This window comes from Xenopus laevis, chromosome 7L, assembly GCF_017654675.1.
Source record: "Xenopus laevis strain J_2021 chromosome 7L, Xenopus_laevis_v10.1, whole genome shotgun sequence".
In the NCBI taxonomy this organism is placed as follows: domain Eukaryota; kingdom Metazoa; phylum Chordata; class Amphibia; order Anura; family Pipidae; genus Xenopus; species Xenopus laevis.
The window spans coordinates 113,237,690-113,309,778 of NC_054383.1; the positions used below are offsets into that span (position 1 = coordinate 113,237,690).

Genomic DNA, 72,089 nt, shown 5'->3' on the forward strand with positions numbered 1-72,089 from the left:
GAAATGTTTGAGAGAAATGAGGCGGATTTGGGGAATGATGTTTGGGAATAAGTAGGCGGATTTGGGAAAGAAGTTTGGTAGAAATAAGGCAGGTTTGGGGAATGAATTTTTGAGGAAATGAGGCTGATTTGGAGAATTATGTTTAGGGAAAATGAGGCGGATTTGGGGAATGAAGTTTGAGTAAAGGAGGCGAATTTGGGAAATTAAGTTTGGGTGAAATGAGGGATTTGGGGAATGATATTTGGGAATAATTAGGCAGGTTTGGGAGAAATGAGGCGGATTTGGGGAATGAAATTTGGGCAATGAAGTTTGGGTGAAATGAGGATTCGGGTAATGACGTTTGGGGGAAATAAGGCGGATTTGGGGAGTGAAGTTTGGGAAAAATGAGGCGGATTTAGGGAAAGAAGTTTTGAGAAAAATTAGGCAGATTTAGGGAATGCAAGTTGGGGGAAATTAAGTTTGGGTTAAAGGCGGATTTGGGAAATGAAGTTTGGGAAAGTGAGGATTTGGGGAATGATGTTTGGTAATAATTAGGCGGATTTGGGGAAAGAAGTTTGAAAGAAATGACGTGGATTTGGCGAATGAAATTTAGGGAAAATGAGGCTGATTTGGGGAATGACGTTTGGGAATAATTAGGTGGATTTGGGGAAAGAAATTTGAGAGAAATTGCAAGTTTCAGTATCCCTGTACCAAGGGATTTGAAATTGGACGACCTTTCCTGCCTGTGTAACTAGAAACTCTTGGGCCCAACAGCAGAATCATTTTAAGGCCCTTAAAATGCTGAGAATAAGGCTTATTGAAACTGTCGAGGTTGCATATGTCAATGGGAGAAGTCCCAAAGATTTTTTGATGTGCTTGGGGTTTTGTGCAATACCCCGAAGTTTTCCGAGTTTTCTGGTAAAAATTCCGAAAAAATTGTGAAATTTGTGAAAATCGGATGAAAAAATCGTGAAAATCTGATTTTTACCCGCAAAGCAAATTTTCGGGAAAATGTAATAATAAATAAGCATAAAAAACCTGAGCGGATTTGATCAGAGTTTGTAGCAGAAAATATTATAAATTCAGACTTTGATAAATAACCCCCTAAGGGGTTTGAATTTGAATTCAAAAAGACCAACTGAAATTAACTACAAGTTGTTTTTTTTGGTCGAATAGGTCAGTTTTTGATCGAATAGGTCCTTATTTGGCCGAATTCGAATCGTACGAATCGAAGGAATAGCGCATTCGAATAAATTCGATTTGGAAGTTTTTTCCAAAAAAAATGTTTACAAAGTCCACCAATTGACTCCAAATAGGTTTTAGGAGGTCCCCCATAGGCTAAAACCGCAATTCGGCAGGTTTTAGGTGGCGAATGGTCAAAGTCAAATTTTTAAAGAGACAGTACATGATAAATTTCGAATTTTCAAATTCAAATCAAATTTAGACTATTCCCTAGTCAAGGTAGACAACAAATAGCTTGAAATTTTGATTTTTTCATTCGAAAATTCACCTCGAACTTTGATAAATCTGCCCCTAAGTGTTCCTGGGCCATTTTCTATTTATTTCCAAAATAACCACATAGAATTGCTTTGCTTATATCACAGGTGATTATAGACATCGAATTGGAATCCCAAGTGGTATGCCCGTGGAATATTTGTTATTGGTTTACAGTGAAGAAAATCTAAAAATGTACCATTCCATCTTTAGGCAGTTTGACTATTCTTGTAAATATGATTTGTACCGAGCAATATTGTAGTTGTGAGACACTGGGATAGTATTTTAACAATCTCTAGCTACTGACTGGTTCATATATAATATATATATTATGTAATTTGTAAAATTGAGTTATGTTTACAGTGTTTGTTCTTATCATGGGGCACACTGCTTTTTACTTGCATTAACAGCTAGCAATAGAGAGTGTTTCACATACTTTACGGCTGGGCAAGATGTAACTTTACTAACAGGTTTTAAGTTTTTGTGAGAACATAAATATAATTAAATGTAATTTTAAAAGGGACATTAAGGGGCGGAATTATCAAGGGTCAAAGTAAATTTTTGAAGTAAAAAACCCAAGTAATTTTTGGGTACATCGAATAGGCCAACATTCGTTTCGAATTGAAAAAACATTGAAAATTCGACCACTCGAAAATCAAAGTACTGTCTCTTTAAAAAACGTCGACTTCGACACTTCGCCACCTTAAACCTGCCGAAATTGCTGTTTAGCCTATGGGGGACCTCCTAGAACCTATCTGAGGCTTTTGGGCAAGTTTTGAGAAGTTGAAGTTTTTTTGTAAAATCCTTCGATTCGAAGGATTAAATTGTTCGATCGTATGATTTTACTTCGATCGAATACGGCCGTTTTTTTTTTAAAGATGTTTATTTCTGGTTTTTAAAACACACAACAAAAACAGACACATACAAGGCTGTGCACCGAGACAGTATTACATGTACAAGTCAGTATCATACCATATGCAGATCAAACAAAATGAATCCTATCCTCTATTGTGGTGAGTCTGGGAGTGAGATTCCGGGATTGGCATCAACCCAGGAAGTCCAAATTTTATCAAACTTCGTGGGTGAACCTCTGGCAATGTAGGTCAATTTAATAAGCGGTAGCGTTTTATTTATTAAATCCCGCCACTGTTTGATATTGGGAGGGTGTGGACTCATCCACCTCATCACCACCAGCTTTTTGGCATAAAAAAGTGTAGCCCGTAATAGATTCCTGGTCTTGTTCAGAGGCACCAACTCCTCTACCACCCCTAAGAGACACACCACAGGGGATTTTACTCCCGGGAGATCAAGATTTTGGCTTAAATATTGGACAACCGCTGACCAAAAGCGAGAAACTACCTCACACTCCCACACCATGTGAAAGAATCCTGCATTGAGGGTTTGACTTTTATGACATTTTCCATCCACCGACCTACCCATTTGTTTCAATCTAAGAGGAGTAACATATAGCTGGTGTATAGCCTTAAATTGTATCATCTTGTCCCGAGTGGATATCAAAGACCCATATATACTCTCAGTAGCCTCCTCCCATTTCTCATGATCAAGTTCTGGGATATATTGAGACCATTTAGGATAGGACTTAGTAAATGTCAGATCTACCAGTGATTCTTTGCTGACCAGTCGATCAGACATAACAAAGCAAGTGAATTCATTGCTGCTGCCTTCAGTTATAGGGAATCTTGACTCCTGTGTCCTGCAAACTGAAGCTTTAACTATGCTTAAGCTACATTTGTGGGCAAATAATATGCTATCTAGGGAGCAAAGTCTACAAGGAGCAACAGAATTTGCAGTCAGCAAGAAAACAAATTCCAAAACTTGCTATTTACAAGAGCATTAACTCTCTGGGGTGAATTCCCTAAGGGCGAAGTGGCTAACGCAGCGTGGCGTCATTTTGGTACTTCGCCGATTCCTTAACTGGCGCAGGCTTAATTTCGCTAGCCAAAGAGACACGCTAGCAATCATTCGCACTCTTAACGACAGGCGAATTTTTGCTCTGGTGAAGGGATTTTACTGAACGTTACCTCTTGCGCCAGACTTGCCTTTGTCACCTCAGACCAGGTGAAGTGCAATAGAGTTGATAGGAGTTGCTCAAAATTTAGTTGAAAATCCCAAAAAACGCTGGCGTCTTTTCCTTTTTTCATGGTGATAGGCTGCAAAAGAGCGTAATTTTTTTTTTTTGCGTAACCGGCTTCCCCCCTACATTTCCTAACATATGACACATAAACTATACACTGGGCTCGTGTAGGGCAATATAACAACTCTATATTTTCTTTTATTAAGGTTCCCTGGGCTTGTGTAATGTAATGTATTTGATGAAACATAAATGTCCATTCAACTTTAACTTCTCACCGTAAGCAAATTAACCAACGCTTGCGCAACTTTGCTCTGCTTGCCGAATTAACGCTAGCGCAACTTCGCCAGCGTTCGGTGGCCTGGACGCAACTTAGCATTTTAGGGAATTAGCGTTGTCTGGACGAAATTACGTTTGGGGAAGTGTTGCGATGTGGGCGAAGCGGATGCTAGCGAATTAGCGCCTCTGTGTTTTTAACTCCTGGCCCAGAGAGAGCATAGCACAGAGCTTAAACTCAAATAAGAGTTTGCATCCCGTGGTGAAACCAAACTGGTCCATGTAGTTTGTTCCCAGCATCAAATGGATCAACACAACTATCAGCTGATGAAACATGGCTTTTACTGCACTTTCCCAGCTCATCCCATTCTTATAGCTGCAAACTGTACAAAAGTAAGAAATAAATACTTTTTACTCCTCTTAAAAAATAAGAACATATTAAGGGTGCTGCAGGATCAAGGCCACATGATTAAGCCAGGGACTACATTTTTTGTCATAATAGGAAAATAAATGAGAATTATATTTCTGCTCAAGGGAAGTTATGGAACGCTTGGCAGCAGGATCCATAGAGGATAAGCTTAAATGTGCTCAGATATGGGATCCGTGGCACCCCATCACAGCTGATTGAAACATCGTATCTGACTGACTCTGTTTCTAGGGCTTCCCATGATCTGATAAAATCCCTGTCCTATTGTGATTTCATGCATAGTTGATTATTTGCCATGTACTGCCATGTATTCATTTTCTTTTTTTTTTTTAATTTGGTTTTGCTACTCTTATCTTTTATTTTTCTTGAGTTACCTCAATCTGTATAACTTACGATGTTGATATGTGGGTTTTTTTTGTAAGCTCCTTAAAAGCAACGTATCAATGTTATTTATACCTTTATTGCACAATAAACCTGCAAATTGAAAAAAAAGAATTATATTTCTGTTTCTAAAACTAACTGAAATATTTATTTTCCAGCAGGTGTTAGACTTGTTCCAGCTTTGGCAATTCTTTTTGTAGAACTTTAATTTCTACAACATTTTGAAATTTCTTCTCCTCTTTAGATTCCTCTTTTTAGACTTTGTTTCCTAAAGGAAGCATAATATATCTGGTTTGGGGAAAGTGAGATATAACATTTATCACAATTTCACAAAGTCTGTGAAATGCTATAAAACAAACGGTCTTCAAGTACAATTTTAATGACTGTTACATTTTCATTCCATTTCCTAAAACAATTTCACCCCTTTCAACACCTTTTAATAACTTTTTGGTGCGTTCTAAATGGGCTACAAATAACAATCACCATTAAAATAGAAACGCTTATGTACCTAAGAAATCAACGTTCTACAACTTGTATTTTGACATCATTTATCAGCCTCTAATACACAGAACAGAAGCTTGGAAGGAGTTCAAAGGAGAGAAAAGACATTCAGAAAATACAGTACAGAGTAGTGCAGCATTAATGTGATTCTGGCCCGAACCTCCCTTCTCCACCTGCTAATGCCTTGTCAGAACAATTCTCTGTATTAAGGCCCATGAACATTTAACCTGTATCTCTGTGCATTGGATAAAGTAACCCTAACAGAGCAATTTATGTAAAAAAGTTAAATTTTTTTTAACTTTATTTTTGCTGTGCAAGTTCTTGTAGCTCTTTGCAGATAGTTATTACTGTTAATATTTTCACTTTTGGGTACAGTCCTTTGCTCTGCCTTTTCTCCTGCTTGTAGAACTGTATAAATCATTGGTGTTCATCGAAAGGTACCTTTTGTTGCTGTACGGCTCCAGATTACATCGTTACAGTTGGTTAAAAATGGCTGGGCAATGCAGAGGGGTAGGAGAAAGGATGATTGTTTTTCTTATTTTTCCTTATCCCTTTTTTAATTGATATTTTTTGCATTTTCATAACTGTTTTTCCAAGATAACCATTGAAAAGGGGGAAGAGAGAGAAAAGTTGGGGAGGGAAAATTGAGAGTGGAGCTCAAGCTGTTAAACAAAATCTAAGCAGTTACATAAAAGCAGTTAAATAAAAATTATGCATTAGGCATGGGTATCATCCCGAGATAGGGTAGAACTCCACCGGAAATTTCGTCGCGATCCGACGCGCTGCGCAAAAACGCAGGCGTCACGTCGGATGCAACGAAAATAAGGTAAGAAATGGAAATGTCGGATGAAGCCGCATCGTTGATCCGACACGACCTGACTGTCAGATGCAGACGCAGCGTGCAGGATCAACGATGCAACACCATTCGACAATGCTATTACCTTATTTCCGTCGCATCCAACGTGATGCCTGCGTTTTTGCGCAGAGCGTCGGATCACGCCAAAGTCGCTGGTTGAGTTCTACCCACAGGAGTGAGGTCAGTGCTTAGCATGACAACTGTGGCAAAGGTTTGTTCATAAAAGGAATTTTCTTTGTCTCAGAATTGATGTCACTGTAGTTAATGTGTTGTGCTTCCAATTCCTTGCCATATAATCTGGAGTGCTCCTTATCCTTTTTTTAAAGGACACAATGCCTACCTTATTGCTTTATATATAAAAAATTGTGAGATAAAAAATGTTTTTTTCTAGACAAAATTGGTTGATAAAAGTGTCCAGCGGGGGGCGCTGCCCTCTTGTATTACACATGTAATAATGTTAAAAGAAACTGAGGTAATTTCAGCAGGTTCACACTTTTTTTCTTTTGTTGTTAAGATGGTCCATCTATAAACAGCTCGGCAAAGTTGTCTCTCATATGGTGGTTTAACGTGGCACAATCTGAAATAGACAAGAGATATAGAACCATTAAGGGAACTTCTTTTCTGCCAAGGTGCTGACAATAGTCAGTTGTGTGTCTCAAGTATACTTGCTAAAATTAAAAATTGAAATTCAGAACATATTTATCCAAAACCCTCATTGACAGGTTCATCACAGTAGGTTGCCACGCTGTTATGGTGCCCAAACACACAAGCATGGTTACCTACAGATGGAGCACACTGTGTTTAGAAATAAACTGACATACACACTTGTCCTAAAAGTGAATAGAGTACCAGGTGCTTTCAGAGAGCTTGATGAGAAATTATAATGTACTTCCAGGTGTTTGCTGAGTTTTGCCCTTTGAAATGAACTTAACAGGTCTTTGCTACCAGGCCTTTCCTATGAACCATTATAGACTTTTAGCACCAGCACTATGATTTTTTTTTTCTCGATTCAAAGCACAATTCTCCAAAACCTCAAATAGTCTTGATTTATTAAAGGAAAAAAACTCAGTAAGTTAAAGCTGGTGAGTTTTATAGAAGTCACTGTGAATTGTCACTAACTACTAACTACTGTGCTGATCTTATTGACCGTTTTTAATCAATTCAGACTTTTACCAAAGAACTCAAATTTTTAGAGGTTATCAAAGTATTTGTATTTTTAGCGTATTGTTCAGTGCTTTTTTTCGTTCACACTTTCTTTATTTGGATATTTTAATAAAGTCGATGACATTTGTGATTTTAGAATTTGCGCGTTTAGTTGTAAACCTCTAAAATTTGACCATTTATAGATAAGCTTTCAAACGTTTTTCAGCTCATTAAAAATGAATAGAGCAATGCAATTCTCATTTGTGTGCAAGTTTTTCTGTGACAAAATGAGACTTAAATAAGGTAATGCTTAAAGAAAAAAAGTCTTGTGTGTTTTGTCACGGGTTGTTTTTTAGGGGATCAAGGTTTTTCCTCTCGACCCCAAAAATAAGCATAGGCTTCCCTATAATTTTTTTTAAATATATATTTTGGCTGTGACTTGTTTTAGAGGACAAAACCTAATTTATAAAAAGAACCCATTTTATAGGGCACAACAAACCACTCCTGAATGGTTCTCTGCAGACTTTTATCAGCACTCTCTCCCCATTCCTTACAGGTCACTGATTCACACTTGTGCAAGTCTCTACATTCAGAAATAGTGAATGTACAATGCTAGTCTTTCTGTTCCACAACATACGTGTGCTTCTTCTATTAAGTAGGAGGGCTGTCATCATTGTTACTTACAAGACTATTGGGTGGTATTGCAAGGGCGGAAGTGATGCACATGCAAGATGGCATCAAGGAAGTACAGAATATCTTTGTATTTTCAGATTGTTAAAATACACACAAATGCAAGTAAGTATAGCAGTTCTGGCTGGCCAGTTATATACTTTAATAAAGGTGTTTTGTGATAAGCTGTTAGATGATATTAGACAGTATACTGAGTTAGCTTCTCTGTGGCTATGGATAATTTACATGTTTGGAAAACTGCTTTGCTTCAGTTACCGATAATACTGTACCGTTCTGACTTCAGAGTACTTACCCTAATTGATAGTTATGGACTGATCTTGTCATATTCAATATTATCCTGAAATTGTAGTTCCTGTGTGGAAAGTCACTTGTTTATTTAGTAACAAGTAATTAGAATGGACATTGATGTTTGTCAATAACACATTAAGAAAACATTCCCATTTAACTAAATTAACAAAATTGAATGTTTCATTTATATTTCACATATATACCATCTATTATCCAGAATGCAAATTTTTATTAAAATGTAGTATTATGGGTTAGCTGGCTGCTGTGTTGTGTACTAGGAAATGTGGCTGTGCCAAAACTGTAGCACAGAAGTCATCTGTATTAGCCTGCCTCCTATCTTGCCTTCTGTTCCGAAATGAGTTGAGAACTCCTGTTTATTCAGATAAATGCTAGAGCTACCACCCACAATGGACTGTGCCATTGGAAGTGGCAAACATCCGATTAAGGAATTACAATTGCAGCCTATTTGCATAGATGGGCACATACAAGTGCTCCTAGTATAATAATAATTCATGGGTAGAGATACATTGGGATTTAGCATCTGTGTGTGCATTTCTGCCTTATGGTAGGGAATTTTCTATATTAGATGCAGATGATGCCTCACCTCATAATTATCTTCATCTTGAACACCAGGATTCTGTAAAAAAAGGTTAAAATTAAACATGATTAATCTTGATATTTTTTCCCCAGATATGTATCCCAGAGACGGAATCACAGATTATGGGGTGCCCTCATTGGCATCCCTGAAGCAGAGGTTGGCAGGGCCCATCCTGTAGGCCAGTTAAGATTGGAAAAATAACTATTGGCTTTTCACCATACTTCTGAAACCCTAACCTTATCGTGTGAATACACTTACCAATAAGGTGTTTAAAGAATAGCATGCTGAAATTTTAACATGTGGTTTGGGATTCAACACAAAGGATGCCTTACCACCTGTTGCGCTACTGTAGTTGTACTTCGATGCCAGTTCTAATAAGGTAGAAATGAAACATAAATAACCTTGGAATGAATTTGTTTCCTCCTAAACTTATTCCCCTAAAATAGTGGATCCCAGATTGTGGTGTTATTAGACAAATGGGGAAAGAGTTTATTGCTTATTATATTTGTATTTGATGGCTATGTTGGAATAGTATTACTACATATGGCATTTTGAGCATCATATATTTAATGTATTGTTTTATAAAAACATAATTTTGCATAATTTGGGTACACTGATTTCTGTGTCAGGGGTTGTTCTTAAGTTAAGAGAATGTCTCACCATGTATGGGTTTGAAACTCCAGACGGTTGCTATGAGAAAAGTAAGAGTGAAACAGAAAATACATTCATTTGTGGAATTTTGCTTGAAAATGCTCAAGGCATGGTTGTTATCCAGAGAAATGCATCTGTTACTGATCAGAAGGAGCCTTTTCTTTCAAATTTTTTCTTTATACCTTTACTTAAATACAATTGGAACTAGGTTCCAAACTCACAGTTTCAACCATGACAGAACAACTGCAAAAATGTATTTAAAAAAATCTTATTCATTTGTGTAAGCATTGTATCTTGACTATATAGTAAGACTAGTGCAAGATGTCAGATATATCATAACAATGTCCTTAGAATGTAACTTTTGTCAGCAACAAGTCTCAAGATGAGTTGCTATCAGGGTTGGGCTGGCCTGCCAGGAAACCGGGAAAAATCCTGGTGGTCCCTGACCCTGTTGGGCCCTTTCATCTGCCTGCAAGTCAGCCGTCTCCAGCCACCACCTCTCCCCGCTTCACTGCCGTGCATCCACTGTGGAATGCAAAATCATCATTAATTTTCAACAGTGAAGTAACTAGCACAGTGGAGTGGCTTTGGCTGGGGGAGCAGCAGTGACTGGGTGGTAGGCCCTTGTGTGGGGTACACATTGGGCCCCAGGTACCTCCAGTTGCTATATACAGTGCCACATGCTAAATGGGATAATGTTCCCTTGATGAAGTCACTGAAGGGTGATACAGATTAGAGAACACAGAGGGGCACATTAATTATGTTTTGAAAGTAGGTTTGGGTAAACAAAATAAAAGAGCTTGAGTGAATTCTTTATTGCACTTTTTTTCTAAATGTATTTTTCATGTCTCTTATATTTTAACCCACGTTTGTGTTTTCCAATAAGTTAAAAGCTTGGTAGTTTATAGGTTTTGGAAAAATGAGAATGTAGATTACACAGAAGTGTGGAATAAAACTCCTTCCAATGTAAAAGAAGATAGAGAGATATTAAATGTACTTTTTAACAATGTTTGTGTCAAACAATGCTGGTTATCAATAGACATTTTAAAAATCTCGAAATACTCACAAAGTCGATTTTTGATGTTTCATTTGCAGGTTGTTTTTTATCTGAAAACAATGTTAATAAAAGTTTATAATAGTAATGTTCATGGAAAAGAATGTAATATTCATGTGAATCAGCTGGCTTGCCTGGCCATCTACATGAAGTTGGACTGTTTCAGATAACATTGTTGCATAGATCACCCAGGTCTAGGAGTTCAGTCTGAACCTTTTTAAGTAACGTTGCATAAACTCAAACTTGTGGGTATAAAGTTTGCTGCATAAATTCAAACTTGTGGGTTAGTAGTATTCACTGGGCTATTTTGGATGGAGTCTTTCTAATGATGTGAGGTGCTTTCCTACAATAGGCAGCAACAATAAAAATGCAAAACATAAACTGTAAACCAAATCTTAAGTTGAACCCAAAAGAATTTGAGACCCTGGTCTGGAAGGATATACAAGAAGAGAATGTAGTTTTGCCTTGTATGGGCAGTCACAGTCATTGGGCTTTAAGGGAAAGGTTTAACTGATAACTAAGGAAATCCCAGTAAATTATAGTAGTTATTATGGAGACAGTAGAATATTGGCGGGCATGATGTGTAGTTTCTAGAAACAATTGGCCATTTTTTTTACTTCACAGAGATAACCAGAATTTCTTGGGATGCACCAGATCCATAATTTTTGGATATGCCAAAAACCAAATCCTCCACTATAGATTTGGCTGAATACTGAACTGAAGCTGAACTCGAATTTGCATATTCAGATGAATTGCGAACAAATTTGTTGCGTCAAGTCACATAACTTTTAGGGGCAGATTTATCAAGGGTCGAATTTCGAAGTGTAAAATACTTCAAAATCCGACCATCGAATTGAATCCTACGAAATTTGAATTCGTAGGATTTTTAGCATCGTAGGATCGTATTCTGATTGTAGTACGATCTGAGCGTTCTTCAATCGTACGATTTTCCTTCGAATGGCAAAAACTTAGAAAAATGCTCTAGAAGGTCCCCATAGGCTAACATAGCACTTCGGTAGGCTTAATTTGGCAAAATATTGAAGTCGAAGTTTTTTTAAAGAGACAGTACTTCGATTATCGAATAGTTGAATGATTTTTACTTCGAATCGAAGTTGGATATGTCCTATTCGATGGTCAAAGTACCCAAAAAATTACTTTGAAATTCAAACTTTTTTAACTTTGAAAATTCACTCGAACCTTAGTAAATCTGCCCTGTAGGGTTCAAATCCGGTTCAGCTGAATACAGGGATGAGGATTTATGATTTTCCGAATTTCAAAATGTAATCAAATTTAAATATTGAAAATAGAAAAATTCTGAAGCACACCAGGTTTTAGCAGCAAACTTTTTCATTTGAATTTCTAAAATGTTTATGCTTGATCTTGAAAATTGAAGGTCTAAAAACTGAAATTGTAAAAAATTGAGTATCTCAAATCACAGGAAAATGCAATCTTGAATTTTAAGAAAATTCATCCAAATTCTAACCTGATTCCTGAAGAAATTCAATAAGTAAACTAACCACAGGCAATAGAAATTCAGCATGAAATCTGGTTCCCACACCCATAAAATCAGTAAAAATCTCTTTTTCCCCACACCAATAATCTGGAGATATCATTGATTATTGTTGCCTTTCTTTTCTAAAGAATGGAGAAGTTGGCCATGATAGTCTTTTTCATATATGTTTCCACAAATACGTCTACTGTTATCTTCCGACTAGTTAAGGCTATTGCACCACAGTTTGACATCGTAAACCTGCTCAAAACCTGAACTGAAGAAATTGAAGACATCTGATGGCACTTTTATATACAGCACCGTTATTTACAAACTTAATGACAAATAATGGGTACCAATGTTTTCGGTGACACCTCCCTGATGTTGGCTCATAAATACCCATTAATTCTCTTAAATGTGAATGAAAATTGCCACAGAGTATGTTATAGAACAGTTGTTATATATTCTCTCTCACTAATACACTAAAGCTAATCAACCCAATTAGAAATTGTTCCCACAATCCACGATAGCCCTAATTCACAGATCTATGTTCGAATCGAATATATTGTGGGAATCTTCATTCACTGGGTGAACACATAGCATAGCTGGGAACATAACCTACAAATTAATATTAGGTATGTCATGGGTCTGCAGCTGTACTTTCATATAATATGAGGAAGCATCCTTAAAGGGGAAGGAAACCTAGTTGGCGCAAAAAACCTCCCCCCTCCCGTGTGTTGCCCACCCTCCCTCCTCCCCCCTGGCCTACCCGTCCCGCTGTGCAAATGCCCCTAACTTGTTACTTACCCTTCTGCGCAGGTCCAGTCCAGGGAGTTCACAGACGACATCTTCTTCCACGCGATCTTCCTGCTTTGACCGGCGCATGTGCAGTGGGAGCATTTTGCCGGTACGATCTACTGCGCATGCGCCAAAAGTACTTCGTGACTTTTGGCGCATGCGCAGTAGATCTGTACCGGCGAAATGCTCCTGCGCATGCGCCAAAACGCCGTTCAAAGCAGGATGAAGATCGCGTGGAAGAAGATGTCGTCTGTGAACTCCCTGGACTGGACCTGCGCAGAAGGGTAAGTAACAAGTTAGGGGCATTTGCCCAGCGGGACAGGTAGGCTAGGGGGGAGGAGGGAGGGTGGGAAACACACGGGAGGGGGGGAGGGTTTTTGCGCCAACTAGGTTTCCTTCCCCTTTAAATGATCTTCCATATTTAAATAATTTCATGTTCACCTCTCCATACTTCTTACCACTTAATTTCTTCTGGAGTAGGACGATGGTAAGAGTTATGATGCAACCAGCCGCAATGGCACCAATAACAATTCCAGCAACAGCACCTGGACTCAGGTTAATACCAGAAGACCCTGTATGGAGAACATGAGAGAGATATGTCTACATAACATCCGGAACAATATTTTGGTGCTACAACTCGCAAAATGCAGTAGAGATACATAAACCAATAATGCATCAATATATGAAACTTTGTATCCATTGTAGTTATTTTAAAATGCATATTATAAAGAGGCCGAAATTAATATTTATAAAATATTTTCAGTAGATTGCCAATCCCATCCACTGCCAAATTCTCTCCCTTGCTGTAAAATTAACAGGATATAGCAATTGATTTCAAAATGAGCGACTTGGTCATGCTATGGAACCCTCTACCCTACATGGTCTCAGTTCAATTACTACACTCTCAACGTGACCCTTCAGCAAAATTCTTTAAATAACTAGAGGTAATGAAGTCAGCTGTAATTCGGATTCATTTACGATGCTCATTTTAAAATAATTTGCAATTTTGCTACTTAAATGCGGATCTATTATCACACTGATGCTTACAATTACAGATTTATCTTTATAACTTTCTGCTAACAACTGTCTCTCATAAAACCATGTTGAGGTGAAAACCTTTCTTATGTACTTTTGGCCTTCCTTATGATATGGTAAATTTGAGTTTTTTTAGTTCCACTTAAATTTTATTTTGAGATTACTATTTTTTTTATTATTATTAATATAATGTATCATTTACTCCTACCTTGACCTTCACTTAGACGTAGAGTAAATTTGAAGCTTGTTTTTCCAATCAGATTTTCTGCTGTGCACATATATTGTCCAGTTACATCACTGGTCACTGGAGAGACCACCAAATAAGAAACAAAGTCATTAGAAATTACTGTGAAGTTTTCTCCATGGAGAAGCGGTACCGGCTCAGGTGTGAGTCTGTACCAGGTGAACGTTGCAGGAAGCAGTTGTTGTGGGACAATGATGTTTTCTTTCCTAATTTCAGAGGTCAGAGGGACAGACAAAATGGCTTTCTTTCCCCATTCTCCTTCAACTAATGTGTCACTGGAAATCCCCGAAGACTTTGGGGTGTCTTAAAAAAGAAAGAAGATCAGCAGATTAAATCACATGTTTACTTGCAGCAATTTGTTTGAATCTGGATGGCAAGGTATTTTTAGGAGATTTTTCACAGATGGGTGGCACAATTGTCCTGTGGGGTAAAAAAAAAAATATCCCTTTTTTTTACTTATTCAGTATTAACTGTGAAAAATGAAATCAGATATGTTTGTCACACAAACATACCTTATTCCACAGATTAAAAGGAAATTATGTTAGTCTTTCTCTCATTTCCTAGCCCCCCTTAGGCTCATTCAACCCCTCCCTCACCATGTCCCTTTATTGAGTGATGGATTCTGGGAATTGAAGTACTCCTGCTTTTCAGAGACTACGGAGGGCAGTGTGTTGTTTAGTGGGTAGCATTTCTGCATTGCAGCTCTTTGTCCAGATGTTGATTCTGACTTGGGAACTTTTTGCAAGGAATGTGTATGTTTGCCCTGTGTCTATGCAGGTTTCCCCCAACACTTTCAGTCCTGAATAGATTTTATTGAATAAAAATTATAGAATATAATTACAATACTTTTTTCAATTAAGGAGGCCCTTACAAATGTGGGGGCTGGAAAGGCTGGCTTAAAGGAGAACTAAACCCTAAAAATGTATATGGCTAAAAATGTCATATTTTATGTACTGAACTTATTGCATCTGCCTAAAGTTTCAGCTTGTCAATAGCAGCAATAATCCAGGACTTCAAACTTGTCACAGGGGGACACCATCTTGGAAAGTGTATGTGACACTCACATGCTCAGTAGGCTCCGAACAGCTGTTGCGAAGCTAAACTTAGGGGTTGTCGCAAAATTTCAAGCAGAAAATTAGGTTGTAGGTGATTATTACATTTTGGTGCTAATTGCACTGGTTTTTGTGATACTGGTATTTGCATTAATTACTAATCAGCCTTATACTATGACATTTACAGTATATTCTGTGTACTGTATATTTGAGTCGGTCCCTAAGCTCAGTAAGTGACAGAGCATGTGCAGTGAATCAGCAGAAAAGAAGATGGGGAGCTTTTGGGGGCATCTTCGACGGCACCGATTTTTACTGCTAAAGGGCTGTTAACATAATATACAACATTTCTGCCCTACTTCTTTAGTTTAACTTTAATTCTACTTTAAAGCAAACAGCCAAAAACAAGCATTACAGTGTCGTTTTTCACTCACCTATGATCAGTGAACAGGATTGTGTCCATCCCTGGTGTCCTTCACAATTTAATACACTTGCAGGATGGGTCAGCGAAACATTCCTAGTCACTTTGTCTGTTCCCGAAGCCTCCTGGTTAGCAAACTTCAAAGTCAGGTTGGCGGCAGGGTACCCCCATGGCCAGGAACAAAAGAGCTGTATACTGTCATCCAAACGCTCTGCCCCACAAGTAATCTGCCCATCTGGAGCCCCTGTGGAGCAATAGTCAAGGGGATGAATGAAGTTAAAACACATGAATTTGTTGCATTCATTTTCTTTCCTTTAAGTCATTCTGGTATGTCTTTGTTAGTCAAATTGTCATATTCAGTGGGTATTTTTATCCTCAAAGAATTGTCATATTGCCAGGAAAATTACTACATAGCAGGACTTTTATTCCTCAGCAAAATAGGTTTACCCTTATGTCTAAGAGATGCTTTATTTAGAAGGTATACATTGGTAAAAGGCAAGCAAGCATTCTTCATTTTCTCAAAAAATCTGACCACTGGAAGTCACTATTTGACTATAGCCGTGGGTGAAGCTTCCTTGTGCGAACAACCATTGCCAACCCTGGCGCACACACACTTGATTTATAGCACGATCAAGTTATAGACAGCCACATCTGAGTGTGTCACAACATAATGTATCTTTTTATACATTACAGTTCCTCATTTCATGTACATTGAGAATTTGGGTGTATGCCATGCCACTGAGACAGAGTGCCCTGCAGCAAGTCATACACTTCAATTACGCCAATTACTTCCAGCTCATAGTAGAAGTAGCGATTACTGAATTTTAATATTGACAGTCATCAGTGTGCTATGTGTTACTCTGTTTGGTGATACTTACAACTCAGTGTCAAATTAGAGCTTGTCTCATTGTTTAGATAATTTGCGACAGTGCATGTGAAGTATCCGTGATCCTCTCTAGAGACAGGACTGATAATTAGAGTGGAGTTATTATTGATCAGGTGATATCGGGGGTTGAGAGGCAGGTCTAATTCACGGAGGGTCCAGGTGTAGTTGACTTCTGTCCCACGGGATGAACACAGTAGAGCCACGGAGTCTTTATCCACCGTCACTGGCTTTGAGGCATTATTTTGCAAGATTACGTCGGAGACTTTTACTGTCAAGTAAAATAAGATGTCAAGGGGAAAAATATTTCTGCTTCAGCATTTTATCTTTATTAATACATAAAGGGCCGATTTAATAACAAATCAAATTTAAATTTCTTTCACAAATCGTTTTTTTAAAAATTCATGTTTTTTTCATTCACTAAACTAAGCTGAAACTAAACTTTTGTATTCAACCCTAATACAAAAGTTTGCCAAGAAAAAGTATTTGAGGTCCTATAGTCATGAAGTCAAAGGGAACTGTGCTTGTCATATTGGACCCACATTTTGTTTCCCCTAAACTTTTAAAGTTTTTTGGATTTTTTAGAGCATCATTCAGCATTTTTGTTGTTCTCTTTATATTTGGTCTTTAAATAAATTATAGGGCATTAGTGGTTTTAGAGAAAATGAGTAGTTATGGGTGACATTTTTTGCCAGGTTCCTCAGCGAAAAAAACGCCTATAGACTGCACATAATTTGAATTCACATAAACCCCCCCCCCCCAGAAATCTGAAGAGGAAACCAGCATATCTCTACTTATATGCTTTACCTGCTCTACCAAAATAATGGGAATTGTACATTTCTTGTTACATGGTGAAAATGTCATGGATTACCAGAATGGGAATTTGTGGTCAGATCATGAAGTAGTTTTGGCTTAATGTGCTAAGGTTTTGCACTGTGGGAAGTATTCAAATTTTGATTAGGGGAGTAAAGGTCGAACTAGGATACTGGGAAGTTCCCCATGGACCCTTTTTAAAGTTCTGCTGTTTACATTTATTACCAGCACTATTACTATTTTATTTCCAAAATAAAAACGCCTGATGGCATGCTAATCTATGTGGGTTTCATAGTCTTTCCCAAAAGAAATGTCTGAAAAATAGTGTCTGTGGAATCCAAATTATGAAAGAAAACCATCTGGTAGGAAAACTGGTAGGAAAGAGCTATTATAGGACTTTGTTGGGTTCAGGGTAAAGACAGGTGCCATATTTATTACCAAGCTAAAGCAGGAGAAGCAAGGAAGGACGTTAATTTTATACCTCTGGCAGGTTGATTTTCACAGGAAGAATTTGCACAGTGTAAATAGGAGAGGAAAAGCCTTCTAGTGGGCAAATTCACTAAGATCCGAAGTTGCGACATCTTCGCCGCACTTTGCCAGGCGTAGTTTCGCCAGCGCTATGCAAATTCACTAAATTGCGAAGTTGCGCTCAGTGAGGTGAACGGTAGAGAAGTTGCGCTACCGTTACTTCGTCAGGCAAAGCGAAGTTACGCTAGCGATGCCTAATTTGCATACGGCGCAAAGTTAAAATATAATGGACGTATATGCTGCAGCAACTACATTACACTACACATGTGCACACTGTATCGTTGAGTTGCCATATGTTGGGAAATGTAGGGGGGAAGGAGGGTACTCCCAAAAAAATTGAGACTATTTTTTTTACTATCACCCTTATAAAAAGTAAAAGACACCAGCGTTTTTTGGGACTTAGAAAAAATTTCAACTTTTTTTGAAGCAAGCCCTATCTACTCTATTGCACTTCGCCTGGTCTGAGCTGGCGAAAGCAAGTCTGGCGCAAGAGGTAACGTTCAGTAAAATTAGCGAATAGATTAGTGAATTAGCGTAGTTATAGCCTTTCGCCATAGCGCAACTTTCGTCTGGCGTAAGGGTGCGTAGTAGCGCTAGAGTAGGTCCATTTCACTAGCGAAGCCAGCGCCCGTTAGAAATTCAGCAAAGTAACTAAATGACGTCACACTGATGAATTTGCGCTAGCGTTATCTGCTCCACGCTTTAGTGAATTTGCACCAATGTGTTGGGCCTTTGCTACACCAGTTTGGCACTACTAGTTATAAGCCCATTGCCTTGATCATGGACTAATGCAGTTTCAGTAAGACTAATGTGGTGTTCAAGAATCACTGCTAGGTCCCACTATCCCCGGGATATGTTTCTCTGGAACTTTTGTATTCCTTCTAAAAAAGCTACTCAAAGTACAACTCAACATGCATTGTGCCTTGCATGTAATCTAAATGGAAGCACTGCAATATGCTAAAAGCCCTTTGTTGCTGAAGCTTAAATAGTGATTATGTATAGTAAAGAACTTTTGTGTTGTCTGGTATTTACTGTATATTACTTTTGTTAGATATATGAATCAACATAAGTTTGGAGATAAGTAGTAAACTTGCTATAACTTTTATAGTGTAAAAGGGTGCCAAATTGCTTTCCATACTGCTGATTTAATAATAAGCCATTGCATGCGGGCCTTAATGCGATCTGCACCTTGCACCAGATTAAAAATGTGGTGCAAGGTGCAGAACACAGTGTTGGCTGGTGGGTGCTATGGCCTTACTGTATTTCATAGGGCAGTGGGTAAGTAAAGGGATCCTCTGCAGATGGGAGGGGAGACACCTATGTGCCGCCACTCATGAATACAGTGCTGCCAAATGTAGGCAGTGCTGTAGTCATCCTGACTTCTGAAGTGTAAAGAGTTAAAAAATGCCCCAACATTCATAGACTAACCTTTTTGTATTGTGAGTTTGAGCAACCAATCAGGCACCACTGGTAAGGTTATTTAAATGCATTTGATGTTTCATTTGAAAGTTCATTAACAAGCCTTATGGACTCAAAATGGCCTTTTCTTTGCTCAGATTCTGCAATAAGGCTATTTTGTTATCTGTATGAATGCCAGTCAGTACCACAAATTTTGGGGCACTGTTTAGCTGTGCATTGGAAGATTTACATATTTGGAATAAAGGGTGCTGCTTGCACTTTGTGTGCCATGCATTTATATATGTATATTTCCAGTTTGCTCTCACCTGCCACATCCAGCATGAGCGAATTGCTGCTGCTACTGCTGACTGGATTAAGGATAATGCAAGTGTAGTTTCCACTGTCATTTTCTGTGATTGGATGAAAATCCAGATGTTGGCTGGTGGTGTTACAGGTTATGTGAGATGAAGAGCAGGAAACGATTTGACCATCTCTGAGGAAAGTGTAATTGTACACAGTCTGGCTCCCATTATTGCATTTTAATGTTAGATTGTTGCCATGCACCGGGCGGGAAGTGGGATTAGCAGTGAGGACTGGAGGAGTCATCAGATCTGTTGGGAATGGGAAGACAATGATAATTTGCACAAACACTGTTTTATTTATTCACAAATAATATGGGATTGGGGAACATCATGTGTTCATTGCCCTGTCTCCAGCCCATCTGATGAATTAAGGGTCAGAAACACAAGGTTTGGTTGAAGAAATGGAGGAATATTCAGTTTCCATCTCTTGTCCTCTGACAGCTACCTATCATATTTACAACTGTTGCCTTTGTCACCATCAAGCATGCAAAACATTGATATTTAAAAAGTCAAGTGATTAAAGTTTGACATCTTGTGCCCTAAAAACTTTTAAAAGTTTTTTACTCCTTTAAAACTAGCAGCGCACAGAGCCAAGCTTGAATATGTTGGTATTTAAAGAAAGAGACCAAGTACTGTATATTCCTATACCTACTGTGATCAGCACGTACTTTTGTGCTGCCACATATGGACTATATTCACATAGACTTCAAATTGAGTCTTATGCTGAATCAGTAAAGGACCACAGTGCTAAATGAGAGGCTATCTTGTACTCATCCGAGCAGTTCAACATCCAGGTGCGCCTTTACAGAGATTGGAAAGGAAGAGTTTATTTCCATTAAAAGAATCTTCCAACATAAAACTGGTATGTGGGCACTGCTATCACTGCCCCCAACCAATTAGGTTGCTGGGGTGATGCAACAAGTGTAGTGGAAATGAGCACACATGGTCTCCTTTCCTGGCCCAGTGGATAGGGAGAGAAGCCAACAACCAACAGGTCCTGGGTTCAAGAGCCTGTCATTAGTAATTTGACTTCATGGTTCCACCATCCCATAAAGGCAAGCCTTAGATTAATTGAAGCCCTGTGTAATACTTAAGATTTGGTGATCAGTGACGATTAGAAATCACAACCAACAGTGCAGAAAGGTACCGCCAAATACTGCTTTGAATGTCCGTGACATATATACTAGTCAGATGTTTGCTGAAATCTAGTTTATCCAGTGTACCCATAGTGAATAATTTGTACTAGAATACCAGTATAGAGTTTGCATTTTAGGGATAATCGCTGTATTTATTTGATCAAAGAAATCGATCGTACAAACTTCACTCTGCATCTAATGCTGATAACTGCTGTGTACAACAGGACTGTGATTGGAGTTTCCAGCAGAACTAAAGCCATCAGTTTGCAATAAATATTTTCTTTATCTCCCACTTGTGCACTGGAAAATATCTGCCGAGGAGAAACCACAGTCTGATTTGAGTTTTCGGGAGCAAAGTTTCACTGATATCTGTGAGGAATGAGGAAACTATCCGTCCAACATGGTTTCTTCCCATCTATCAGCTCAGTGCAAAGGTTGGGGTGAGGCTCAAGTTGGTTAGAGGAAAGTTAATGATTTTTGTGTTATTGCCGCTGGACCATAACTCTGCAGAGTGGGGGTTACAAATCCTCTATTTTGTACCCTTAAAGGGGTGATTCACCTTAAGATAACTTTTAGTATGTTATATACAGTAGAATGACCAATTCTGAGCAAGTTTACAATTGGTCTACATTATTTATTTTCTATCATTTTTGAATTTTTTGACTCTTTACAGCTTTCAAATGGGGTCACTCACTGTTAACACAAAGTTAACTCAAAGGTGACAACTCCTTTAATGCAGCCTTTTTAACCCCAGTTCCAGCTAATTGCAGTTGCACACAAATTTTCCTATTCTGATGCCAGTGAAAGGATGACTCAATCCATAAATCACTGTCTTAATTAAACTGGAAATGATGACATACTACAGTACAGGGAAAACTAAACTTTAAATTTTGCTTATTTTTACAGCATTTTTTGTGGTCCTGCCTATAAATTATGCATAATACCTTTCCCTGTTTTTACGTTTTCCTTGATTTTACGCCAATTGTTTTTGGTTCCTTGAAAAACTTAAAATGGGGGTTCTGCTGTATATAACATGAATGTCCTGTCCAACACAAACCCACAGGCTTATGGGACATGGGACACTTTGACCTCTGCAAAAACAGTGTTAGCTTGCAGCTACTTTTCACTCACATGAAAAGAAAACCAATGTGCCAAAAAACAGGTTTATGATGGGAACCTTATAATTGTATTTCTTTTTTAACATGATTTATTGCCCAATGTTGATCCAATCAGTGTATCTGATATGTGGTTCAGTTCTAGTTGCCATTAGGTACATTCCTTTTTCTAGTGTGTAAATTTACATACATGTAATATCAACTCTTTCTACTTACTGTGCACAATGAGAGTGACTGGGATCGAGGTAGTTTTATCATCATCTTTGTTTTTAATGCTTTGGTCATAAGATTTGGGATCAGAGACTAGTAGCCTGTCCAGCCTCAGTGTGGCATTTTGAAACAATTCACATCTTGAAACACAAATTGAGCTGTAAGTTGGATTTTGACCATCTTCAAGCGTTGCAATCGTATTGCTCCCAGCTGTCCATGTTATTATGTTACGTGGCGGCACCTCCAGGGTAGTGAACATAAACACAGATCCCCCGACAGCTCCATCGAACTGACGGGCAGTCAAAGTAGTCACTGCAAAATAATTTTAATACATTAAGAAGTGATTGATGATATGCAATTCTCATTTGCGAATGTTACAATACCGGCTCCAATTCTATTGACCTTTGTACAATTATAAACTTGCTGGTAACAAACACACTTTTGTTTGACGCACAACAATGTTTTTCTCTCATTGGAGTCTATTGGCATTTTTGGCGGTGAAAAATTTTGCTCATCATTAATAAGGACTACACATTTTATTTTAGGAGGAAAATATGGTGGCCCTGTTCTATAAAGTCTGCTCCTCTACAGTAAATGATGATCCTTCAAAATAAGATCATCATAGACATTCAATAAAATCAAATTTTTTCTTGATGTGATTCCTTTTGCCCCTGCTGCTGTTGTTTCCATAGTGGGACTGAAGGGTCTCTTTTATGTGGAAAGAGGCAGAACAGAAAGGCTAGTCAGTAAAATAACATACACAATAATAATGAAATAATTTAGAAATAAAAAGCCAATAAAGACAATTTAAACTTTATATTGTGTATTTTGGCTTTGCTCCTGAAATTTAAAATGTCTATGCATGGATTTCCAACATGGTTGTTGGTGCAACTAATTGCCTTTAAGTGTGTGACCAAGAGGTCTAAAACACTGATTGTTATGATCCCTTACAGACATATAAGGAACCATGGTTTAGCAAGGGAGGGGTTGAATGACTTTACCAGCCTAAGGGGAGTTGTCAGACTGACATGGTTTATAACCATCTATAAAGGTCTACTTTACAGGTAGCTAGAATTTCGGCAGGATTGCTAACCAGTTGTATCATTTACAAATGAAGGAACGAGGCAGCAACATAAATCGCAGGAAATACACTTCATTCATCCTGGCCAGATTTCACTCTAACTATTTTTTTTAACACTGACATGTTTTATTGGTTTTCCAAACATATCAAATAAACTCGCTTAAACTGGTCAAGCATGTATATATAACATTTCATAGATTAAAATAAAACAAGATACTTTAAAGTAAGATAAAATAAAATAAGATGGCATAAAATACAATAAGATAAAGTAAAATAAAATAGGGCGGCCAGGTTTCACTCAATATCATATGAATAAACATAATAAGATTAAGGCATAGTGTAAAGTCCTTTGTTTTGAAGATCACTATAGTAATAGATTCATGTAGTGCTAAAAAAAGGGGTAAATGTTCCAGGTGCCAATGGTGCCTGACGAGTTGTTGCGACATTTTTTAGCCTGATTGTTCACAAAATGGATAAGTTGTGAGGCTCTGAACATTTCATGTAGTGGTGGGTCATACTTTTGAATCAGTTGCTGTAGAGTTAGTGGTTTGCCTTGCCGAGTTAATGAATCTATTGTGCTCGCCCCATTTCTTAGCCACCAAGCAAATGCACGTCTGGAAGTTCCCGATGTCAATTCTGGGTTGTTTATTCACTGTAACTTTTGAAAATCGGCCCTTATATCCTCAGTGCTTCTCTGTTGTACCAAAAGTTTTTTTTATGAAATAAAACATCAGGTTGGTAAAACAAAGCAAATCAGTAGTTCAGTAGAAAACAAATTCAGATAATGTAGTGTTTGTGCAGTAGCCTGGAAGGGTGAAACTTTTTTTCCAGAGTATTTATAATCAGGGCTAACACTCTTAATAATAATAAGTAAGTCCAACAATCTCTAATAACAGCCACCTGACAGGTTTTAATTCATTTGTTATTGACTTACACCATAACTATTATTAGACTGGCATTTGTTAGAATCAAAATTTGGAACCTTCTCAAGTCATTGCTTTTCAAGTGCTTCACTGAACTATCACCAAAATTAGCATTATTAAGATATTGCCATGTAAATGAATTTATATTCATCTATATACGATTAGATTGCAAGCTTAGCAGGGCAGATAATTTATTTCTGTATTTCTTGTTATGTGGAACGTAATCTCTGTAGATTTATTTTTTACACTGATTGTCCTGCCAATTAGAACTTTTATGTAATGTAAAAATGGAAAGTGCTGCATATGCTAAAAGAGCTCATTGGCAATAAATATGGTGCATGCCAACTTTCAGTCCATTTTACATCAGACCCATTTGTTATCAAACAATTGGGTTTACTGAGAGAAAGCCACAGAGGCAGTACTAGCTGCTGCAATTTATTTGCTAATAAACACGATTGCAGCAGCTAGTACTACCACTGTAGCTTTCTCGCGGTAAACCCAAATGTTTGATTACTTATGCACTACACCTGAGGTTGGGGTGTAATACTGGGATTGAGAGCCTGAATTCTCTGTTTGCGCTGTCATCTATATAGAGTGAGATTCTCAGACCTATAGTCCATTACAGCCTTAGATTACTATGCACGAAATGATGTGCTCCATAATGGACTCTGAAAATGCCAAATATGCAGTAAACTCATTAGTGCTTGGCATATGAGACTAAGGGCTGAAAAGAAGACTGCAAGCTCCAGGTTTCAAACTTATAACACACTAAACACCACCCCACCCGTATTTCCCCAATATGCAGGACAAAGAACATTGAATTAAATATTTGACACGCACATATATATTATATTGGCCAAGTTGGGCATACCTATTCCAGTCTCACCTGATGCCAACACGAACAACGTCCAGAGATTCCAGCGCAAAGAAAGACCCATCTATTTTGAGAGTATGGAAGACTGCACTCCTTATGTGAAGCAGAGTAGTACTGTAACTAGTATGAGGAAACACTCTCTTCTGTATTATCTTATCTGTAACTGTGAGAGTTCTACAGTAAATATTGCATACACATCATTATGACAGATAACAACCAGGAAAGTCACTTGTGTAGAACACTGGGGGGCAGATTTATCAAGGGTCGAATTTCGAGGGGTTATAAACCCTCTAAAGCTTTAATTTGGCGAAGTATTGAAATCGAAGGATTTTTAAAGAGACAGTACTTCGACTATCGAATGGTCGAATATTCGAACGATTTTTACTTCGAATCGAAGTAAATTCGAAGTCATAGTATTCTATTCGATGGTCAAAGTATCAAAAAAATTACTTTGAAATTCAAACTTTTTGGACTCCGAAAATTCACTCGAGCTTAGTAAGTCTGCCCCTGGATGTAAAGGATCATTTCATGCATTTTATACTGACAATTACAACCTTGTATACCATCGCTCAGGTGTTTTTACAAATCCTGGACTCCCAAATTTCATGCAAAGGGCATAGAGCCTCATGCCTCCTTAGATAATGGAAAGCAGGTACACAAAAGCCAATCACACACACACACACACACACACACACACACACATATATAATGGGTTTCAATCATGTCTGCACTCTGTCCTGTTTGTAAACCAGGTGGTAGTATAACAGAACAAAATGTGGATCTTTAAGGCATAATAGTATGAGATCCACAAGATGACTCGAAAACACTGTTTATCAAGGTTCTACTACATTTTCATTTTGAAATTGTTTGACTTCAACTTTAGATATTTATCAGGGTTTGAAACATCTCTAATACCAAGTCAACTAAAATATGGTCATAGTACTGCAGAATAATGCCATGTGTGTAATTCAGGTATCATAATAAATGATCTATGTGCAGAGGACCACCTTGAGTTGCTTTTACCTCATCATGTAGGTGGGTCGGGAGATAAAAAGATTGGGTATGGGGTAAATAAGTAACATGTTCCTACAGCCCTTTCCTTTTAATGTTTTACTTGTCAGGTTTCTTTGGGTTGCTAGACCCAGGAAAAACTTTTTCCCTTGACTCTTGGTTGCTATTGGCCTAGTGTATTAGTTCTGGCCTTGCCTTTACACCTTGAAATTGCTTTTTTAAATTCTGAATAAGCTGGGCCTGGATCTAAATTGTTTGGAATAAAACAGCAATCTAGGCGTCACTGAATCCAATGATGAGGCGTTCCAAAAGGAAACTAAAGGGATTTCTAAATAAAACTTTATGGGTACAATCCTTCTGGGCATTTTTGTTTCATCTTGGAATTGAGACCAATGTTCATTTTTTTTGGCCACCCACCACAGCAAGACTAAGACCCATACACAAGGAGTTTAAAACAGTTGCAGGCTGGAGAAATATTGAGATCTGTGGCTTTGTTTTCCACAAGGCAGTGGTCAGGAGGTTGGTTGTTCCAAAACGGTCAAGACCATCCCAGCTTACTGCCCTCTGACCCATCTGAATAAGGGGTAGTTTTAGGAGTCAGTATGAACCCGGGCTTTGTTTATATATTTCTCAACCCCATAAGCTGTAGCCGACCACCATAGTTATAGTACTGGTGCAATAAGATGTATTAATTTAATTGAGTTAAAGAAGTAGTAACCCTATATTAATAGCCAGTATCAGTTAAAAGGGAGAAATATCAATCTGGAGTTATAATAAGTAGAGGTACTTTTCTCAGGCATACAATATGGATTTCTGATTACACCATAGGTCATAACCAATGCTCAGTAATAAAGATATAAGGTAAGATTCCAGTGATAGGACTGCTGTTTACAAGATGAAATTAGAATCATACATTAACTAGTAATTAACATTTATACATGATTAAAGGGATACTGTCATGGGAAAAAAATTTTTTTCAAAATGAAACAGTTAATAGTGCTGCTCCAGCAGAATTCTGCACTGAAATCCCAACCCAACAAACATTAGGAGAATTATTATAATAAAAGGCGAAACATATAATATGATAGTAGTCAAAGGGGCACTGACAGCAAAACTGGGCACTTTCTCTGAGAACATATGACATGATTACTAGTTAAAAGGGATACTGTCATAGGAAAAAAACATTTTTTCAAAATGAATCAGTTAATAGTGCTGCTCCAGCAGAATTGTGCACTGAAATCCATGACTTGGGGCAGCTGGGAAATTGACAATATGTCTAGCCCCATGTCAGATTCCAAAATTGAATATAAAAAAATCAGTTTGCTCTTTTGAGAAATGGATTTCAATGCAGAATTCTGGTGGAGCAGCACTATTAACTGGGATACTGTCATTTTTTCCCATGACAGTATCCCTTTAACTAGTAATCATGTTATGTTCTCAGAGAAAGTGCCCAGTTTTGCTGTCAGTGCCCCTTTGACTACTATCATATTATATGCTTCGCCTTTTCTTATAATAATTCTCCTAATGTTCGTTGGGTTTGCCAGTGCCCCATTAAAATTACCCCATCATTCTACTTGGGTGAAGAGTGCTAGAGTGTAATCAATTAGAGTCTGAGTGTTATTACAGTTGCCTAATCTAGGAGCAGTTTTACTACCATGTACAGAAAAGCCCATAAACCTTCTCTTTTATTTTCCCTATGGGATCACTAATAGAAATATTAAAGGAAATATGTTACATCATTCAGGGTGTAAAGGGTCCATAAATTCCACTTACCATAGCAACACCTCCCTGAGTTTCCTTATGGGTTTTACAGAAGTTTATCATAACTGGAAACTGTCATAGGTATTCCCCTTTACTACACATACAGTAACTAAAAGTTCATAGAACGTTATTGTGGCTGATACTCTGGGCCTTCAATGAAAGTTGTTGAGGTAAAGCCTGGCTAGCAGTATACAGCTGTCTAGAAACCACTGAAATATAGAATATAATGTAAACCACTTTAAGTATGTTTACATCAATTAAAACATTTTTTGGTGTGTTGTAGATTCCCTTTAAAACAAAAGTCTATAAATCCAGATGATAGAATGGGCCAATGCATAAAACCAACCATGTCTCAATAACAGGAAATACTGCTCTCTGAGACTCTCCAGGGCAATCATCTGATCATGTTTTGGTAGAAAATATACACATCATAGTTATTGATTAATGTAATTGCCAGCTTAATAAGATATTAATCTCTTTAACTAAATACTGACTCACCATTAAATTGATTATGACAGAACGTCATGTAATCGATGCCGGCTGGCTTCATGCAGGCCCTTAGGCTTCAGACGTTTTATTAAGCTGGCCACCCCCTTTGTAAGAGTAATTTTTGTCAATAACAGCCACTGACAAACATAATGGGCCGAATTCAATTCAGTAAAATTGTTTATCTTGTGAAAAGTCATGGATGAGATTCAATCTGAGATTCAATTTGACATGCGATTTAATTCAGAAAAGCGTTAATAGCGTTTAATTCAAAAAACTCTACTGAAACTCTACTGAAAGCTATGAGAAAAAACTGGAACCGAATTTAAAGAAAAGATTTTTCTCCTTGAATTGAATCTCGGCTATGAATTTTCACATGATAAACCACAAGATAACTTTTCCCACTTAATTGAACATGGCCCATTAGAACTTTAGTTCACATTTTTCCTTTTTATTCTTCTTGATTCTTACATCATATATTAGGCCAGATTCAATTCAGGGAGAAAAAGGTTCATAACGTGAAAAGTCATGGACAAGATTCAATTTGAGATGCAATTCAATTCAGAAAAACTTATTTCACTGTTTATCATGTGAAAACTCTATTGAAGTCTATGGGAAAAAAGTGGAACTGAATTAGGAGAAAACTTTTTTCCTTGAAATGAATCTTGTCCATGACTTTTCACGTGATAAACTGTGACATACCTTTTTTTCACTGAATTGAATCTGGCCCATTGTTTTGCCCACATGGATCATTCCACAGGTGCACTTCAACACTACATTTTTGCAGGTGGCATATGCTTTTAGTGGGACCTCTACCCCTTCAGTAGGGTGATGTATATTATGCCCTGCAACAATTGCACCCACATATTGTTTAACTTCCATATCCTGTGCCCAGTATCAGGAGGCTAAGTTCGACATAGGCTATCACATACAGATTCACCCATTTTATATGCTAAATATATTATATATAATGTATTGTTTTTAAGGGACACCCATATTTCACATCTGAAGGCTAAATTGGCCAGTACAATTTATATTTCTATCAATTTTTCAGTTATATTTATAATACATGATATAGGTCTCAAGGGTTATTCACGGAGCATTCTACCAATGTTTTCCCATGACTGCATTAAGCTTTCCTTTCTAGGAAGTGTTTGATTATTATCTGCATCTCTATACATGGCCTCAATAGAGTCCATAGAGCACAAATGGGGATCATTGGCCTCTAGGATTGGGGACTGTCAAAGCCTTTAATGTGAAGGAGGTTATTCCTAACCCAGTAACCCATTTCTTGCAATATCACAGTGGGACCTGGATTTTTACTATTGAGTGCTGTTCTTATGTCTACCAGGAGCTGTTATTTTGTGTTAGGGAGCTGTTATCTGGTTACCTTCCCATTGTTCTGCCGATGGACTGCTGGGAGGAAGGTAGGGGGATGATATCACTCCAATGTGCAGTACAGCAGTAAAGAGTGACTGAAGTTTATCAGAGCACAGTCAAATGACTGGGGGCTCCTGGGAAACTGACAGTATGTCTAGCCCCATTTCAGATTTCAAAATTAAATATAAAAAATCAGTTTTTTGAAAAATGGATTTAGTGCAGAAGTCTGCTGTAGCAGCACTATTAACTGATGTGTTTTTGAAAAAACATGTTTTCACACAACAGTATCCCTTTTAAAATGGAAATATTTGGAGGTGGCACTTAAGGCACAAAATACAATTATGTGTCATGTAGGTTATCAGCTATTATTATTTTAAATCATTGTTTTACAGGCAACTTTAGCAGCCCACTACCCTTGAATACAGGAATCTCTTTGCCATAATTAATTTAACGGCAAGTCTTTTTCTTGTTACAAGAGATGATTAGGCTGCCAATTACTTTTGATAAATAAATTCATATATGTATATATATATATATATATATATATATATATATATATATATATATATATATATATGTTTTCAAGGGGAAACAATTTCCCCAATAACTACACACTGGATAGATTCATTTAGCTTAATTTACAGTAAATGATCTCCTATACTGTTGCAAAGTGAACTTGGGAACCAAGCTCTGGAACATACATTCACACTCAAGTCAATGCTTCCACCCGTTCAGTGTACCCTATTACTGTAATACGATAAATAAATTGACCAATGTATAACAGAAAGCTGATTCATAAATATAGTATTGTATATTAAACTTGAGAACATTCCTTTGATATTTATTGTTATTTAGTTCTTATTGCTGCGCTACTTTGCATAGAACCCATTGTCAGCTCTTGTAGACCACAATGCAACTTAGTGATACCCCAATGTATTTATTTAACAGCAACCAATCATGATAAGGGTTCAATTATCTGAGATTTAATTTCCCTCCTTGTATTACAACACACTAACTTAACAAAGTATATATTTATTGGATATGTTTTTAAATTCTTTTCACGATGTTCATTTATATCACTTATTCTGAAAATAGTTGTTATCTTAATTCCTACACATTTTTATAACACTTGTGCATATATTTTAGACAGGGTAAAATCCATAGGAAACAGTTCAAAATTAAAGGAAGAAGAGCGGAGAAGTCATTGCAATAGTTTGCTCGGATCAGTTCTGTAGGCAAGGGGGTGTGGATCTGGTGTTGTAGAGAAGAGGATCAAATACAGTGTTTAGTGATGAATCCAAAGGATCGTGTGGACCAAAGACTGGAACTGAGAGCAACTTTAATTCAAGCAATGTATTGTCACTCTAGAAAGCAAAATTGATAGTATGTCGGTTACACAATGTGAGTTTTACAAGCACAAGGTCATTATAATACAACAGAGGGTAAATAATATTAACAAAATGTTGTAGGGCTATGCCCAGAGATGGCAGGTCTTGAGAACACTGACTTCTAGTTGTACCAGTGGAAACCTAAATAGGTTAATGTACAGAACACAGGAGGTAAAATAATGAAGCAGCAGCTTCCTAAGTCCCAATCACAGTTTTTACTTTTCCCTCTTCAAAAATTATTCAACTATTTCATCATTTATATACAGTGCCATCTCGTGGCCATAAAAGATATCTCTAATTTTCATTCACTGCCTCTTATCTTGCCCTTCCAACAAATAAATACAGAATGAACTCCATCAAGGGTGGAGTAGGAGAATAGGAATTAACCTCTATATGGTAAATGGAACACACACACTGATTCATACTGGTAGAAAAGAATCACAAATGGAAAATCTAGGTGCTATCTGTGTCTCCCTGGGGCTTGGGTATGTTATATGGACAATATAATAAACAAACAATGTATGAAAATAAGCAGTTTTTTTATATTTGAATCGTATCACAATGTCAGCAAAATGGAACAATATTTAGGGATTAAGGTTCTATGATCACAGAGAAAGCCAAGTGATCTGTAGTGATGGGTGAATTTGTCCCGTTTTGCTTCGCCGAAAAATTTGCGAATTTACCATGATATTCGAAAAATGACAAAAAATTTGAGAAACTCATGGAAGTCAATGGGCGTCAAAATAATTTTGAAGCGTGTCAATTTCGACGCCCGCAAAATTTTTTCGATGCAAGCCTATCTTGTCAAAATGCATTAAATGGACATCCGAATAATTTTGCCGTGTGACAATTTTTAAGCTAGCCCAAATATTTTCAGCGCAGTTTTGCGAATTTATTTGTGGCGGTGAAACATGGAAATTCGCCACAAGTTCGAGCTTGCCGAATTTATTCACCCATCACTAGTGATCTGTCTTGTGATACTCACTAAATTAGGTGAATTTGACCCCAGTTTCGCCAAAAATTCACCCATTAAAGCCTATGGCGTCAAAAAAATTTTTTGGCGCGTGTCTTCTTTTTTGGACGTTCAACGCCATACAAATCTATGGGCGTCAAATCTGCGGCGAAACAAGGCAAAATAATTCGCCCATACCTATTCACTATGAGCTTTAATTACAATTCTGCAGGAGGTAATGGCTTAGGTAATTACAGGCAGAGGCAATGGCAGGTGTAAAAATGAAGATTTTGGTTTGTAAATCAATGGGGCTCGTTTACTGATACTGATTAAATTTGCACTAGTGTATTAACTCAAAGCACCCAAACAGTAATTGGATTTGGTCAGTTTACTACAGGTACAATAATGAAAGCAGGTCTATAATTGTTATAGGTAACTGCTCATACATGCAAATGATTGTCAGTAGTTATTTCAGTTTGATAGACCCATCCACATATTTACCATTAGGAAAAGATAGGCTTCAGAACTGGTCTTCTAGAGCTTTAGATTTATCGGGTTTGAATATCTGTCTTTGTATCTATATATGGTAAATGTAACACACACACATGTGAACTTTAAACTTTGGAGAACATTACCTGGATTCTCTGTTGATGTATCATTCTCTGATTAAAAAAGGCAAAATATATGTCAAAGAGAAGTGGAAATATATAAAGTAAAATGCTGGTTTCACACAACATATACAGAAATACATTTTCTTAGTAAAATGTCAGTTTTTTAATTATGAGGGAGCAGAGGATGCAATTAGAGCATTACAAATGGAGCCAATGGCTTTCTTAACCAATAAACTGAAAATGAATCTGGGAATCGGCAATAGTGCAAAGTCTTCCCAGGTCTATAATCCACAGCAACCAGTCAGATGTTTTCAGTAGACCAGTTAACACATACTGCTGATTGGTTGCTATGGATTACTAGGCATGTAGCAAACCTACACCAATCAGCACTCATGCCACATTATTTAATAGAATGCTGAGGCTTATTGTCAGGAGTTTCATGGGATGAATTTCTGCACTTATAGCTTAATGTTTTTTGCTTAAAAGAGAAATAAATAATTCACTAGAGGTGACAGTTTGTTAGGTACACCCCAGAGACCTTCACCCCTGGTATACTTTTGTTTAGCGTTCTGCAACACCACATTTACTACTCTCCCAGGTAACCCTTGCACAAAGATTAAATATGGTGGTGTGGTGCTCTAAACAAAAGTACCTTGGCATGTTGCATTTTTTATGCACCTTGGTAGAGAGTATCAATGACATGTTACAGATATAGCAAAACATTGTCATGTAAGAATATCTAGGACAGAAAAAACATTTTTGCAGCACTTAAACTGTCTCATCCGGGATTAAAATGGCCGTTCTCTATTCTATTAAGTGATTATCCTGCCATATTTGTTAATATTCTCTTTTATCCATATTTTGTAGTGATTATACTGGCATGTCTGGGTTATGTTTTTAAAAATGATTTCATTTTTCTCTGTAATAATAAAATAGTACATATAATTAATCCTTATTGGAGGCAAAACCTGACCATTGGATTTAATGAATGTTTAAATGATTTCTATGGAAGTAAAGAGATCCAAATTACAGAAAGATCCCTTATCTGAAAAACTCCAGTTCCTGAGCATTTTGGTCCCATACCTGTATATATTTTATGTTTGTACTTTGATTTTGAAGAACCTTGGTTCACCCAATGTTGGTACAAGATTGATGTTTCCAAAGATGTACAAAGAGTCCAGCAACAGTATGGGGCAGATTTAGTGAAAGTGAGTTTAGAGTTTAATAAATAAAAACATCACATTGTATTCATTCCTATGTGATTTTTAGAATTGAATTTATCAATGGGTAAAAGTTAGAACTCACCATTTGATACATATGGTTCTAAAAATCTCATAGGAATGAATAGAACGTGGTTGAGTTTTTATTTGTTAAGCTCTATAGTCACATTTTGGTAAATCTGCCCCTATATGTTTGTAGATGTCCTATTAGCTGTAAAATGGGGCTTTCAAATGGTTGGCTGCAAAAAACATTTTAAAATCTTTGCAAATAATTATTTTTTTGAGCATAGATCTTCAAGAAGTCTTCGGATCATTTTTGCTACAGTGGGAATGATAACAATACTGAGAGAGAGGTGTCATTGTTGTCTGGAGTCTTTGTAACAATTGATCAGGAGAAGCATTTGCACACCCATAACATACCCAACAATAGTGGCTTGTGCACAGTGATAGAGGATTCCGCAACCTCCAGTTACAACATTGCAAAAGAGTTCAGTGGCAAGCCCTTACAGTTTTATTAATGTGGAAGTAACCGCATCTATAAAACTGCAAGGAGAACTATTTTGCAATGTCTTTTCTGCAATGCCATGCAAACGATTTTAGCCGAGATTCATCTGCAGATATGTTAATCAATATTTATTTATAAGTTATGGTTTTAGTTATGGTATGCAAACAAGTAAAGGTAAGGCTAAATAGAATGAAGAAAAACAATCTATGGAAAAAATAAATGGGACAGTTTTCCTGTAAACAGTACATCTTACCTGGCTCATATTCTGGATGTATGTTGAGTTTATTATACACAGATTTGGGAAAGAAAATATAAAGGAGAAGGTCAGTATCACATTGTAACAACAAAGTTGCAGTGATCATTTTGATGTTTGATGTTAGTAAATTGTGGAAATCTATATAAATTAAAACTACATGGGTTGTAAATATCTGAATAGCCTTAAAAACTTAAAACGTGACTTTTTTTTATTAAAACTTGAATTTATGTCATTCTTTTAAAAATAAAAATTCAACCTAACTCCCAACCATTATTTTATTTTATTTACTGTACATAGTTACAAAGTTAAATCAGGTTGGAAAAAGACAAAGTCCATCAAGTTCAACCCCTCCAAATGAAAACCCAGCAAAATCCGAATGAAAATTGTACGTGAGGGAAAAAGTGCGAGAATTCAAATAGTCCTAATTTTTCGAATTGTCATCTGAAACCCTCTACTTTTTCATATTTCGAATGAAAACCAGTGTCAAACCAGTGTCATATTTTCGATTGAAAACCAGTGTCAAACCAGTGTCAAACAGCCCGAAACCCTTGAACATCATGAAAACCTTCAATTTGTAAAATCTGCCATTGACTTTTACATGACTTTAGCTGAAGTATTTTCTGATTTTTAGCAGCTTTGGAGCATAATAAACCTCTAAAAATTCTTACCCTTAAAAACTCAACCAGAAAAATCTGAAGCTTAATAAATAGGCCCCTAAATGTTTAAAAAGTATATACTGTATGAGATGTAAGAAATTGTATAATACAGTGCAGCTTCAATTATAGGCAATAAAGCAATGGTCGCAATTCTGAATCTGTCTAATCTAGCTGAATGCAGTGGAAAAACAAGTCTTGAAGTGCCAGTTTCTATAGACATAGAAATTTGTTATTGGAAACAAATACATTTTCACACAAAACACAACATTTTGCAAATCACTACAAATGAGCATAATTAGACTTGGCAATCTTTACTTTTTCCATGATACTTCAGTTAAATAGCACTGGTCTCGATCATTATAGTGACTTTTTTTGGATACAATAGGCCGTATTCATTTCAGTGAGAAAAAGTTATCACAAGGTCACGTGAAAACTTATGGAGGCACATTAACTAAAGTGGAGATTTCTCTTCATCTAACTTCACCAACATTCACCTTAATTCAGCAGGTGTATGTTCATATCACATAACATAAATACTAAAAATCATAAGAACAATTTTTCATAATGTGGTGAATTTTCTCCTAGTGTAAATTATCTGTGAACATTTGCCATTGTTTTTCCCCATACAGTAGTAGTTTGAAAAATTCTCTAGAGAATTTTCACCATGGAGATTAGCATGTAAAGAGTGATGTTGATAATGAGATTTAAAACCGGCTGCTCTATCTTTATAATGGTATTTCGCCAGCCTGAACCTGGAGAAATTTCACTTTGTGAAAATATGTTTTTGTGCTCTTAGTAAACTGGAGAATTTTCACTGGAGAAAGTTCAACTAGAGAAGAGAAGTAAATTAATGTCAATTCAAAGAGAATTTTCACCACTGTGAAGTTGATTCTCCAAAGCTTAGAGGCACATTTATCAAGGGTCGAATTTTGAGGGTTAATAAACCTTCGAATTCGACCCTTGAATTTAAATCCTTCGAATATCGAATTCAAAGGATTTAGCGCAAATCCTTTGATCGATCGATCGAAGTAAAAATAGTTCGATCGAACAATAAAATCCTTCGAATCGAACGATTTTAAGCGATCGATCGAAGGATTATTCTTCGATAAAAAAAATGTAAGAAAAGTGCTGGGGAAGGTCCCCATAGGCTAACATTATACCTAGTAGGTTTAAAGTTGCGAAGAATGAAGTCAAAGTATTTTTTAAAGAGACAGTACTTTGACTATCGAATAGTTGAACGATTTGTACTTCGAATCGTTCGAATCATTCGATTCGATCAAATTCAATCGAATTTGACCCATTTGATGGTCAAAGTACTCAAAAAAATACTTTGAAATTCAAATTTTTTATCATTCGAATCCTTCACTCCAGGTTAGTAAATGTGCCCCTTAGTGTATTCTCCATTTCTTAAATTGGCGAAATAGGTTAATGTACAGAACACAGGAGGTAAAATAATGAAGCAGCCGCTTCCTAAGCCCCAATCACAGTTTTTACTTTTCCCTCTTCAAAAATGATGCAACCATTTCATCATTTATATACAACGCCATCTCGTGGTCATAAAAGATATCTCTAATTTTCATTCACTGCCTCTTATCTTGCCCTTCCAACAAATAACTACAGAATGAACTCCATCAAGGGTGGAGTAGGAGAATAGGAATTAACCTCTATATGGTAAATGGAACACACACACACTGATTCATACTGGTAGAAAAGAATCACAAATGGAAAATCTAGGTGCTATCTGTGTCTCCCTGGGGCTTGGGTATGTTATATGGACAATATAATAAATAAACAATGTATGAAAATAAGTTGTTTTTTTATATTTGAATCGTGTCACAATGTCAGCAAAATGGAACAATATTTAGGGAGTAAGGTTCTATGATCACAGAAAAAGCAACAAGTGATCTGTAGTGATGGGTGAATTTGTCCCGTTTTGCTTCACCGAAAAATTTGGAATTTACCATGAAATTCGAAAAATGACAAAAAATTTGAGAAACTCATAGAAGTCAATGGGCGTCAAAATAATTTTGAAGCGTGTCAATTTCGACGCCCGCGAAAATTTTTCGATGCGCGCCTATCTTGTCAAAATGCATTAAATGGACATCCGAATAATTTTGCCGTGTGACAATTTTTAAGATAGCCCAAATATTTTCACCGCAGTTTTGCGAATTTATTTGTGGCGGTGAAACATGGAAATTTGCCACAAATTCGAGCCTGCCGAATTTATTCACCCATCATTAGTGATCTGTCTTGTGATACTCACTAAATTAGGCGAATTTGACCCGTTTCGCCAAAAATTGACCCATTAAAGCCATACAAATCTATGGGCTTCAATTCTGCGGCGAAACAAGGCGAAAAAATTCGCCCATCCCTACTCACTATGGGGCAAATTCACTAAGATGCGAAGTTGCGCCAGGCGCAACTTCGCCGCACTTCGCCAGGCGTAGTTTCGCCAGCGCTCCGCAAATTCACTAAAATCCGAAGTTGCGCTCAGGGGTAGCGTAAGGTTGCGAAGTTGCGCTAGCGTTGATTCGCAATGTAAAGCGAAGTTACGCTAGCGAAGGCTAATTTGCATACGGCGCCAAATTCAAATTTCAATGGAGGAATACGTATCAGCACTACAAATGCCTAGAAAACCTTCAAATCAGCAAATAAAAATTTTATTTTGCCCTACACATGTGCCCACTGTCTAGGTAAGTTGCCATGAGTCAGGAAATGTAGGGGGGAAGGAGGGGAGCCCCAAAAAATGTTTTCGATCTTTTTCAGCCTATCACCCATAATGTAGAAAACACGCCAGCGTTTTTTGGGACTTAGAAAAAATTTTTACTTTTTTTGAAACAATCCATATCTACTCTATTGCGCTTCGCCAGGTCTGAGGTGGCGAAGGAAGTCTAGCGTAAAAGGTAGCGTTCAGTACACTGCTCAAGTTAGTGAATTTGCGTAGTTACGTCGCTAGCGAAAATTCGGTAGGCGTAAGGGTGCGAAGTAACACTAGCGAAACTACGCCAGCGTTCGTTAGTGAATTTGCGCAGTAACGAAAATGCCAAACGATAGCGAATTAACGCTAGCGTTCGGCGCTTCGGCGCTTAGTGAATTTGCCCCTATGAGCTTTAATTACAATTCTCCAGGAGGTAATGGCTTAGGTAATTACAGGCAGAGGCAATGGCAGGTGTAAAAATGAAGATTTTGGTTTGTAAATCAATGGGGCTCGTTTACTGATACTGATTAAATTTGCACTAGTATATTAACTTACAGCACCCAAACAGTAATTGGATTTGGTCAGTTTACTACAGGTAGAATAATGAAAGCAGGTCTATAATTGTTATAGGTAACTGTTCATACATGCAAATGATTGTCAGTAGTTATTTCAGTTTGATAGACCCATCCACATATTTACCATTGGGAAAAGATAGGCTTCAGAACTGGTGTTCTAGAGCATTCGATTTATCGGGTTTGAATATCTGTCTTTGTATCTAATGAAACTATATATGGTAAATGTAACACACACACATGTGAACTTTAAACTTTGGAGAACATTACCTGGATTCTCTGTGGATGTATCATTCTCTGATTAAAAAAGGCGAAATATATGTCAAAGACAAGTGGAAATATATAAGGTAAAATGCTGGTTTCACACAACATATACAGAAATACATTTTTTTTGTAAAATGCCAGTTTTTTAATTATGAGGGAGCAGAGGATGCAATTAGAGCATCACAAATGGAGCCAATGGCTTTCTTAATCAAAATGAATCTGGGAATCTGCAATAGTACAAAGTCTTCCCAGGTCTATAATCCACAGCAACCAGTCAGATGTTTTCAGTAGACCAGTAAACACATACTGCTGATTGGTTACTATGGATTACTAGGCATGTAGCAAACCTACACCAATCAGCACTCATGCCACATTATTTAATAGAATGCTGAGGCTTATTGTCAGGAGTTTCATGGGATGAATTTCTGCACTTATAGCTTTATGTTTTTTGCTTAAAAGAGAAATAAATAATTCACTAGAGGTGGCAGTTTGTTAGGTACACCCCAGAGACCTTCACCCCTGGTATACTTTTGTTTAGCGTTCTGCAACACCACATTTACTACTCTCCCAGGTAACCCTTGCACAAAGATTAAATGTGGTGGTGTGGTGCTCTAAACAAAAGTACCTTGGGATGTTGCATTTTTTATGCACCTTGGTAGAGAGTTAGTGAATGTATACACTATTTTGTATCAATGAGATGTTACAGATATAGCAAAACATTGCCAAAAAAGTTAGTACAAAATGAAACATTTTCAATGCCTGCTGATTGGTTGCAGTGGGTTACATGAACTGATATAAATATTGCATCTATTATATATATTATAATGATATAAGTTGATATGATGGATCCAGCTATGTTTCAGATATGGATTCCACAAAAGGAACACTGATAGTAAAGCTCAAGGATAACTTTGAGAACCAGTGTTCTAATCTAGAACAATACATTGATTTTTTTTTGTATCACCAGCTTTATTTTCCACTGTCCCATTCTTATCTTGTAATTCACCTACAACATAAATTCAACAAATTGGGATTTTCGGAAAAATGTCATGGAAACTAATATTGGTAAAATATAAAACAAGTTAAATGTATTACCTGGATTATATTCTGGTATTGGAAGGTCCATTATACAGAAGAAGAAATATAAAGTTACAAGGTCAATATACTATAAAAATATAATATACTAGGCTATATACAATTAAAGTATAAATTATATATACAGGTATGGGATCTGCCTCCTGGAAACCCGTTATCCAGAAAGCTCAGAATTATGGGAAGGCCATCTCCTATAGAATACATTTTATCCAAATAATCCAAGTTTTTAAAAATGATTTCATTTTTCTCTGTAATAATAAAACAGTAGCTTGTACTTGATCCCAACTAAGATATAATTAATCCTTATTGGAGGCAAAACCTGACCATTGGATTTAATGAATGTTTAAATGATTTCTATGGAAGTTAAGAGATCCAAATTACAGAAAAATCCCTTCCTTATCTGGAAAACTCCAGGTCCTGAGCATTTTGGTCTCATACCTGTATATATTTTATGTTTGTACTTTGATTTTCAGGAACCTTGGTTCACCCAATGTTGGTACAAGATTGATGTTTCCAAAGATGTACAAAGAGTCCAGCAACAGTATGGGGCAGATTTAGTGAAAGTGAGTTTAGAGTTTAATAAATAAAAACATCACATTGCATTCATTCCTATGTGATTTTTAGAATTGAATTTATCAATGAGTAAAAGTTAGAACTCACCATTTGATACGTATGGTTCTAAAAATCCCATAGGAATGAATAGAATGTGATTGAGTTTTTATTTGTTAAGTTCTATACTCACATTTTGATGAATCTGCCCCTATATGTTTGTGGATGTCCTATTAGCTATAAAATGGGGCTTTCAAATGGTTGACTGCAAAAAACTTATTTTTTTGAGATTAGATCTTCAAGAAGTCTCAGATCATTTTTGCTAGAGTGGGAATGATAACAATACTGAGAAGAAGACTGAGAGAGAAATGTCATTGTTGTCTGGAGTCTTTGTAACAATTCAATCAGGAGAAGCATTTGCACACCCATAACGTACCCAACAATAGTGGCTTGGGCACAGTGATAGAGGATTCGGCAACCTCCAGTTACAACATTGCAAAAGATTCAGTGGCAAGCCCTTGCAGTTTTATTAACGTGGAAGTAACCGCATCTATAAAACTGCAAGGGCTTGCCCTGCCGACAAAAGTCTTGTGTACCAGAGAACTATTTTGCAATGCCATGCAAAGAATTTTAGCTGAGATTCATCTGCAGATATGTTAACAATCAATCTTTATTTATAAGTTATGGTTTTAGTTATGGTATGCAAACAAGTAAAGGTAAGGCTAACTAGAATGAAGAAAAATAATCTGTGGAAAAAATAAATGGGACAGTTTTCCTGTAAACAGTACATCTTACCTGGCTCATATTCTGGATGTACGATGAGTTTATTATACACAGATTTGGGAAAGAAAATATAAAGGAGAAGGTCAGTATCATACTGTAACAACAAAGTTGCAGTGATCATTTTGGCCTGTTTGATGTTAGTAAATTGTGGAAATCTATATGAATTAAAACTACATGTGTTGTAAATACCTGAATAGTCTTATATCAACTTAAAACTTGACTTTTTTTTATTAAAACTTGAATTTATGTCATTATTTTAAAAATAAAAATTCAACCTAACTCCCAACCATTATTTTATTTAATTTACTGTACATAGTTACATAGTTAGATAGTTAAATCAGGTTGAAAAAAGACAAAGTACATCAAATTCAACCCCTCCAAATGAAAACCCAGCAAATAAATCCAAATGAAAATTGTACATGAGGGAAAAAGTCTTATCAAAGTTGTACGAGAATTCAAATAGTCTAAATTTTCCGAATTGTCACTCGAAAACCTCAACTTTTTTGAGTTGTCGTCCGAAACCCTCTACCAGTGTCAAACAGCCCAAAACCCTTGAACATCATGAAGGCAAAAAAACATCTTACAATTGTAAAATCTGCCGTTGACTTTTACATGACTTTAGCTGGAGAATTTTCCGATTTTTAGCAACTTTGGAGCATAATAACCCTCTAAAAATTCTTCCCCTTAAAAACTCAACCAGAAAAATCTGAAGCTTAATAAATAGGCCCCTAAATGTTTAAAAAGTATATACTGTTTGAGATGTTTGAAAGTGTATAATACAGTACAGCTTCAATTATAGGCAATAAAGCAATGGTCACAATTCTGAATCTGTCTAATCTAGCTAAATGCATTCACCAGGTGTATTTTCATATCATAACTACTAAAAATCGTAAGAACACTTTTTCATAATGTGATGAATTTTCTCCTAGTGTAAATTATCTGTGAACATTTGCCATTGTTTTTCCCATACAGTAGTAGTGGTAAAAATTTTCTAGAGAATTTTCACCATGGAGATTAGTATGTAAAGAGTGATGTTGATAATGAGATTTAAAACAGGTTGCTCTATCTTTATAATGGTATTTCCCCAGCCTGAACCTGGAGAAATGTCCCTTTGTGAAAATATGTTTTTGTGCTCTTAGTAAACTGGAGAATTTTCACTGGAGAAAGTAGAGAAGAGAAGTGAATTAATGTCAATTCAAAGTGAATTTTTGACCACTGTTAAGTTAATTCTCCAAAGCTTAGTGTATTCTCCATTTAGTAAATTGGCAATGTTGAGGAGAATCTAAATTTTTAATGAAACTACTACAAATTTTCACTTTTACCCTTTAGTAAATATGCCCCATGGACTCAATTTGAGGAGAAAAAAACTTTTCACCTAATTCCATTTCTCCTAATTCACTTCCAGTTTTCAAAAGAGTTTAAATTTTATAAACCGTGAGATAAGTTTTTCTGACTTGAATGGCATCTCAAATTGAATTTCGTACATGAGTTTTCATGTGATACCTCTTTTTCTCACTGATTTGAAACTTTTCCAATATTTGTGTTTTTTCCTGCTATTCTTTGGTGAACATAAAATATAGACTTTTAACTAAATGTTATCTAAATTAAGATCTACAAAGCACAAAAAAGAAACAATTTTTTACCTGGATTATAATCTGCCATAGAACCATTAAACATGATGAAAGTAAAAAAAGATATGTCAGAGGAAAATATAAAACAATAGATTAATACCATACAATAAATGGAAAAAAATTAATTTTTTCTGTTCGCTGCCTTGTCAACAGTAAAATAAGATTTAAAAAATAAAAGCTTCAACCATATTATTATTTGATCACTGTGCCAATTAGGGGTGAATTTCTTTTTTGTTCTTTTTTGATTGTTCCTTTCTAGAGCTGTAACCTTAGATTAAGGTTTTAGAAAATGTAAATTCAGAGGTTCCAGTTTTTTTTACTAAAGCATTAAAAATATTTTTTGTTTCCTTTTTCAGTTAATCTCTTCAAAAACACATAAGAGAGAAAGGAGACATTATCTAATGAATGGAAAGTACCCACAAAATATATATAAAAAATAAACAATACCTGGATCATATCCTACAGTGAGAACATTGTCCAGAGATTAGGAAAGCAAATACAGAAGAAGGAATGACAAGTACAAGGTCAGTAGCCTGCCATAAGAAATCTACGTTTCAAATCAAACAATTCAACATGTGACTGTTTGGCTGTTCTAAATTCAAGAGCCCTATTTTAACTATAACTCATACATTGTAATTGAATTATTACAGATAGCAACCAAGTTTGATTTTTAGAAACCATTGCTGCCACTATATAAATAATGATGATATTCTGGGACTGATGTTGATTATTCTACATGGATTTATAAAGCAAAAGCTATATCCTAAGTGCATATGACAAGAGTACTTTGTAACATATAGGGTTACTGTATTTATCAAAGGTCGAGTTTGTGATGTTTTTTAAACTTGAATGAACTCACAACTCAAATGTTTTCTTATTTATGAAAAGCTTGAATGTAAAAAACTCCAATTAGTGCATTTGGGGAAAAACTTGAGTACTCTAATTTATCGAGTTATCAGAGAAAAAAACTTAAATTGCTCAAATTTATCGAGTTTTTTGAGCACAAACCACAAAAACAAAACCCCAAACATCAAGAAAGCTACAAACATGTTCAAATGGTTGAAGGGACCTCTGCCATTGACTTATACATGACCTTGAATGGTTTTAGCTGGAGTATTTTTGGATCCTAGCTATTTCCAGTTTTGGGGCATAATAAATCTCAAAAAAGTTTTTTTTCCCGAAAATTTGAGCTCTAACTGAAAACTACCATTGAAAAAACTAATTTTTATGTGGAAAAAATGAACTTGACCGTTGATAAGTAACCCCCACAATATAGACAAAATTTAGCATATGGAACTCTATATGGTGAGTGAGCAGCACACTCAATATTTGTGAATAAATGTGAATAAAATATCCATTACCTGGATTCAATAATGGACCTGTAGTGGGTGAAATATACACAGATTTGGAGAGTAAACATATGCCACATTCCAAGACAAAATATAAAAGAACAAGGTTAAAATCATGCAATAACGTTCATAGAGCTGAATTCGTGATGGTAGATCCTTGGATCTAGAAACGTTTAAGAAGCTTGGTTAGATTTGGTTCTAAATCAACACTGTACAGCTGTTTTTTTAATATTGGCCTAAATTTCCAATATTTGGAAAACATAGTCAAATTTTGATGCCAGTCAAATAAGTCTACTAAGACTCTGCGTCCTGCACAGTCTGGGGCAACATAAAGATTACTAGAAGAGCTGTGTTTGGTTTGTAGGCCTCCAGTTCAATATCATTGTTACAGAGAATGTGAATTACTTTTTACTGGTTATGATATTTTAGTTTCTTTTCATGCCTTCCTTGGTGTTTGTAAATCATAGATCTCATAGGGGCTCTAGATCTCAAAGGGACAAACTCATCCAAATATGTCAGCCATCTTACTGTTATCTTACATTTTAATTAATTTTTAGCTTCATTATATTACACTGTAATCAGCAGTAGGTAAGGAGAGCACCCTTGTTCAGTGCCAGAAAACTGCTACATGCATCCAATTCCTATTGCAGGAACAAAACAGATGGAAGCAGATTTATATAGACCAGTTGGGATTCTCATTGGAGAATTATTTTGCATTTTAATACAGCTACTGACTGAGTTGGAAAATTCTATTGTGCAATATTGCTTTAAGAATACAACCCCAATGTTGCTGGTCTGCAGCTCCCACCATGGAGGAAATTTACTAACCTGTGAAAATTCGCCAGTGACGGCTTTGCACCCATCACTACACTTCACCAGGCGAAAATTCGCTCAGACAACGCTAATTTATTAAAATGCGAACTTGTGTCCAGGGAGCTGAACGCTGGCGAATGTTCGCTAGCATTACGTCGGCAATCAAAGAGAAGATGCGCTAGCGTTCAATTATGCCTAGCACAACTTCGAGGTCTTCGCTCAGGCTAATTTGCATACGGCGGGAAATGATGAAGTTTAATAGACAGATATGTTGCAGCAAATACATTACATTACACAAGTCCAGGGAACCTTAATAAAGAAAATAGAGTTGTTATAATGCCCATTAATGTTCCATATGTTAGAAAATGTATGGGGGAACCCGGTTACCCAAAAAACATTTTTAACAGTTAAACTTTTTCAGTTTATCACTCTGAAAAAAGGAAAAGACGCCAGCGTTTTTTGGAAAAAAATTTCCACAAAAAATTGAGGAAGTCCTATGCACTCTATTGCAGTTTGCTTGGTCTGAGCTGGCGAAGGCAAGTCTGGCGATAAATCTGCAGTAAATCAGTAAAATCTGCATCTTAGTGAATTTGCGGAGTTACGTCCATTCAACAGAGAGAAAATTCGCCTGGCGTCAGAGTGCGAATCATCGCCAGCGTTAGTCACTTCGCCCTTTAGTAAATGTGCCCCCATGACTTAACCTTTATAATATTTAAAATATGCTGGTATTTGTAGTCCAGAAACAAGTTGATAATGTGTGGTTGAGCATTACAATACCATCAGGTTTAGTGTCCCTATAAATAGAACATTATGGGGCAAATTTACTAAAGGGTGAAGTGATGTAATTTCGGTACTTCGCGATTTACTAACGATCGCAGGCGTAACTTCACTAGCGAAAGACACTGACGCTGGGGCTCATTCGCACTCAATCGCCAGGCGAAGTTGTGCTCTGGTGAAGGGATGTAACTGCAAATTCACTGAGATGCGGATTTTATTGAGCGCCAGACTTGCCTTCGCCAGCTCAGACCAGGCGAAGTGCAAAAGAGTAGATAGGACTTCCTTAAAATTTAGTTGAAAATGTTTCTAAGTCCCAAAAAATGCTGGCGTCTTTTCCTTTTGTCAGGGTGATAGGCTGAAAAAGAGCATAAATGTTTTTTGCCACATAAACTATACACTGGGCTCATGTGTAGGGCAATATAACAACTTTATTTTATTTTATTAAGCTTCCCTGGGCTTTTGTAATGTAATGTTTTTGCTGCAACATATACGTCCATTCCCCTCTAACTTCCCGCCGTACGCAAATTAGCTAGCGCAACTTCACTCTGCTTGCTGAATTAACGATAGCGCAACTTCGCCAGCGTTTTGCGCCCTGGACGCAACTTCGCATGTTAGTGAATTAGCGTTGTCTGAGCACATTTTCGCCTGGCGAAGTGTTGCGCTGCCTGTGAAGCCGTCGCTGGAGAATTTTCGATGCTTAGTAAATTTGCCCCTATGTCGTAAAGGGATAATACAGAGACTGACAAACAAAATACAGCTACTTGTATGTTACTAAAATCATGAAATACAATCATATGAAAAAGTTTGGGAACCCCTCTTAATTCTTTGGAGTTTTGTTTATCATTGGCTGAGCTTTCAAAGAAGCAACGTCCTTTCATTATATAACATGCCTTATGGAAACAGTATTCAGCAGTGACATAAAGTTTATTGGACTAACAGAAAATATGCAATATGCATCATAACAAAATTAGACAGGTGCATACATTTGAGCACCCCATCACAATATACTTAGTTGAGCCTCCTTTTGCAAATTTAACAGCCTCTAGACAATTCCTATAGCCTTTGATGAGTGTCTGGATTCTGGATGGCGGTATTTTTGACCATTCGTCCATACAAAATCTCTCCAGTTCAGTTAAATTTGATGTCTATCAAGCATGGACATCCTGCTTCAAATCATCCCATAGATTTTCAATAATATTGTACTTCTCCCTCTGCATAAATGCCTTTGTAGATTTTAAAGTGTGTTTACGGTCATTGTCTTGTTGGAATATCCAACCCCTGCTTAACTTCAACTTTTTGACTGATGCTTGAACATTATCCTGAAGAATTTGTTGATATTGGGTTGAATTCATACGACCCTCGACTTTAACAAGGGCCCCAGTCCCTGAACTAGCCACACAGCCCCACAGCATGATGGAACCTCCACCAAATTTGACAGTAGGTAGCCAGTGTTTTTCTTGGAATGCGGTGTTCTTCTTCTGCCATGCAAAGCGATTTTTGTTATGACCAAATAACTCAATATTTGCCTCATCAGTCCAAAGCACTTTGTTCCAAATTGACTGTGGCTTGTCTAAATGAGCTTTTGAATACAACAAGCGACTCTGTTTGTGGCATGAGTGCAGAAAGGGCTTCTTTCTCATCACCCTGCCATACAGATGTTCTTTATGCAAATTGCGCTGAATTGTAAAACGATGTACAGATAGCAAGATCTGCAGCAAGATGTTCTTTGTTCTTTGGAGGTGATCTTTGGGTTGTCTGTAACCATTCTCACAATCCTCCGCATATGCCGCTCCTGTATTTTTCTCAGCCTGCCAGACCTGGCTTTTACAGCAACTTTGCCTGATTACATTCCTTACAGTTGAAACTGTCAGTTTAAACCTCTGAGATAGTTTTTTGCAGCCTTCCTCTAAACCATGATACTGAAGAATATTTGTTTTCAGATCTTTTGAGAGTTGCTTTGAGGATCCCTTGCTGTCACTCTTCAGAGGAGAGTCAAACAGAAGCACAACTTGCAATTGGCCAACTTAAAGGAGAAGGAAACCCCCAGGGCGCTAAACCCCTCCCCCCCCTCCCTCCTCCCCCCTGGCCTACCTGTCCCCCTGGGCAAATGCCCCTAACTTTTTACTCACCCCTCTGCGCAGGTCCTGTCCACGGAGTACGCAGTCGCCATCTTCTCCCACGCGCGTCTTCTTCCTGCTCTGATCGGCGTTTTCTGGCGCATGCGCAGTAGGAACAGGTGCCGGTACGGCTCTACTGCGCATGCGCCGAATGTCACGAAGTTTTCCGATTTCACTTCGTGACATTCGGCGCATGCGCAGTAGAGCCGTACCGGTACCTGTTCCTACTGCGCATGCGCCAGAAAACGCCGATCAGAGCAGGAAGAAGACGCGCGTGGGAGAAGATGGCGACTGCGTACTCCGTGGACAGGACCTGCGCAGAGGGGTGAGTAAAAAGTTAGGGGCATTTGCCCAGGGGGACAGGTAGGCCCGGGGGGAGGAGGGAGGGGGGGGCAGCACAGGGGAGGGGGAGGGGTTTAGCGCCCTGGGGGTTTCCTTCTCCTTTAAATACCTTTTCTCATGATTGGACACACCTGCCTGTGAAGTTCAAAGCTAATCCAACCAATTTGGTGTTGCCAGTAACCAGTATTGAGCAATTTCATGCATTCAAATTAGCAAAATAAGAAGGGTACCCAAATTTTTGCATAGCCAGTTTTTCACATTTGATTTTATTCATACAACTGAATACTAATTCACTAAAAATCTTTGTTCATAAAACACACCAGTGCTCTTTTTACTGAGTAAATTATGATGCAGGCTGAGAGGGGTTTCCAAGCTTTTTCATATGACTGTAGATTTATATTGTGCAGTAAATACAAAACTATAATAATTTTATTCATGTTAAGTGTCTGTTTTCAGGACATTTGAATAAAATACAAAAAGCAGATGAAAAACAATAAATTATACGTTTTGACAGCCTTTACCATATTGTTATTTGGCCATTGCATCTACTTGAGGCAAATTAGAAATATTGTTCTAGGTGATATAGTGAACATGAGAAATCACCATTTGATAAATAGTCCCCTAAAATCCAATGCGAGTCAATTGGGAGTGCTTAAATGTCTCTTAGGTTAACTCTTGCAAGCTCAGTTCCACCTTAGATGCCAATGGAACTGACTAACAATCAAAGATTTAGGAAATGTAAGTTAAGAGGTCCCCATTTTTACTGATCTGGAGATTACGTTTTTTTTCTTGGATTACAATATGTTTCCCTTCCGAATTTATTTCCTGATTTATATACACACAGGTTAGAGGAATGCAGTATTATCTAGTAAATGAGAACAAGAAAGAGAAAGAACTGACCCATGTATTTGCACCCTCCCATCAAAGCATGTCCACAAGCTCGTATTTATATGAGGGAAAAGGGAAACCTCACCTGGCCCGGACACGGAAAGGATTGACAGATTGATAGCTCTTTCTCGATTCTGTGGGAGGTGGTGCATGGCCGTTCTTAGTTTGTGGAGCGATTTGTCTGGTTAATTCCGATAACGAACCAGACTCCTCCATGCTAACTAGTTACGTGACCCCCGGCAGTTAAGTTTTAATGGTGTATAAATACGAGCTTGTGGACATGCTTTAATGGGAGGGTGCAAATACATGGGTCAGTTCTTTCTCTTTCTTGTTCTCTTTTGAATTACCACTTGACCCTGCACACCATCTTCTGTTTTTCTCATTTGATGGGAGGTGCTTCCCAACTTCTTTTCTACATTATCTGGTAAATGGAAACTACCTGCAATATAAAATTAAAAATACCTGGGTAATAGTCGGGTTCTGGAATGGTAACTTTGCCCAGCAATGAGGAAAGCAAAAAAGGTAAAAGGAATAAAAAGTAAAAGGTCATTGACCTGAAATAAAATTCTATTACATATAATGATTTTCTGTTCTTGAGTTTTAAATAAAAAAGTTTTTACAACCCCATTCGAGCTATAATCCATAAATTCTCTTAAAATTTGTCCATTGGCCTCACCAATGGTGCATGTTTTATGGATCTGCACAGGTGAATGTATGGTTCATGTTATCTACATCTGAAACAGAATCTCGGCTGGTGAGGCCCAAGGACAATTTCATATAGTTCATAACAATAAAATTCAGAGTTCCCAAGCTTTTTGCAGTAAATACAAAACTATAATAATTTTATACATGTTAAGTGTCTGTTTTCAGGACATTTGAATAAAATACAAAAAGCAGATGCAAACAATAAATAATACGTTTTGACAGCCTTTACCATATTGTTATTTGGCCATTGCCTCTACTTGAGGTGAATTAGAAAGATTGTTCTAGGTGAAATAGTTAACATGAGAGATTACCATTTGATGAATAGTCCCCTAAAATCCAATGCGAGTCAATTGGGAGTGCTTAAATGTCCCTTAGGTTAACTGTGGCAAGCTCAGTTCCACCTTAGATGCCAATGGAACTAACTAACAATCGAGGATTTAGGAAATGTAAGTTAAGAGGTCCCCATTTTTACTGATCTGAAGATAACGTTTTTTTTTTTGGATTACAATATGTTTCCCTTCCCAATTTATTTCCTGATTTATATACACACAGGTTAGAGGAATGCAGTATTATCTGGTAAATGGAAACTACCTGCAATATAAAATTAAAAATACCTGGGTAATAGTCGGGTTCTGGAATGGTAACTTTGCCCAGCAATGAGGAAAGCAAAAACAGTAGAAGGAATAAAAAGTAAAAGGTCATTAACCTGAAATAAAATTATATTACATATAATGATTTTCTGTTCTTGAGTTTTAAATAAAAAAGTTTTTACAACCCCATTCGAGCTATAATCCATAAATTCTCTTCAAATTTGTCCATTGGCCTCACCAATGGTGCATGTTTTATGGATCTGCACAGGTGAATGTATGGTTCATGTTATCTACATCTGAAACAGAATCTCGGCTGGTGAGGCCCAAGGACAATTTCATATAGTTCATAACAATAAAATTCAGAGAATGTAATGTCACTGATACTGAAAATGTAAAAGAAATTTTTTACCTATAGTAAATTCTGAGTCTGCCAGGGAATCGTCATACATAGATTTGAAAGCAAAAATATATTGTAAACACATTTAAATATACAGTATAAATGTACAAGGTAATATACAATAAAGATAAATTCTATGAAACTGCAAATGGTTAGTGAACAATACACATAACTGTAAATAGTAAATTCGATATAATTAATTACCTGGATTATATGTGGAAACTGTAGTGGCTATAAGAAACAAATTGTAAGAAATAATACTGAAAATTAGAGATATAGGATATATATATATATATATATATATATATATATATATATATATATATATATATATATATATATATATATATATATATATATATATATATTGAACACAGATTTTGAACATATTAAGGGAAAATTATGTTACCTGGATCATACTCTGTGACTGCCGAGATTCATTTTACACAGGTTTGGAAAGTAAAAGATATATTGTAAACATGTATGTAAGCATAAAATCATACAGTATCATACAATAAATGCTTATAGATTATAGGGCACAGGGTACCTCAACTGCACTTGTGGATTTATATGAGACCTTCGATGACTGTGTTTGCTGTGTCGAGGTAAATTGTTTGTAGGATAAAATGGGGTTTGAAATTAAGTATTCTCAGTCTGAATAGTGAGGAGGGGAGATTCAATTTAAAGTATCTGAGCACACTCTTGTGAGCCATGGACAGTCCCCTCCTGTAGTAGGATAGAAACGGGTTGTCTGATTTGTCCCCTACAACCACCTGTTTTATACATACAGTATTTGGACAAAAAAATCACTTTTGTTATGCAGTGAGGACATGACAGTGTCATTGACCAAATTATTTGATTTTGTATTGACTTGTTAGACATGTTGTATAGACTACAATCTTTTTTTACAATTTCCCATGCTCCAATCCCCATTTTCCTGAATAAAAGGGAGGGGATGGGGGTTGATGAACTTCAGTGTGCCTAGTGCTGCACGCTATGTAAATCCGTCCCTGATCTGAATGGGAAATGGAACTGAGATAATCAAATGTCACTGAAGTCATGCCGTGACTTGGATTACATTTTGCTGGCCTCAATGTGGGTCCAAAAAACCCAAACATGAATTAAAAACTTTCTTAGTATTACAGTTTTTCCTAGTTTGTATTATGTTTATCTTCTTAAAAGTGTTGTAAGAACAACAGACAGGGCAATGAAAACCCGATATCTAAAAAGGACCAACTTAGTGGATGGTCATCTCATCAACACAGAGCACATTTTAAGCAAATGATTTCTCTTTTCTCTGTAATAATAAAACACTAGCTTGATGTTAACTAAGCTGCATGAATCCATAAATTTAAATTTTTTTTTTTTTTTATTAGACAAGGTCTTCCATTTTACTTTTCCTAAAAACCCCAGGTCCCAAGCATTACAGAGAGCAGATCCCATATATGTACATAAAGAAAGTAAAAGAAATGAAACCTCTTACTTGGATCATAATCTGTAGTGGTTGCTGTTTCATTATGGTGAAAACATATTTGTAGAAAAAAAAAAGATATTCCAATTATAGTAGTTAGAATATATGAAACTACATATTGTATTAAATTTAAGACAAGACAAATATTTGTCAGGTTTGGTGTATACTGTAAATAAATTGTGCAGTACAGTAATTGGAATTTAAGCATCCCCAGGTAGCTATTTTCTTTTAAAGAATATGTGTATATTAGATAGTACAAAGAAGGTACAGGTGCTTGGCTTAATGCAGGTCTGTGCAATACATGGCCACTTAGAAGTTTTGGCAACAAATCCCACTTTTTAAAAACTCTACCTGTCTAGGATTTTGTCCAAGCAGCCATCTCATTGCAGCAAAGCCCTTTTTACCGTTGCCTACACCCCTGGTTTCCTGGGCCTCCATTGTTTAGCCTATTTGGTCACATGTAGTTAGTATGATCCTACTAGGTGGCATCACAGATACTCAGGATCTCAGAAGGGTGTTGATGAACCCTGTCATTTGCTGACTTCTCTATCTTTTCCAACTAGTCCCAGACTACGCAAAAAAGTGAGTTCTTTCCTTTGTCCACCGTTCAACCACTATCTGTTAGATCTTTCTATTTTCTGGTCACTGTCAGTGCTAGAGATAATAATAGCCAGTACTCTTTTGAGCTGACACAGTAAAAAGTTAAAAACAAGATAATTGTCAGTAGCGAGAAGCAGAAGTACCAAATGGAATATGGCTGTAGGATTATATTAAATAGTTTGTGATTTAGGAACAGAATACAAGTAAAATAAATAAATTACATTACCTGGATTATATTCTGGAACTAGCATACAGTATGTAGATGGTACACAGAAGCAGAAACATAAAAATAGATGGTCAGTTTAATAATAAATAATTATAATAGTTTAATATAATAAAAAGATTAGAAGATATAAAAAATAAAAGAGATAAAATGGAACGTTCTGTTAAGAGTAAATATATTCTTGGATTTCACTCTACAGTAGCTTGCATATTTCCTTCTTCATTAAAAGCAGATCAAATAAAGGGAATCTGTACCCAAACTGTAGCAACTGCCAGTATTTGTATATCCTTTTATATACTTTGGTTCTGGCCTGTGAAATATAAGTCAATTCTTTTCTAAGTTTGTTAACCAGCTGACTTCTGCAATATTGTTTCAGAAGTCAGAATCGTTCCCCCATTAACAATGACAGGTGCCTTTTCCCACAGCTTTTAGTTCAGGTATGGGATTCATTATCCAGAAACCCGTTATCCAGAAAGCTACGAATTACGGAAAGGCTGTCTCCCATAGACTCAGTTTTAACCAAATAATCCAGATATTTAAAAATTATTTATTTTTTTCTAATAATAAAACAGTAGCTTGTACTTGATCCAAACTAATGTAATTAATCCTTATTGTTGTTTATTAAGGGGCAGATTTATCAAGGGTCAAATTTCGAGGGTTAAAAAACCCTCGAATTCGACCCTCGAAGTAAAATCCTTCGAATATCGAATTCGAAGGATTTTAGCGCAAAATGTTCGATCATTCCCGAGCATTCTGAATAACAGGACCCATACCTGTGTATAGTATATAGTTTGAAAATCAGGTTTGAAAATTAATCGGGGACATGGTGCTCTACCTGGTGTGTGAAATATTTAAGTAATACCTGAAATTGTCTCACCTTGACTAATGTCTGAAGCAGTTGTTAATTCATCTGAGGTTGTATTCTGTTGTTTAGTAGAAAATGCAAAAGAAATAAAAGGGAAACATGTTGGTTAATATACAAATACAAGTATTTAAATGACCAGGAGAAGATTACCGCTAAAGTGCAATAAGGCTTTGCCATTTAAAATTGTTTTTTAAATTCAAGCAGTTAACCCTAAAACGGACAAATCCTAATGCTCACCCGGTAAATACAGTGACCCGGGTGTGTGTATACCACGGCTCCCGCTCTTGGGTAAGCTACTTCTTCTGACAATAGTGAGGGTATTAAGTGGGGAAGATCGCACTCACCAGATGAAGAGACGTTTCATATCCACGATACATAATCATAGGCCTATGACTATGTATCGTGGATACGAAACGTGTCAGGACAATGTTTGTTCTTAACCTGTTAAAATACAATTCTTAAACTTCTGAGTGGACGTGGAGTGCTCACCGACTTCTTTTAAACGACCAGGATATACACTGCAAATTTCTTACTACCGCTTCAGGTAGTGTTAATAATGCCATTGTTCAATGTTCAATAGTACGAAAGGCCCACACTCAGTGGTGTAACTTTGACATTACAGTGATTGTGGGGTCTACCTCCTATTTAGTTAACACTGCAACTCAATAATAGCCAGATTTTAACATAAAAACTACAAATGTAGCAGGCTTTATTATCAACAGGGGAACATGATTCACAGGAAGGCAATTCCTTACTAAATCGATTTACACTCCTCCCCCTCCATGGTGAGCCATTCATGTCTACAAGTGCTGTCTGTAGGTGAAACCTAACATCTGAATTAGTGAGTTAGAAATAAAGACTTAGCACAGTAAAACTCTGTGTGTATAAACTCAGAGGTGACACCAGACCAGATCCTTTCAGTTCAAGGCCCTCTTTAGAGGTCTAACATTTGGTCAGGGGCAAGATTTCAGACATATCAAAATAATGTTGTATCAGCCATTCCCTCAAATAGATTGAGGCAGCAAATACTTGTTTAGCTAAATCTACCCTTAATTGACCAGAAATGTATTCATTGTTCACAACCACCCAAAGTGTTTAGAGCTTTGAAGCTTCCCCATTCATTTCACTCATCTTTCTCTCTAATTCAGATCAGCCAATCAGATTGTCCAATAAGTGGAACACAATACATATATGGACAGATGGAATTAGTCATAAAGGAAACAAGTTTACCTGGGTGCTGGGGTCCTCAGTGGTATTCATAGTGTTACCTGCCAGAGAGGGAAAAACACTTTAATCAATGCAAGTTTGATTTGCATGTGGCCTGGAGTAATCCATATGTAAAGTGATTGCTTATGAAAGTAACTCATCCCCACTGTATCAGTGTAGAACACATCATAATCTATCACACTCCCTATTTATGTATTAAAGAATTATTAAGAAAGATTACTCTGGCTCATTAACCTCAAACACACAATTAATTGAATGTTTTAAAGGAAATCTATACCCCCTGAACAATGTAGGTCTCTATAAAAAGATATTGCATAAAACAGCTCATGTGTAAAACCCTGCTTCATGTAATTAAACCATTTTCATAACAATATACTTTTTTAGTAATATGTGCCATTGGGTAATCATAAATAGAAAATTGCCATTTTAAAAAAAGGGCCGCCCCCTGGGATTGTATGATTCATGGTGCACCCAAATAAACCATATGTTAGGTCACATGAGCCAATTAACAGACAGAGTTCAGTCTTTTGCTTCCACACTTCTTCCTGTTACAGTTAGAGTTGAAGTATTTCTGGTCAGGTGATCTCTGAGGCAGCACACAGACCATCACAAAATGGTGGTTCAAGGCAAGAGATATAAAAGGGCAATATTTACTTAAATATATATATTCCAGTTTGGTAAGATTCTTTAATATGCCACTTAATATGATATAAACTATCTATTGCTCAAGTATTCATTTTGGGGGTATAGTTTTCCTTTAAGAATTGGGGGAAAAAATTATTCATGTAGTTATATACGGGATCTAAATCACCTTATAACTAGACCACAATCATTCCTCAACTGCCATGTAGTCAGTATTAATAGAATTTTTTTGCCAGGTATGGATTTGCTGCAGTATCTACCACAGACACAGCAATTTATTTGAAGCATTTATAGGTAGTTGAGGGCATATTGACCACCAAGCTGATGGTCACATTGCTTGGCGTGCCACCAAATCTAACTACTGCCTCTGACTAAAACTTAGAAACTATTTCCAGGTAGAACTATCTGTGTTAGGTGGAAGGAGAAAGAAATGCAGGTGCCAGTACTTACTCAGTACTGTGAGATAGACTGATCCTGACATGGACAATCCTGTTTCCACATCCAGTACAGTGACTGTGTAATTGCCCTGGTCTGCAGGGGTCAGATTGTCCAGCTGCAGCGTTGCATTTTCGAACAAGGTGCATCTCCCTTCATACTCCGGAAAACAAATTGGAGTGTTGTTCATTGTTTCTAATGCAACCAGATTGTATGTATCAAACTTCCATATTATCATCTGATATTCAGATAGGTTCAGCTTTACACTGAGAGACACAGATTCTCCTTCAATAACCTCCTCATTATTTATAGAAACCACATTTCCTAAGAAGAAAAAGAGAAGATTAATACAGGGTGGAAGCTTCTAGATCACTTTGTAGTGCAACAGGCCTGTAAGTCATCTTTTATTGTGACAAGTCTAGCATAGCAAAAATGTACTCCTTTCAAATCTTAGACTGAGCGCTTCTCGGTTCAGTACCCCAACTTTGGATGCTTTAGACTCCCCATTGTGTCTAGCCCCACAGTCCTACAATCTAGGGGGTAATTTATCAAAGGTCTAGTTTGTGAGTTTTTTTCTACCTCGAAGAAACTCACAACTCGAATTTTTGATTATTTATGAAAAACCTGAATTTAGAAAACTCGATTGAATGCAATCGGAGGGGGGGGGGCGACTTGAATACTGAAATTGATTGAGTGATCAGCGAAAAAAAAACTTGAATACCTTATATTGATCGAGTTTTCGAGTGCAAACCACAGAGAAAAACCTGAAAATCATGAAGGCTAAAAACATCTTCAAATGGTTAAAGAACCACTGCAATTGACTTGTACATGATCCAGACAGGTTTTAGCTGGAGTATTTTCAGATTCTGGCTTTTTTTCAGCTTCAAGAGATAATACATCTCGAAAAATCCAGGTTTTTTTGATCATGAAAAATGTTGGTTTTAACTGCAACTTGAATTCTTCAGGAAAACACAACTCGAACTTTAATAAATAACCCTCCTAGTGTAATGACGAAACCAGATGATATTTCTTGAAACAGTGCATGTTGTCTAAACATTACTATGAACCATTAGTGAAACTAATTAACTCACTTAAAGTGGTCAAGTTGTACTGTACCGTATTAACAATACGGAAAAACAGGTTTCTGTTTTCAAGCAATACTAGCAAATAAATAGCATCTCCAAAGCAGAAAATATGTTTTTCTCTTTAGTTGTCCTCAAACAATGATCAGTTTTCAATAGAGATCAGTTCATGCCTAGTTTTCCAGAAGTCTCACCTAAAGCCGACAGAAGCAGAACACAAACCAATAGATCCTGTAAGAGCTCCATCTGTCCCAATTCTTGTGCTGTAGACTGAGCCACATATTGGGATTTGTCCTTTAATATGCACTCTGTCTGCTGATTAATGTGTTTGTTGTATTAAGGAAGTAAAGCACACTAGACAAATGAAGTCCTTCATTACGTTAACTTAAATGCTATTCATAACAGAAAAGTCTAATCTAGAGATATTCCTTTTGCGATAACATGCAGTGACTTTACCTTGACTTTAACTTTGTGACATTATCAGAAGTGTGACTGTTATATGTGTTGCAATGGAGTCCCTGTCTGGGCTTTGGCTCTGAACAGCTCACATTGGCCTACTTATCACACCCCTGGGGTTTTCCCGAATAGATGTGTTTTTTTTAGTTGTGATCACAACTAGGGGGCTGTAATATAAATACAGGAACTGATAACAGGAATTTGTACAACCTACCCCAACGGATTTAGGTGCCTGGAAAAAACATCAGGCTTCAGTTCATAGAAGTGATACAGTTAAACAGGGCCAGAACTATGAGTAATATGCACTCTGTCTGCTGATTAATGTGTTTGTTGTATTAAGGAAGTAAAGCACACTAGACAAATGAAGTCCAGCTTTGAGCCCTAGGCAGAGTAGGCACTTGCCAAGGGCTCAAAGCTGGGGGGGGGGGCACCAGGTACACACCTTCTCTGCCTCCTACCCCCTAGTCTGATCTATTTTTGCTACTCTGGCCAGCGTGTGCATCCTTTTGCATGCATGCACACGCATTCTTTTTCATGCATGCGTCTTTTTTGTGCATGCACGCGCCTACTGGACGCTGCGGCTGCCCGAGTTGCCTAGGGTGCCCGGCCCGCGCTGCAGGTGAACCCCTTATAGAAATTGCAATGCTAAACTCAAAATTATACCTAGGTATGCTGGGAGACAGAAGTAATGCATCCTTCCTTGTTCTATACCCACTGCCCAAATTTTGCTGACCACCGCTGTAATATTTGCATTTATAAATTAGCAGGAGCATGCCAAAGGTGGAACTGGATAAGGCTCGAAAATAAGTATTGAATAAATTATTTTAATAAATGTAGTTTAGCAAGACTGCTATAATAATGGAGAGAGCAGCCCACAAAGTATTTTTTGATATTCTTTATGTGTGTCCTTTACATCAAGGTAATAGAAACCCAGTTTTACAAAAAAAAAAAAAAAAGATTTCAGTCTAAAGAATAGATTGTGTTATGTATGGATCACCTCTGAAATGCAAATTAGTCATTATGACAATATAGACAATAATGTACACCTTTTGTAAATACAAGGATATTATAAGCCACTAAAGAGTTCTATGACAATATGAAGGCACAAGACAAAGCCACGGTCAACCCCTCAAAATGAAACCCTGTGTGTGTGTGTGTGAAATCACTTTGGATATTATGCTTGTTCAAGAATTCATCCAAACCACTCCTAAAGGCATTAAGAGAAACTGCCATCATTGCATCAGAGCATTTCCCAGCCGCACTGCCTTACTGTGAAGAACCACCTACGCTGCTTCAAATAAAAGTTGTTTTTCCTCCTAGTTTAATTCTTCCATCTTTTTTGCCAGTTTAGTTGCACACCTGTACTCTCTCCAGCTTATTAATATCCTTCTTAAAGACTGGAGCCCAAAACGGCACTGCACGTTAAAGGTAAGGCCTTACCAGGGACCTATATAAGAGGCAAAAATGATTTTTTAACCCTTGAGTTAATTTCCCTTTTATGCAAGACAGTACTTTATTTGCTTTAGTAGCCACTGAGTGACATTGCCTAGAGTTTGCTGCTTATTTGACAGTTTAGTCAAATCTGCAAGGTGGCAGCATCATTAATTGAATGTATAATTTTGCACAATTTGGTTTGATCAGCAGTTATAGAGAAAGCACTTACAATGCCCACCTCATGGTCATTAATAAACAAGCACCTCGTGGTCAGTGATAAACAAGTTGAAAGCAAAGGACCATGGACAGAGCCCTGCATTACTCCACTAACAACACTGGTCCGATTAGGAAATGTTCCATTTATCTCTATTTAATCTATCCTTAAGGCAGTTCTCTATCCAAGTACAAATATTAGGTTCCAGGCTAATGTTCCTTAATTTAATCAGTAATCTTCTATGGTGTACTGTATTAAATGGTTCTGCAAAGTAAATCACATTCACTGCCATCCCAGAGTCTAGGCTCCTTCTCGCCTGCTCATAGAAGGCATTTTTTTTTTTTTTTATACCTTGAGGTAATTCCCTTTTTATGCAAGACATGGCTTTACTTGCTTTAGTAGCCACTGAATAACATTCTCTAGATCACTCTGCCGGGTGACAGCATCCTTAATTGAATGTATAATTTTGTACAATTTGGTTTGATCAGCAGTTATAGAGAAAGCACTTATAAATGGTTTTGCAAAGTCTAAGTAAATCACATCCACTGGCATTCTAGAATCTAGGCTTCATTTACCTACTTATAGAAGGCAATTCGATTAGATAAAACCATGCTGGCACAAACTTGTGACATTGTGTATTCAATATATTATGCCCAATTACCCCTTCCAAAAGTGTTCCTACCATTGATGTTAAACTAACAGGCTTACAGTTTTGAGTATATAAACAGGATCCATTTTTTCTAAATAGAAGCACTATTATTGGCCAGTCTCTTTGCACAATGCCAGACCTCAAGGAATGCTGAAAAAATTAAGTAAAAAAGTTTTGCAATCACAGAACTAATTTCATTTAGTGCCCTAAGATGAATACCGTCTGGTCTTGTACCCTTGTTTACCTCTATAGGTTCTAGTCTCTTTATCAATAGAAATATTATTAGAATTAGGTATATTAGTTGGTTCCTCAGTTAGGTGGACAGGCAAAAATTAACAATGCACAATCTCTGCTTTTTCCATTGTCTAAGCAGCCAATTAACCTCCCTCTGATACTAAGGGTCCCACCCTTCTTGCTTCACTTTTTTTTTACTATTTACTATTTTAAAGTAATTTTGGATTTATTTTTCTCATTGCTGCATAATCTATTTTAGCCTGTTTGATCCCTGGTAGTTTCTTTAGGGCATGGATTTAATTTTGACTTTACATAAAGACAAACACCTCTTCCTTATATATATTACTCTGTCCCTCCTAAAAAGGCTGTAGCCTTCTATATTGACTGCCTAGTCCCACCAGGTCTTGGTTATATTAAATCATATTTTGCTGTCCACATCTCCCATTCTACCTGACAAACTCCACACATGTGGCAACAAACAGATTGTTATTCCTTCTCCCTTTATTACTTTAGTCACACATGTAGCTTTCTAAGCGCCAATCTTCTTAAATTTGCATGAGGCTCAAGTAATGACTTTTCCTTAGTTCCTAGATCCCTAAACAGGTCCTCTATCTAACATTAATTTTTGCCATTTAGTTAATTTTTGTCATCAAGTTAATGGGACCATGCCCAGCTCCACCCATTAATTTGTTTGGTACCAAATCCTGGCACCAGGGAGACAGCAAATGGTTTTGTTGTAGCGATCCAGGAGACAATTTACATTATCCGCTTTCCTATTAATTAAAATCTCCAATCTCTTCAATCTGTCTATGCCAAGCCCTGCTCTTTTCCACACCACTACTAGAGAGGCTGGTCTCCCAGATATTGGAAAGACCAGACCCATCTAGAACTACCATTTCAGAGTTCACACTTCTTTGCACAATTCTTGTTTGGCAAATCTGTTGTGTTGTTCATTGTTGTATTCCCTCTCCTTTGATAATGATACACTAACATAAGACTGATGGATTTTGGTATATATTTAATCAATATCCTTTCACATTCTATTCACAGTGTTCATGTATATCATAAAATATTTTTAATTACTAACTGTTAGTAGGTGATCTAATAAGACATTACACATTTTTTGTAAAATATATTTTAGACAGGGTAAAATCAGTTGGCAACATAAAATTATATGAAATATTTGCAAAGGTTTGCTTGGGTCAGTGCTGTTGGTAAGTGATCATGGTGTTCAGTAAATGTTCAGGGATAAACCCAGCAGTTCATGTGCCTCAAAGACTGGAACAGAGCGTGACTTTAGCTCATGGAATGTGCAGCCACTCTGCAAAATAAAATATATGACAAATACACAATTGATAATAAACATATAAGGTCATTATCATACAATAGAGGGAGAAATGTATATTTAAGGGTAACAATGCCTTCACTTTGTAGACATAAGCTCATAGTTGACAGTTCTAGAGAGGACTGATTTTTCCAACAGGCAGATGGAGCTTCCCTGTATGTTGTATGGAACAAAAGAGGTAAAATAGTGGTGCCAATTTCACCATTGTGTTTTTTTCTCCCTCAACTAACCTCATTTTATTATGATGATAATGGATATTGGATTTTTTTTTTTTAAAAAAGGAGGTCTCAAAATTATCCTTTCTTTTTTGTCTCAGAATTAACAGAGTTAAATTTAGGACTGGAACCCAAATGGTGAAAATATCAATGTTAGCTGAAAGATGGCTAAAGGTTATGTTAAATTTAGTTATTTGTATTGTGCAAGGTAATTGAAACAAAGGATGAAACATATATAATATTTAAAATCTGTTATCTGGGTTATTTTCTGTAGTCTGATTATTCACTGCTATAGAAAAATAAATATAACAAAAACGATCATTATCAGATGAAAAATCAAAAATATAAAAAGTCCCAGCAGTTTTGCTAACAATTTGGTGTTTAGTACTGTTACCTGTACCCACCATGCTTTTCCAGTACCTGCCTTATTTGTTCCACAACTTAAATTTCTGCCTGGGCCCACCTCATTTCTCATGCCCTGAACATTAATGTTTCCAATTTCAACATTTTTTAAATGGTAGCAAAATGAATGATGACAGTGAGCGTAGTGACTGACCAGACAAGGGATGACTTTGACGTAGTTGACCAGCTTGAATATATTTATAATATATATATACCAATCACTGTTTTGTTTAAAGGGGAGGGCATTTTTTTAGTAACTTATGCACAAAGGGCCAGATTCAAATAGATCTGAAAGATGACTAAATCATTTTTTTCCCACGAGCCAGATGCAAATCAGTAAGAAAAAGTTACTTCTTTGATTATCACATAAAAACGTTTTTGAAGTTTATGTGGAAAAACTGGAAGTGAATTAGTTGAAAGGTTTTTTTCTCCTCAAATTGTTATTTTCCCATGATAAAACAGAAAATAACATTTTGTCATGGAATTGAATCTGCTAAAAAATGTCTTACTGTCCTATTTATATTGATAATGTGTGCTGAGGACCTCTTACCTTCTTCTCCTTTTACCATTACTACAGATGTCATGACCATTAATCCTGCTGATTTGGCAAGCTGCTTGGGGGTTAACTTAGAGACAAGTCCCTATCCTTGTCCAATAATATTAATGCCACTGCCACGTAATGCCTACGTAATATTACAAAGATTCACAAGCAACTGCTAAAATGCTCATCCATGCCCTCATTCTATCCCACTTATGGCAACCTCCTAAGCACCTACACTACCACATCTCTCCCCTGCAATCAGTCTTAAAGCCCTCATTCTGAGGGAACCTGTTTATCTCCTGTTAAAATCAGGTTGCCTGTTAAGAAATAGATCGCATTCAAAAACCTTCTGCCAACATTCACACTCCTCACTACACTCTTTATGTAATTTAATGTCTTGTCCTCTTAGAGCCACCATCTTTTCACACCATCCACACCCACTTCTATCTCTTGTTTTAAACCTTTCTATCTCAAATCTCCTAACCTCTAAATTTCTGAATCTCACCTCGCCCATGAATATACTTATATACAAATTTTATAATGTTACACATATCTTACAGTATATACACACACATCTTAAGGCTCATACACAAGAGCTGTTTTTATGCTGTTGGTGTTTTTGAGACACAGGTTTGAGTGCACCTAAACTCATCAGCTAATTGAAGCAGTTCTGCCTATTTTAGACACCACATTCTGCATTTTCTTGTGATTAAGGTACATTCAGAAGACAATAAGGTAGAGGGTTGCATTTGGAACTGACAAAAAACACACTTTTTATACTTATGGTATATACACACACATTCACTAGTACTAACACATTTTATAGTTTATATACACACAAACAGTAGCTGTAAAAATGGAAATGCTGGAGAACATTACCTGGATTGTCTGTTGTTGGTTTATTAGTCTCTGAAAAATAAAGTATATTCCACAAATGGAAACGTTAAAAAGGGAAGAGCTCAGTATCATACAATAAATACAGAAAGTAACGTCAGGGTTATAAAGCCCTCTGCTGTCCCCATGAACGTTGCAGCAATGTATTCATGAGGGGCTTCATAACCTACTCTTTCTGATCATTTTTTTGATCTTTCTCTACAATGGAATGCAATGTATGGAGTTATAAAGAAGGATCCGACCACAGGCCTTACAGCACTACATACTTTGTGAATTTAAGTGTATGGATCACTAAAGTTATTGTATTACTAGGCATTGTTTTCATTGTACTTTCCCTTTAAATATAGTGAACTTTACAGTATTTCATAAAAATGTGATACATGTATGGGATCTGTTATCCAGAAACCAGACATCCAGAAAGCTCAGAATTATGGAAAGTTCGTCTCCGATAGACTCCATTTTATCCAACTAATCCAAATTTAAAAAAAATAATATATTTTTCAGAGTAATAATAAAACATTACCTTGTATATGATCCAAATTAAGGGACAGATTTATTACGGATCGAGTTGTGTTTTCCATGAAAATTTTAGTTGAGTTTTTGGTCAAAATTCAGATTTTTGGCTTTAAAAAAAGTCATTATTAAATAGCTTAAATTTGAAAATACACCATTTAAATCCTGTCGGTCATGTAGGAGTCAATGGCAGAGGTCCCTTGAACCATTTGAAGATGTTTATAGCCTTCGTGATGTTTGAATTTTTCAGGAGGGGTTTGCCCAATAACTCGATCAATTTGAGCGATTCAAGTTTTTTCCCACCTGAAAACTCGATCATTTTGAGTTTTTGAGTTGTCAAACCTGAACTCGCTGTTTCAAGATTTTTCCATTAAAGTTTTTTTAAATTAGAAACCATTCAAGCTTTGAGTTTAATCGAGGTATAAAAAACTTTAAAATTCAACCTTTGATAAACAACACCTAAAATGTAATTAATCCTTATTGGAAGCAAAACCAGCCTATTGGGTTTCTTTAATGTTTACATGATTTCCTAGCAGACTTAAGGTATGAAGATCCAAATTACGGTAAGATCTGTTATCTGGAAAACACCAGGCCTGAGCATTATGGATAACAGGTCCCATACCTGTACACACCCTGTTTTAAACATAAACAAAAATTTACCTGCATTATACCCTGATTTAAGAAGAAAAAGATGAGCCAATGTTAAAATTACCGTATATGCTAAGAACAAAAAGTAACACTGGACACAGTCACAAGCACTTTCATGATTATCTCTGTAAATAGAAGATTGGGCACTGTCACTGGGACAGAAAATGTATCACCAAGGACCATTGAAGCTGTATTCATATAGAAATCTATTAGTTTGCAATCATATATGCATCTCTATGTCCAACACCTGCCCCTGCACCCTAAAAATTTATCTAATTTGTTTTACTGTAAATATCTAACACCTCATGCAGCTATAGAGCCATCTGTCCCAAACCAGATGATAATGTCTGACTTAAGCTGGGTGCAAGCATGTCAGCATCACATAAATATCTTTAATGGATAACCTTGGAATGCAAATGTGACTTAAACATTGAGTCACATAACAACTTTTCAAAAGTGTAGATCAGGAAATTACAAATAACAAAGTCTACAAATATATTTTGATATAATACAAATCAGTAACCATTTTAAGTTTGGGGAGAGCAGCTGTGATCATCCATTGTATATGGAGGGTCTGGAGATAGACGCTAAATGATCTATACAGATGGCCTGTTTAAGAATCTGTACTGATCCTTTTCAAGTGGTGCTTGGGGAGAAGCAGTGATGGGCCTCTATCAGTGGTTCTGAAACTATGTGATTCTTTTGTTATGAGGCTGGAAATTCATTATAGGAAATTGGTAACAAAGCATGTGGTGGTCCATTACCGATGTTGGTGGGATTTAGCTGATGCATTACAGTTCATACTGGAATCAGAGAAGCTATACTGGTTCATTGTGGAGGTTTGATATAGGATAGGATAGTAGTATTGTTGACCCTGTACTTGGGGTGTTACTGTGCTGATGCTGTGGCTGACATTCAAAGTGGTTTTTCATCCAGCACACTGCCCCTGGGCCAAGCAAAGGTGAAGATGACCAGTACATATTTTGAGGCTCTATGTTTTATTGATTTATATAGTATATACAATAAAGTATTATAAATAGGATTGACATTCAAACATGTATTACACCTTGATTGAAGATTGAGTGCTCTGGGAGCGAAGCTGCCCTTACCGGGATAACTTAATTGCAAGGGACCATAGCACCTTGAAAGGGGCTTCATGCTGTATGCTACTATATCCAATGTAAGCAGAAATAAATGGAATTATTCCTGATATACTGTGTGTCCATGTGTATAACATGAAATGAGCTTCATGTAAATGTATTTGAGCTGTGTCAGACTTGTTCTTAGGCATAAGTTGCTGCGTACATGATGGAGAATCAGTTTCTTATAGAATTACATATACATTTTAGTGCATCATCATAATGCCTTGTTATTATCCCTTTTTCTGCATTTGCCCACATACTGTACATTGCAAATTACAGATATTGCACTTCACGTGACAAGTCATTGACCAGGTCCAGTTTAGGGAGAAAAAACTTTTCTCCTAATTCAGTACCATTTTTTACCTATAGACTTCAATAGTGAGTTCACATGATAAACTATGAATTGAATTGCATCTCAAATTGAATTTTGTCATGCGTTTTCACATGATAAACCTTTTTTTCTCATTGAATTTAATCTTGCCCCGTATGTGTAAAATATAAAATAAATAAGCAGTACTACCTGGATTATATTCTGGAACTGTGGTACATTCATTGTACATCAGCACAGAAAGCCCAGGAATTGCCAAATACAAAAGAAGAAATATAAAGTTATTGGTTAGTCCAATCAGAATAAAATACACAATTCCAGTAATACAGCCTATACTTAAAACTGTTATGTTTTGGGGTAAAATATATAAATGTCTAAAAGTAAGTCTAAATAGCATGAATTAAAATAATCAGTGGAACTGTATTGGGTTTATAAATTTAGAAAAGAAAACACTTGAGTGAAAATATTAAAAAAAATATATACTATGGCAACAGTAAGGGGCCCATTTACTTAGCTTGAGTGAAGGAATAGAACAAAAACTTCGAATTTCGAATTTTTTTTGGCTACTTCGACCATCGAATGGGCTTCTTCAACCTTCGACTTCGAATCGAACGATATGAACTAAAAATAGTTTGACTATTCCACCATTCGATAGTCGAAGTACTGTCTCTTTAAAAAAAAAAACTTCGACCCCCTAGTTCGTCACCTAAAACCTACCGAAGTCATTGTTATGCCCCTAAGACTATCATGAATTTTAAGGGCAGATTTATCAAAGGTCGAGGTGAATTTTTGAATGAAAAAAAAAAATCGAATTTCAAGCTATTTTTTGTGTATTTCGACCAGGGAATAGTCCAAATTCGATTTGAATTCGAAAAAAATTCAAAAATTTGAATATTGAAATTTATCATGTATTGTCTCTTTAAAAATTTGACTTCGGCCATTCACCATCATAAACCTGCTGAATTGCTGTTTTAGCCTATGGGGGACCTCCTAGAACCATTTGAGAGCAGTGTAACGACAGGGACAGAATTTGCTGCGTACATGTTGGAGAATCAGTTTCCTATAGAATTATATTTACATTTTAGTGAATCATCATAATGCCTTATTATACCCTTTTTCAGCATTTGCTCACATAAATTGAAAATTACAGAATTTGTATTTAATTTGGATATAGAATTGAACATAATGGGCCAGTTTCAATTTAGGGATTTATCACATGACAAGTCATTGACGAGATTCAATTCAGGGAGAAAAAACTTTTCTCCTAATTCAGTTCCAGTTGTTTCCCATAGACTTCACATGATAAACTGTGAATTGAATTGCATCTCAAATTAAATCTCATCCATGAGTTTTCACACGATAAACCTTTTTTCTCATTGAATTTAATCTGGCCCAATATGTGTAAAATATAAAATAAATAAGCAGTACTACCTGGACTATATTCTGGAACTGCAGTGCATTCATTGTACATCAGCAGAGAATGCAAAAGAAGAAATATAAAGTTACTTGGTTAGTCCAATCAGAATAAAATACACAATTCCAGTAAAACAGTGTTGTTTTGGGGTAAAAATATATCAATGACTTAACATAAGTCTAAATAGCATGAATTAAAATAACCAGGGAAAAGATTTCCTTTAGCCTGATAACTAAATAATATACGAAACACCTGGGTTATATACTGGAACTGTATTGGGTTTATAGATATAGAAAAGAAAACATATGAGTGACAATATTAAAAAAATATACAATGGCAACAGAAGACTATCATGAATTTCAAGTATACAGTAGAATTGTTTCAGTTGTGTTATATTGTAGGGGTCATTTACAACTACAAGTGCCGTTGTTTTGATACTGCATCTAGTGCAATTACATATGTCAAAAGTATTTGCCTTTTAATTTCATTCTTTGATGCTCAACAATGCTACACTAATCTGTGCTTTTGTGTGTGTTCATGAGCTGTGATACAAGCACACATTTTGTAATGCATAGAAAATGTCATATGCACAGCCATACAAATAATACAGTCTTAACTGATGATCTTAACACACTAGACCAAACCCCTTATTCCACTGAAATAAAGTGCATGATGCAATATAATATAATCTGTTGCACACCTGCTGAACCCTCCCAGGGCACACATCTTAACAAAGTCCACACGGAAGATTTTCTATGTACACATGGGCTATAAGAAACTAAGTAGAGAAAACATAATTCATACAATACAAATTAGAGATGTAAAATGTTACCTGGATCAAATATTGGAGCTCCTGTTGATTTATGGTAAATAGATGAGAGCAAAAGACATATCACAAATACATGTAGAAATATAAAAGTAAAACATTATATGGGAAGTGGACATTATACACAATAGAAAATTGTTAAAAAGAAAAATAACTCAGTGGATAGTTGGATAATAGACTGTAGTGGGTTAATTATTCATGGATATCAAATAACAAGCTTAAAAGAGAAGAATACCCACATTAACTTGGTGGTTGCAAATATGTTATCCAATCTAATTGCAACGTTTTCCCCTGGATCATTGTTTTGTATCGGGTTACAGTATTTCTGATTTTAATTAATTCTTTCTTATACCCACACTATCCGCATACAGCAAGTTGTTCGCTGAGTACATAAAGAAGATAATAGGGTGAACAGGGGTGGGCAAAGAGGAAGCATTAAACAAAATTTCCCGATACTTACAAAAAAGACACCAACCTGTTCACCAGTAGGAACAATCTTATTGGATTTTCAAAATACTGTTTTTGTTTTTTTTTTAAAAGCTTCTTAGAAGTATAAGTACATCAGTTATGGACGCATGGGGCAAGGTTAACATCTGAACAAATAATTTAGGGATCAGCGGAGCAAAAGTATGGAAAAAGCATGCATGTAGAGCTACAAGAGCTTACATTACATTACAATGTTCTACAGCTAATATCTGAAAAATATGAAAGAATAAAATTATGTTACCTGAATCATATTCTTCAGGATCTTCATTAAACATGGATTTGAAGACAAAAGAAACATTATAAACATAAATGGAATCATTTACATTTTTTTGGCTTTTTCCAGAATTCTTCATTTTTCCCCCCCAAATGGCTAAAATCTTTCGAGTTTTTGCCCGAAAAAGTCAGACTTTTGGGCAAAATCCATCTCAGACAACGAAAATTTCAAATTGACATAGGTGTCTCTCCCATTGACTTTTACAGGACCTAGACAGGTTTGTACCGTATATATTTATATTGCATATATCTACAATTATCCTGTGAGATCATTATGCAAACAATATACAAAACCAAAAACAATTTACCTGAATAATCTGGAAAGGCAGGGCGTTCATTATACAAAAAAAAATTAACACAAAAGAACAAAGTCAGTTATACAATAAAGGCAGAGTAGAGCTGATGACTGGCTGGGGGTCAATAAATTGTGTAATAAATTAGAAAGTGGAAAACGGCTGAGATATTACAGTGTTTGTCTTTCATTAGTAGAAGTTTGATTTTCTAATTATGGATTTTAAATGATGTCTCATTTTACATGATGTTTCCGTGGAACAAAGAATCGGATATACATTTATATACAAGAAAAAAAAAAAAATAGAAATGTGCAGCAGTTCATGTTTGTTGGATACGACACACACAATATGTGACAAATGTAAAAAAATAAAATCATATTACCTGGATTAGAACCTGGGATTATCATGCCTTTGTATATGGATTTGGAAAACAAAAAAGTTTACAAATATAAGTGGAAATATAAAGATGAACATGCAATGAAGGAAACATATAGCATTTATCCTATTGATTTCTTTGCTGTAATTTGCATTGCGCCATAAAATTCAAATAAAAAATGTGTGTTACTAAAAATAACGTTAAAATATCGTCTGCTTGAAATGTAAATAGATTTTTTGCTTCCTGCATAAGATGTCATATAACAAGGTCTCACTACAAGAACCCTTAATAAGGGGCAGATTTAGATTTAGAGTCTGAAATGACATCTCTCCACAGAAAAATTCTGCCACTCTCTTTTCTTATGGGATTTTTAGAGGCGTATTTATCAAATGGTGAATTCTAACTTCCATCCATTGATAATATGCCTCTAAACATCCCATAGAAATGAATAGAGAGTGGTGGAATTTTTAGCGCAGCAAGCAATAATTTAACACTTTGTCAGATTTATCAACATATGAGATTACACATAAAAATTTGTATTTATCAATGGGTGAAAGTTAGAGTTCACCATTTATTAAGTATTAATTTTAAGAATCCAATAGTAATGAATAGAAAGTAAGTGACTTTTTCGCAGTAAACTCTAATTTCACATTTTAACAAATCTACTGGGTCTCAATAAAGGCCCAAATTCAATCATAGTGCCTCTGTATTTGACGGGAGCCCATTGCCCATCTTTGCTGTTCCCTAGCTGATATTGACAATCATTAATAATGGAAATGATTCACCATTTATAAAAGCATTTTCTGAAGATGCTTGAATGAGGGATTACTCAGCAAGTCCAGTTACTTTAGACTAATTGCTACTTGATTGTTAAACCATGTTTCTGAACTCTAGTTCCATGGTTCCATAATAATAAAATAACAGGGGAACATCATGAAATCAGCCTGAATCTTATATTACCATTGGATTGTTCTGATTGTGTATTATCAGTTGTGGACAATGGTGATGTGCGGCCGACCCGAAACCCACGAGTCAAGCAGGTTGGACCCTTTTTGTGATGTCACAGTGGGGAATGGGTCTGTAAATAGAGGTGGAATGGCAGGGCGGGATAGTGTCAGGTGCGGGTCGAGAATTTTTCGACCCGCACACCACTAGGGGACAACACTGTGCCTTTAAAATGCATTGTATTATAACATGTAACCATGTTTTGTGCAAGGACGCCTAGAATAAATATTGGACTGCCAAATGCACTTGAACCCAAAAGGCGTTGGTATCATACTTTGTTCAGCCCGTCCGGACTTTCTCTCTTTCTCTCTCCTCTATTTCCTGTATATAGAGACATAGAATTCTGACAGTAGGGAAGCAATGGCATAAATTAAAGGGGAAATAACCCAACCCATTACTTTTTTAAATATTTTATATTGATTTTTTAAATCTTTGATTTTTTTAATATTACACATGCATATAATTACACATATCACTTTCTTTAAAGAGATGGCAATAAGAAAGAAGATCTCCATGACTTTTAAATGCCTCCACTCACCCTGTGCCTCCCTCCCCAACTGCATCACCCCCTCATCCCCCAGGTAAACCTGTCTACTCTCCTGCATTACTACAGATCAGTGATCAGCGAATTTGCCCTATTTCTCCGAAAAATTAGCAAAATTCGTGAAACTGCAAAAAATTCCCAAAATGCTAATTTTGACACCCGTGACAATTTGACGTGCGCCTATTTTGTCAGAATGCATTAAAGTCAATGGGTGTCCAAATCATTTTGATGCGCATGACTATTCGTGCTTCCAAATTTTTTTTGACGTGGCAGAATTTGTCACAGTTTCCCAAATTTATTCGCCAACGGTTGTCATATGACTTTAAAGGAGAACTAAAACCTAAAAATGAATATGGCTCAAACTGCAATGTTTTATATACTGAACTTATTGCACCAGCCTAAAGTTTCAGCATCTCAATAGCAGCAATGATCCAGGACTTCAAACTTGTCACAGGGAGTCACCATCTTGGAAAGTGTCTGTCACTTGCTCAGGGGCTCTGAGCAGCTGTTGAGAAGCTAAACTTAGGGATTGTCTCAAATTATCAAGCATAAAATGAGGTTGGTCTGTAATATCAACTGATGCTATAAGGCGGATTATTAAATTCTGATGCTAGTTGCACTGGTTTCTGTGTTGCCATGTAGTAATTATCAATATTAATTACTAATCAGCCTTATACTTTGACATTTATATTCTATTTGTACTATATATTTTGAGTCGTTCCTAAGC

General features: G+C 36.5%; 2 protein-coding genes across 22 annotated transcripts; both read right to left on the reverse strand.

Moving 5' to 3' along the window:
* Window positions 1–6,507: 6,507 nt before the first annotated feature.
* On the reverse strand, window positions 6,508–24,930 carry LOC121395609 (carcinoembryonic antigen-related cell adhesion molecule 5-like). Of its 3 annotated transcripts, none has more exons than XM_041569541.1 (13): window positions 24,787–24,929; window positions 21,918–22,223; window positions 19,415–19,699; window positions 16,345–16,620; window positions 15,480–15,710; window positions 13,961–14,299; window positions 13,176–13,289; window positions 10,443–10,483; window positions 9,386–9,415; window positions 9,058–9,096; window positions 8,732–8,764; window positions 8,132–8,191; window positions 6,508–6,583 (listed from the first exon to the last, which is right to left on the reverse strand). In XM_041569541.1, exons 1-12 carry the CDS (start codon window positions 24,851–24,853, stop codon window positions 8,144–8,146), a joined length of 1,809 nt encoding a protein of 602 aa, XP_041425475.1. In that variant the 5' UTR covers window positions 24,854–24,929; the 3' UTR covers window positions 6,508–6,583; window positions 8,132–8,143. The 3 variants fall into 3 exon arrangements, with proteins under 3 accessions (XP_041425475.1, XP_041425476.1, XP_041425477.1); XM_041569542.1 differs by having other exon boundaries at window positions 24,802–24,928; XM_041569543.1 differs by lacking the exon at window positions 9,058–9,096 and having other exon boundaries at window positions 24,787–24,930.
* Window positions 24,931–30,702: 5,772 nt separating this feature from the next.
* On the reverse strand, window positions 30,703–57,428 carry LOC121395610 (C5a peptidase-like). Of its 19 annotated transcripts, none has more exons than XM_041569544.1 (20): window positions 57,325–57,428; window positions 56,064–56,372; window positions 54,975–55,012; window positions 53,757–53,802; window positions 52,883–52,900; window positions 52,069–52,092; window positions 50,995–51,012; window positions 50,790–50,816; window positions 50,598–50,615; window positions 50,213–50,242; window positions 49,356–49,385; window positions 43,969–43,986; window positions 43,055–43,066; window positions 42,626–42,631; window positions 40,989–41,006; window positions 39,645–39,656; window positions 38,556–38,582; window positions 34,357–34,368; window positions 32,403–32,429; window positions 30,703–30,791 (listed from the first exon to the last, which is right to left on the reverse strand). In XM_041569544.1, exons 1-20 carry the CDS (start codon window positions 57,374–57,376, stop codon window positions 30,787–30,789), a joined length of 747 nt encoding a protein of 248 aa, XP_041425478.1. In that variant the 5' UTR covers window positions 57,377–57,428; the 3' UTR covers window positions 30,703–30,786. The 19 variants fall into 19 exon arrangements, with proteins under 19 accessions (XP_041425478.1, XP_041425479.1, XP_041425482.1 ...); XM_041569545.1 differs by having other exon boundaries at window positions 40,989–41,000; window positions 42,620–42,631; XM_041569548.1 differs by lacking the exon at window positions 50,995–51,012.
* Window positions 57,429–72,089: the final 14,661 nt, after the last annotated feature.

What these genes read in the sequence shown, in the direction of transcription:
- LOC121395610 (XM_041569544.1), bottom strand. Translation starts at nt 57,376, where the DNA reads ATGGAGCTCTTACAGGATCTATTGGTTTGTGTTCTGCTTCTGTCGGCT. An exon ending in TCTGCTTCTGTCGGCTTTAG is followed by an intron (nt 56,373 to 57,324) that starts GTGAGACTTCTG and finishes TTTTCTTCTTAG; the next exon opens with GAAATGTGGTTTCTATAAAT. An exon ending in AGTCTATCTCACAGTACTGA is followed by an intron (nt 55,013 to 56,063) that starts GTAAGTACTGGC and finishes CCTCTCTGGCAG; the next exon opens with GTAACACTATGAATACCACT.
- LOC121395609 (XM_041569541.1), bottom strand. Translation starts at nt 24,853, where the DNA reads ATGGGTCTTTCTTTGCGCTGGAATCTCTGGACGTTGTTCGTGTTGGCA. An exon ending in ATCCTGTTCACTGATCATAG is followed by an intron (nt 14,300 to 15,479) that starts GTGAGTGAAAAA and finishes TTCTTTTTTAAG; the next exon opens with ACACCCCAAAGTCTTCGGGG. An exon ending in ACTCCAGAAGAAATTAAGTG is followed by an intron (nt 10,484 to 13,175) that starts GTAAGAAGTATG and finishes CATTGTTTTCAG; the next exon opens with ATAAAAAACAACCTGCAAAT.